The sequence below is a fragment of the Danio aesculapii genome, chromosome 20 (genome assembly GCF_903798145.1).
Source record: "Danio aesculapii chromosome 20, fDanAes4.1, whole genome shotgun sequence".
In the NCBI taxonomy this organism is placed as follows: Eukaryota; Metazoa; Chordata; class Actinopteri; order Cypriniformes; family Danionidae; genus Danio; species Danio aesculapii.
In genome coordinates, this window is record NC_079454.1 from 32,199,562 (window position 1) to 32,271,650 (window position 72,089).

The 72,089-nt window shown below is 35.5% G+C and overlaps 3 protein-coding genes across 4 annotated transcripts in view; 2 read left to right on the top strand and 1 right to left on the bottom strand.

Annotated features, from left to right (window-relative positions):
- The first annotated feature begins 1,268 nt into the window (after nt 1–1,268).
- Nucleotides 1,269–16,669, top strand: apobb.1 (apolipoprotein Bb, tandem duplicate 1). Its single transcript, XM_056481407.1, is given in 30 exon segments — nt 1,269–1,372; nt 2,239–2,265; nt 2,523–2,626; nt 2,718–2,863; nt 2,958–3,105; nt 3,197–3,349; nt 3,447–3,571; nt 3,659–3,744; nt 3,830–4,283; nt 4,429–4,543; nt 4,638–4,784; nt 4,882–5,007; nt 5,009–5,094; nt 5,169–5,364; nt 5,457–5,633; nt 5,722–5,925; nt 6,007–6,174; nt 6,281–6,486; nt 6,694–6,873; nt 6,959–7,068; nt 7,164–7,371; nt 7,567–7,742; nt 7,900–8,060; nt 8,149–8,258; nt 8,385–8,758; nt 8,846–9,006; nt 9,008–14,822; nt 14,916–15,021; nt 15,125–15,311; nt 15,457–16,669. Coding segments are annotated over 30 exon segments (11,220 nt in total). The 5' UTR covers nt 1,269–1,317; the 3' UTR covers nt 16,366–16,669.
- A 4,954-nt stretch (nt 16,670–21,623) lies between these two features.
- Nucleotides 21,624–41,308, top strand: slc22a16 (solute carrier family 22 member 16). Its single transcript, XM_056445446.1, has 9 exons — nt 21,624–21,913; nt 23,393–23,866; nt 25,228–25,345; nt 28,987–29,301; nt 29,735–29,963; nt 31,647–31,774; nt 36,944–37,053; nt 38,609–38,708; nt 38,888–41,308. Exons 1-9 carry the CDS (start codon nt 21,864–21,866, stop codon nt 39,059–39,061), a joined length of 1,698 nt encoding a protein of 565 aa, XP_056301421.1. The 5' UTR covers nt 21,624–21,863; the 3' UTR covers nt 39,062–41,308.
- Nucleotides 41,309–47,305: 5,997 nt separating this feature from the next.
- The window catches only part of usta (uronyl 2-sulfotransferase a), a 101,620-nt gene continuing 76,836 nt past the window's right edge, over nt 47,306–72,089 (bottom strand). For both annotated transcript variants that reach the window (XM_056481702.1, XM_056481703.1), the window contains exons 4-8: nt 63,377–63,456; nt 63,114–63,267; nt 51,395–51,492; nt 51,034–51,191; nt 47,306–49,075 (exon numbers count right to left, since the gene is read on the bottom strand). In XM_056481702.1, coding sequence (XP_056337677.1) covers nt 48,771–49,075; nt 51,034–51,191; nt 51,395–51,492; nt 63,114–63,267; nt 63,377–63,456 — 795 coding nt within the window. In that variant the 3' untranslated portion in view covers nt 47,306–48,770. The remainder of the gene's footprint in view (nt 49,076–51,033; nt 51,192–51,394; nt 51,493–63,113; nt 63,268–63,376; nt 63,457–72,089) is intronic.

Below are 72,089 nucleotides of genomic sequence, written 5' to 3' on the forward strand. Positions count from 1 at the left end.
CATTTTAATCTGTCACACAGACACTTTTATATGTGGTTTACGAGGACTCTGGAAATGTTGAATGTCAAAAGACCCAATCAGATATGATTTTAAAGCATTATGAATTACGAGGACACAAGGCATGTCCTCATAAACCACCTTAACGGCGTAATACTTGGGTCATATCCGTGTCATTAAATGACTTTTTTTTTCTTCAATTCCTTGTAAGAAAGCAAATCTTCCTAAACCAGAACGAAGACACACACAGAGAAAATCCAAAGAGTTGCTGGCCTCTGCAGACTGAAAGTATTGCACAATAAGAGAATGTTTGTAAAGCATAAAACAATGCATTTGTTTTGTTTCGTGCAATGCATTTCTAACCAATAAACACATAATCAGCTATCAGTATCAAACATTTAAAACAATTCCCCCTTATTCACAAATAATTCTTTCTCATGTATGAGGATGTTAAGGGACCAGTTCTAGCATATTCTGCTTGACTAACTTCCATTATTGAAAAACTCAGATAAATCATGTTTTTGAGGGTGAGTGTGTTTATTTTTAAAAGACTTGTCTGGACAAATGTGATTAGTATTTACCCATAACAAAAAATAAGAGGTTAGTGGATAAAGTAAACAGGACAAAAGGGCAAAAAGGTTTAATCATTTATTTTAAAGTCAGTATTAGTCAAGTCTGATTGGTAATACCCTCAGCAAAGGATGTCAAAATAAAATGTAATCAAATAAATATGTAGGTCTAGGTTTAGTTATATGACCTAGCCTGCATTTGATAATGTCCTACTTAAAATCATCATACTGTAAGTAAGAAGACATGGAAAAATGACAGGCTTCCTGTCGTCAAATTCTGTCGTATGAGAAGCTGGCTGAAGTGACACAACGTTAAAGAAAACAAAAGAAAGAAAGACAGAAAGAAAGACAGAAAGAAAGAAAGAAAGAAAGAAAGAAAGAAAGAAAGAAAGAAAGAAAGAAAGAAAGAAAGAAGTAAATAATAAAAAATTGTGATTACAGTAGACAGAGGAATACACATAAGGATTAATAATGTTATCAATCAACAGATCAAGCAAACCAATTGTCCTTGGAAAAAGCATTTTCTCTATAATTGAAAGACCACTGACATTACATGAAATTGTTGCCTTTGTCCTGCCACAGAGGCACAATATATGAACTTTGGAGTGGGGACTTTACCTTTTGCAATTGCCAGCTCTCCTCCCATTTCAGCAGGACCTGCCTTGGTATATAAGACCTTTGAGAGCAGCGAAACAACAGATCTCCCTGGAATAAGCTACTGACTTAAGGAACGAGCTTACCTGAACCCATCATGGGGGGGACTAAGCTCTGCCTTTTGCTACTTCTATGTGCAATAGCCTTGTCATGTAAGTACTACTAAAGATTTGTGAACTATGGAATTTGCAATACTTGTATTATACAAAGTATAGAAGCATGTGTAATAGCACTTTTTTGTTTTAGCTGGATTTATTCTGTTTTTCTCTGTGTGCTTACTTTTGCTATGGAAAATCTCTGAAAATATCTGTTTTACTAGATATCAACACATACAGCTAATAGAAACGAACTGAATTCTCAGTTTCTCTTAATTTATAATTTATAGTTATAGTTATGTGTTGGAGTTAAATTATTATTTTTTTGATTCTGTAAACTACTGATGACATTTCTTCCCAATTTAAAATAGAAGTGTTGTCAATAAGAGATTTTTTTGTTTGTTGTATAAAATAAAAAGTTTTATGTTTTCAGAGGTTTATATTAATTTAAAGACATTAAAATACCAATATTCTAACTTTAGACGAGTTTGTCAAATCTGTATTTGCTGAGACAATCTAGATTTTGATGAAAAATTAAGACTTTTGTTTGGGTTTATTTTGTATTTGCCATTTTGTAAAAAAAAATAAAATAATAATGCTCTAAATGACAAATAAAAATAAAAATATAAAATATATTTCTTTGAAACTTGGAAGGAAATTTTCTAAGACCTTTCAAGTAGTGTACTGATTTTTTTCCACAGCTGTATAATAAAACGCTAATATATATATATATATATATATATATATATATATATATATATATATATATATATATATATATATATATATATATATATATATATATATATATATATATATATAAATTAAATTTTGTTGTCGTATGTGTTGTTAAAGAATAATACTAAATTGTGTGATTCTGGTCATTTTTGTTATTTGTATAACCTTGTTATCTCTCATCATAGATGCACAAGAGGAAGAACCATGCCTTTGTAAGTCCTAAGCTATTGATATATTCAAGACAAACTAAACAATTTTGTCTCTAAGAAATTCAATGTAGATTATGTAATCTAATAATATTTTACCAATAAATAAATGAAACAATAATGTAAATTTCTTTAATTTTGAGTTACTGATGCATTAAAACTGGATTTATAACTGATGACTTCATCTCAGAACAGTTATCTAATCACATAAACGTCATGTATGAGCGTCTTTGATGTTTATGATGTGATTTGTGCTCCTCTAGTGGCCAAAAGGTACAAGAGCTTTCAGAAGTATGAATACACCTACGAAACGGAGTCTCTAAATGCCCTGAATGGAGCAATCAATGGTCCCAAGGCCAGATGCAAGGTATAAATGTTCACACTATCAACATTTTAATTAAAGTTAAAACATTTATATTTTAAAATTGAAATTTAATACATATTCCATATATGAACAGGTTGAAATTGAGGTCCCGCGCATATGCAGCTACATCGTTCACACAACTGAGTGCGAGTTGAGTGACGTCATCGATGTTGATGCTGAAGGAAAGCCTGTCTTTAGGTCATCTGCTGGTGCAGACGCTTTCAAGGCTGCCATGGCAAAGTAAGTTTCTCAAGGCATACAGTCAAACAGTGACAAGATAAGATGAACCCAATCGTATTAAATAAATACTGACCTACCGCCATCTGGTTTTCAGGAACCCCCTGAAGTTCACCGTTGAGGGAGATAATGACATCAAGTTGTTTCCTGAGGATGATGAACCAGCCAACATTTTGAACATCAAAAGAGGTCTAATCTCAGCCCTTGCAGCACCTGTGCTGGAGGAAGACAGAAACAGGAGAATGGTCAGTCATTAACTCAAAACTCAAATATATAGTACACGTGTTAAAATGGATTTACATTGACTGATCCATTACAATTTTGTCTCAAAACCAGCCCACCGTCTACGGCATGTGCAGGACAGACTACTCAGTGAATGCCAGAGAGGACATTGCCACCGATGTTGTCCTCAACAGAGACTTGTCTAACTGTGACAATTTCAGCCCAGTCAAAGACCACACTAGTCCCCTGGCACTTATCACAGGAATGGTAAGTCATCCCATCTTTAAAAACACACACAATAACAATGTGTGCTGATAGCTTCTGAAAAAGGTATTAACCTTGCTTGTTTTTTTTTATCACACAGCAATACCCACTTGCTCAGCTCATCAAAAGCAGCCAAACCTGCAACTACAAGTTTGACAATGATCAAAAGCATATGACCTCAGCTTCTTGCTCTGAAAAACACATGCTTTTGCCATTTTCTTACAAGTGAGTTCATTGACAACTATGTGGGTTTTTACTTTTTGCCTGGCTGTTTCTTTTATTACTCTGCTAATTAATTTTGATTATCAACAGAGGAGAGCATGGCGTTTCTAATGTAGGAAAGCAAGTTTTGACTCTGGTGGGAGTGTCTGTATACAATGGAAGAGTCTTTGACCACAGTAAGTAATCATTCTTACATTTGAATTGGCATTCATTTTGCACTGAGCAGAAGTAATCCAATTCTCTTCGTTTACCCACTTCTAGATGAAGCCAACATGAAGACCCTGCATCTCGATGGCAGCATTGACTCCGTCCATCCAATTCAAGATAAAAATGCAATCCTGTCAATTCTAAGGGAACTGAATGGCCTTTCTGAGACCGAAAATGGAGAAAATAGAGCCCATCTTGCTCACAAACTCATTTCTACCATCCGCAAAATGAGTGCAGAAAGCCTGAGTGCTGCTCTACCAGAGGCACTGGAGATTTCTCGCCCCCTCGTGTACCAGGCTTTGTTCCAGTGCGGCACTCCTGAATGCACCAGTGCCATCCTGCGGGTTCTTAGAACCTTTGACCGTTCCTCAGTAGAGATTGATGCTGCAGTGTATGCCATGGGAATGGTTCCAAATCCATCCAGAGACCTTGTTGAAGAGATGCTGGAGATGGCCAAGTTCAAATCTAGCAAGCCCATCTACTATGCTCTCAGCAATGCTGTGAGGAGGTGAGAAAATAAGCTTTAGAAAATAATTTCTAATAATTAATATCTAATATCTATTAGAAAATAAGAAAATAATATCTCAGTCACAATCATGTTATTTATTCTATGAATTTATTGAATCTATAAATATTGGTCTGTTTCATTCAAGGCTATATGAAGTTGAAAAAAGTGTCACCCCTGAGATCAAGGCAGTTGCAGATTACGCCCTTGAACAGATTGGCGACTGCACAGGGAACCAAGAACATGTGTACCTGTCCCTGAGGGTATGTTCAACCTGATCCATTATGCATGCTTCATCAAGCTAAAAATAACAGCTGATATGTGGATATTGAAATATGTCCCTAAAAACACTTAAAGGTCATTGGAAACATGGCTGCTGCTGTCGGAGCTGCAAGCCCTGCTCTGAAATCAGCTGTTATCCAGTGCATAAACCAACCCGCTTCATCCCCTGAGGTCCAGCAAGCTGCTATTCAAGTATTTAGGCTAACTTCTGTCCCTGACGAGGTAAACAAATAACTGAAATAAGTAAATGTAATCATAAATAAATATAATCATAGTAGAAGCATGTTTGGCTAACATATTTTTTCTGCCTTTCTAACAGGGCAGAGAGGTGCTAATGAAGGTCATTTTCGACAAAGCTGCTCCAATACAGAAGCGTGTTGCTGCGTATCTCATTGTGATGAAGGACCCTCAGCACTCTGAACTGGCTCAGCTGGTTGCAGCTCTGGCCCAATAATAAGAACTGTCAGGCTATGAGCTTTGTTAACTCACATCTCCGCAACATCCTGAGCTCCACAACATCAGAGACCGAGGAGTGAGTATACATATTGATGCATTTTAACATCTTGTGTGTAAAAAACATTTTCTAATTTATTTCCTGCTTCTCAGACTTAGAGTAAAGATTCTCAATGCCCTGCAAGGAAATGAGATCAGTACTTCCACCGATCCAACAAAATTCTCTCGCAATTACAAGATTGGCTCTCTAGAGGGAAATGTGATCTTTGAGTCTGAAGAACTTCTGCCCAATGAAGTCATCCTTGAGATGACCCTAAATGCCTTTGGATATGATGTTGACATGTTTGAGGTACATAATTATCTTACCTTTTCAAATATTAGTTTTATCTTTGTTTAAAACCAGGACGTTAATAGGTTTCATCTTTTTGTTTATATTTACAGATTGGGTTGAATGGAAAGGGTCTGGAACCCACTGTTGATGCCCTGATTGGTATTGATGGATTCTTCCGTGACACCATGCAGAAGACCATTAACTATGCAGCTGACAAAGTACCAAGGGGCAATGACATTATGCAGAGCATGTTCCCAACTCTATGGAATAACATAAAAATGCAAAAGGTCTATAAAATAGAGTTTATTCTTCATTTGCACATTGATGGCATCTTCTTTTGTTCGATTTCTCACTCATGTTCTCTTCTCACTCTAGGCCCCTCAAAGCATTGTCAAGGAAATAACAAATAATGTTAACAAGCTCATCCAGAAGCTGAAGGTTCAGGACAACCCAGAGGCTATGATCTACCTGAGGCTTTTGGGTGCTGAAATGGGCTATCTCAAAACTAATGATGTAGAAGACATGGCCTACTCTGCTGCCTTGATGACTAAAAGCCTCCTAAATATGTTCCCTACTGATGTAAGTCAACTGCTTTGAAAAAAATGTGTTTAGAAAATCTGCCCATATAACAAATAACAAATATATATATTTGTTTAACAGTTCCTAAGGAACCTATACTCAAGTGTCAACAACAACCTTTTCCTTCACTACGTCTTCATGGACAATGAGTTTTATCTACCAACTGGTACCGGCGTTCCTCTAAGAGTTGCCCTGTCTGGTACTTTTGCTCCTGGAGTGAAGGGAGGACTGAAACTTGCCCGTGACATGGTATGGATCCGTCTTTTTTCCCTCATTTGATCAGCCTTTTATTTTAACCAAGCTTTTTTCATGCTAGAACTGGTTACTTAACCTAATTCTTGGTCTATTTACACAGAGCGAAGTGGCTTTCATGCCATCCGCTGGAGTTGAGTTTGTGACCGAGGTTGGAGCTCTCCTACCTGAATATGTTGAGTCTGGCCTGGAGATGCATACTAACATCTACCATGAGAGTGGTCTCAATGTAAAAGTTGCAGTAACCAATAGGCAGTTCAAGTTGACTATTCCCACACCAAAAACTCCAACAAAACTCATCAGTGTCTCGTAAGATGCTTCTATTTATACAGAAAAAACAGTCACACTAAAAAAAAAAAAAAAAAAAAAAAAAAAATATATATATATATATATATATATATATATATATATATATATATATATATATATATATATATATATATATATATATATATATATAAAATGTTGCTCCACACATACATTGCATTGATTTAGTATTTTGTTTTCTCTGTACAGAAACTCGTTGTATTCAGTGACTGGTACTGAAACCAAGAGGATTCCACCACTGACAGAGCATGTGAAAGCAAAGAAGTGCACTCCTTTCATTCCTGGTTTTCAGTACTGCGGTGTCATGCAATATTCTAATGCCTTTTCCAATGATGCCGCTCCCTACTTCCCTTTGACCGGTGATAGCAAGTAAGCGAAACACTGGGCATAATCACGGGTTAAATCTGTTTGTTTCTTTCTGAACTCTAAAAATTGAAAACTGACCTTTACCTAGATTTGCCATTGAGATCCACCCAACTGGTGAGGTTTCTTCATACACAGCAACTGCTGATTATGCATATGATGGCAAAGATGACACAGTGACATTTGGTCTGAAGGCAGAAGGTAAAGCATTGTTTTACCAAATAATCCCTTATGATCTCTACACATTTTCATTTAATACCTTGTAACTGAAATGCTGCAACCTTTCCATTCAATAGGAACATCATTTGAGAGCATAGTCAAACTAACATTCGACAGACAGAATTATGAAGTCTCGGCTGATGTCCAAATTCCTGACTATGACCTGGAAGCTGGAATTCGGGTTCATGCTGTTGATCGAAAAGCTCAGAGTGGTGCCACACATTCCATCCAGATTGACTTGATGAAGAAGAATGTACCTGAAGCATCTCTCATTGGTCTTGCTAAGTATGCACATAGTTTATATATAAAAAAAAAAAAAAAAAAATATATATATATATATATATATATATATATATATATATATATATATATATATATATATATATATATATATACATATATATACATACATACACACAATTTATATATTAATTTTACATATAATAATTTTAATTATTCTAATTTTTTTTCATTCTTTAGGATTGGGTCAATGAAGGATGCCATGCTGCAGGTTCAGCTGCTCATTCCAAATTTTGAGACTGATGCTAAAGTAACTGCAATACTGACAAATACTGATGAACTTAAAGTGGAACTTGAGAGTGACCTTAGGCTTCCTGAGATGACTTCCTCTATTCAGAAAATCATTCTGAAATATGGTAATTAAAACAAATTCAATATAAATAGATCTCCTGCACAAAAAAGTGAATGTATGTCAAGTCAACATTTTAAAAAGACCTTAACTTAAATTTGTTCAAATTTAGTAAGTAAACAGGAAGTCCTCTGCCTGTTAATTAATTTTCATGTACTTTTTAGATACTGAGGAAATTGAGGCTGAGGTCTCTTCTGATGTCACCACCGAGATTCACAATATTATTACTACTGATGCCATCAAAGCCACATTCAATGATATTCTTGACCAAGAAATTGGCACATCTGATAAGAAGATTCGTGATGTCTTGACCCAATTTGTTGAGGTAAATGTAAAATAAATCCTTATTTCCCCAAACTCATGAACTCATACAGAATTATTTAGAATATAATTTTTTTTCCATAATCATCTAGGCCTCAAATGCCTACCTGGAGCAATTTTCTCCCAACATTCCATATGTACAGGGATTGAGGATTCCTGCCCTCCCAGAATTCACTTTCCCTCAGAAACTGTTCCTGAATGCGTGAGTGATTCATAAACAGCAATACTAATTTTAAATGCAGAAGCATTATGAATCATAAATATATTGTTACACATTGTACTAATTTATGACATTACAATAATTTAAAAATATTCTGTATTTCAACAGTGAGGGTGCTGCTAAATACAAGTTTGGCCAGAATTATTACACCATATCCATTCCTATTCCTCTTGGTGGAAAAACTTCAAGAGATTTCAACCTCCCTGCTTCTCTGGCAACACCAGTACTGAATGTACCACAGCTTGACCTTCAGGTTAAATCCATTAATATTCCTCTTCCAGGGTTCTTTATACCTGAGAGTCTGTCTGTGTCACTACCTCTTGTGGCAAAGGCAGAGGTGTCAAGCAAGCTGAGCAGCAACTTCTATGACATAGAAGCAAAAGCTTCTGCCGAGAGTGAACTTGTTGATAAACCAACCTATTCTGCCATGATTGAAGTCACAGGAACAAGTCCAGTGGATCTACTCTCCTTCAAAATGGAAGGTACTTGTATGCTTCCATATTTTCTGTTAACCACTTTTTTGTAATCTGTAAAAAATAAATATTGAATGTTGCTCTGTTTATGTTTAGGATCAACCGTCCTGGAAGGTAAACTTGGAGAATCTTTGAAGACTGAGATAAAATCCTCCCTTAATCACAAGCTCCTTGAAGCCAGTGTCAATTATTTTGAGGAAATAACAACTGGTGAAAAAGTCACAATGAAATCAAGCAGCAAGATGGAGGCGAACAGTCCCTTTTGGTCTGAAGATTTCTCTGGAACACACAGGCCAGGTTGGACTTGATGAAGATGAGATCTCTGGAGATGGAAATCTGTTGGGCTCTATCAAGGCTGGTCCTCTGAATGGTGAAGTTGCTCTCAGACAGTCACTTATCCTTCTCCCATTCAAGCCAGAGCTGAAAATTGACTCTTCTCTGAAAGTAGACTCAGAACAACTCCAAGCAGAGAACATAATTGAAGCAGCTTTTGCCAATGGAGAGCTCTCTTTCACATCTAAATCAACAGCATTCGAGGACAATCTTATGCATGTTGCTGAACTTGCCTATAAAGAATCTCAGCTTGCTCTGAAGTCAGATGCAAGGGCAAAGGCTTTCGGCCTGAACATCCAAAATGTAGCTGAGGCTAGTGCTAGTTTTAATTTGGTTAACGTTAAGATTGACACTAATGTTGACACTGGGTTTGGAAATCGTATCCGTTCCCAGTTTATAGCAGCACTGGACGCCAATGGTCTGGATGTAAAAAGTGATGCCTCTGCAAATCTGGCTGAACACACAGCTTCCCACATGTGCAGCCTTTCCATGACCAGAAACGGCCTAGTCACAAGTGGCTCAACCTTACTAGAGTGCCCTGTCATGCCTTTGACACTCCAGAACAAATTCAGTGGAGCCCTTGACACTTCAGAGCTTTCATTGTCATTTGAAACAAAGGGTAAATTTGTCGAATTGACAATTGAAAACACAAATTCTCTGTCTGCTTCCCTGTCGTCAGTAAATTTAATTTCCAAAGCTAATAGCAATGATGGAACATATAAGCATGACTTCTCCCTTCAGCTTCAGCCATATAGTACCTCACTGAAAATTAGCAATAATCTGAATGCTCTGAACATCAAACTGATTAATGAGGCACAGTTTAAGGCACTTCCATACGCAGCAGATCTGACTGGGAGTTGGAAGCTTTCCTCTGCAACAGATGAGCTTAAGAACACATATGAGATCAAATATGAAGATCTGGTTGCTACAGCCAAGTGCGGTCTCACTGGAAAACTCATGGGATCTCACATGAGCCAAAACACAGAAATCGAAGTTGCTGGACTTTCAGTTACATTCGGCAGTGAATCCAATTTCAACTCACAGTATCTCCGCTTCAATAGTGACTTACATGCCGCTGCTGTTCCCTTCAGATTCAACGTTGATGCAATGGCCAACGCAGATGGGGATTTGTATCTTTATGGAAAACAAAGCGCACAAGTTTACTCTAAATTCCTTATGAAGGCAGAACCACTTGCTTTTGCACACTCACATGAATGCAGAGTCTCAACAACTCACAACCTGTACAATACTCTGTTAATCGAAACCAACCTTGATAATAAGATTGATACTGTGCTGACACCGTCTGAGCAAAAGGCCACAGTGAGAGTAAAATCTAAGTTCAACAACCATGAGTTTAACAAAGACGTGAGTGCTTACAATACCCCTGAAAGACTTGGAGTTGAAATGTCTGGATCCATCATCACCAACATCTTCAATACAGTTGACTCTGACAATCAAGACCACTTTTTCTCTGCCTTCCTAAAATATGATAAAAACAGTAACAGCCGTGCCTTAAGCCTGCCATTTATTGATGACATTCCTTTTGACCTGCAACACATGAAACTTGCAGTTTTGAGGATTGTTGAGGCCATGCAGAATTATATCAACAGAGAAGAAATCATAGCAGAAATTCAGAAACTGGTCACAGACGTTAGTGACTTTGTGAATGAACTGAATCTGGAAGAGAAAATCATTCAATTCAGCAAGGACCTGACTGCACTGTATGAGGTTTATGGAATTACTCTCGATGACCTGGAGGCTTCTCTGATGAATCTAAAGCCTGTTTTGTTGAAGCTAGTCACTGAACTTGACACTTATGTAGTAGAGATAGAAAAAATTGTGAGGGAAATAATTACAAGTGGCACACCATCTGATGCTGCAATACAGAGGTTTACAGAAATGCTGAATTCCTTTAATGAGAAATATGACGTCAAAGCCATTGTTCTCACTGTTATTGAGGCTATTGAAAATTTTCTCAGGGAGATAGATGTAATGAATATTAAGGGCAGCAGGGAAGTCTTTAAGCAATATGTTGATGAATATTTTGCTATTACATCCAAACTGAAGGAGATTTTGAGTGAACTGAAGCAGTTTGTTGCAAACTTTGACCAAGAAAAGTTCACTGAGGATGTGAATAACTTTGTTACCTCTGCCAGATTCAGAGACTATGCAGACAATCTGGTGGCTAAAATCCCAACGGAGCAAATTAGCAAGACTCTTGAAAAAGCAAAACAACTGCTTAATGTACTGGGTAACAGAATGAATGCCATCTATACCAATGTGAGAGAAATTCTGGTGAAATCTGGGGTTGACAAGAAGATTGAAACTCTTCTGAAAAAGGTTGTTGAGCTTATCAAGAAGTTCAAAATTGAAGAAACTGTTAAGACTCTTGCTAACACTTTGAAATCTATTCTGACTCCTGTCACTGAGCTGGTGGATAAGGCCATTAACTACCTGAAAACAACAGAGGTAAAGGAAATCATTGAAGATCTGAACAACTGCCTAAACCACTGCATTAAATATATTAGATCATTTGACTACAACGCATTTGTGGATGAAGCCAATCAGAAAATCAAGAAGTTAACAAATGATCTTTATACCATGAGTTTGTCACTTGAAATCCGTCAAAAGCTTGAGGCCATCAGAGAGTTTGTCAACTACGCTCTGTCATCTCTGACCGCTTGCATCGAAAAGCTGGAAAAAGTCAAGGTTGTGGATGTTGTCAAAAAATTCAGTGACATTGTCGATAGTGTAGTCTTCATTGACACGGAGGCACTCACTGAGAACCTTAGGAAAAGACTTGCAGACATTGATATCAGAGAAGAAATCCAGAAGTTTCTGAAGCACGCAAGTAGCATCTACACCAAGGTTGCGACCACTGCAGCAGATGCATGCAGTGCTGTTATGCAAGTAATCCAAAACACCCTTAAAGATCAAGCAGTTGTCAACGAGCTGAAGCAAATCTGTGACAGAGTGAAAACAGTACTGATAACAGCTGAATTTGAGATCCCATCTTTCACTTTTCCACTCACTGACCTTGTTGTGCCCTCCATGAAAATAAGCTTAAAGAATCTTCAGGAAATCAACCTCCCATCTTCACTGATTGACCTTCCAGCATTTACTATTCTGCAATATTATACTGTGCCACCAATCAGAATAGATTATGCTGACATCAAGCAGGGACTTTTAGATCTACTGAACTTCATCGCAAACTTTGAAATAATGCCAGCTATTGAGTCCTTCTTTGGTGACCTTAGAATTGTCTACCTTCCAGACATCTCTGCCATCACACTGCCAGAGATCAGCTTACCAGAGATCTCTCTCCCAGAAATTCCTAAATACATCAGTAAGCACAAATTCTCTGATCTGAAGATCCCAGAATTCACCCTCCCTGGAGTTCCTACCGAGGTCATGGTGCCATGCTTTGGAAAGTTGTATGGAGAGGTTAGAGTCACCATTCCAATTTTCAACATGAGAACTACAATAGAATTCCTAAACTCCACTGAAAGTGCAGAAACCCCTCAATTTGTAGGGCACATTACCTCACATGGATCTTCAGAATATGACCTTCTTAAATACACCCTGGACTCCACAGCTCGTGTTGCCATGCCTAAGATGAGTCGTGTGATTCTTGCAGAAACCCTGAAGATCACTCACAGTGTACTAGCCATTGACCATCAATCCTCAGTCTCACTCTATGGCCTCTCAGCCCAGGCTTCTTCCAAGAGCACCATGAAGATAACCTCTTCCACCTATAATGCTAACATTGTTAACACGGCTTTCTTTGCCCTGGCAGGTGGAATATCTGCAAATATCAAAACAACATATAATGACAAGTTAAACGCAGACATTTGGAACAGTGAAAATTATTATGGTAATGATATAGTTCTTAAGCAGGATGGTCTAAAACTCCTTCTGACCATGGAAGAAGAGGCCAAGGGACATATATCTGTGCTCGAAAAGTCTGATGATATCACTGGCAAGAGTAGTTCATCTATAATCATTACTCCAACAACATTCTCTCTGATCATTGATGTGGATACCAACAGTGCTGTTTCAAAGTTTAAAAAAAATATTAAAGCTGAGGGTGTTGCCCTGAGCTATGTCGACTTCACTGCCAGTATTGAAGGAACTAGTGATTCTGAGTTCTTTTCACTGAATGCAGCTGGAAAGGCGGATCTCAGACAAATGAAGGTAGAAATGAAGGCGGACCTTGACACAAAGTATGCTGGACTGCTCAGTGGTACCTTCACCAGTGCCTTTAACTTCTTAGTGCAACCTTTTGAGGTGGCCCTTGATTTCAAGAACAAGGCTAATACTAAGCTCAACCTTGTAGAGCCTCTGTCTGCTAAGATTGATATTCAGAACAATTATACTGTCATCCTTAATAGCGACGAGCAAATGTTGAGCACTGGGGTACTTGCCCGCTTTAACCAGTACAAGTACAGTCACAATTTTACACTTGCCAACAACGAAGAGGAGGCTGGCATTTATGCTGCAGTAAATGGCGAGGCTAATTTGGAATTCCTAACAATCCCCTTCAGTATTCCAGCAATTGAATTAGAAACACTAACTATGGTTATTGAAATTCCAGAAATCAGCAACATCAATCTATATGAACAGACTGGGCTTAAGCATGTTTTGACTGACTTTGACCAGGCCATTGATGTAGATGCAAAGATAGTTTACCAGAAGAGCGACTTAACCTCTGAGTTTTCCTTTAAGTCCTCCATATTCAATCTTAATGCTAATGCTGGATTTTATGGAAAGGATAACCCTGTAATTCGATTTGGAGTCATCACTGCCTCTGAGTTTGAGTCACTGAAGGCTAAGCTTGAAGGAACCAGCAGCCTGAGCACCAAAAGTGGATTCAAATTAGCCAATTCTTTGCTTCTAGAAAATCGCCACATTGAAGGAACCCATGAAAGCACCGCAACTATGAACCCAAATAACTTTGAAGTTACACTGTCTATGGCCACAGATGCAAAAATGAATCTACCAATTCTTACAGCTAATGCCAACCACCAACTTACTGCTGACAACAAGGCCAACCCAAAAGCAGACTCAACTTTTAAGATGGATTACAACTTTGACGTTCCCATTATTAAGCTTGTTGGAAAGGGAAATGCTGAAACCATCTTAAAAGGCGAAGGAACTCGTACGTTTATCTCTGCTGAGACTCTCATAAAGAGCAATATTGATGGAACATTCCTAGATCGTGGTATTTTGAAAGGAACTCTGAAATATGATGAATCCCTGTATGTGAATGGTAATAGTTTGCGATATGCTCTTAAGACTGGTGGTGATGGAGACCTGAACTATGGTGATTTCAAGGTGGCTTTTGATGTGGATGAAAACCTGTCTGTGGAGACAGCCAATGAGCACGTCTATGCTACAATGAAGTTTACTTCCAATAACGAAGCAAATGTTGGATGTTTCACCACAAAGGGAGTTCATTCCAGCCAGGCTACTCTCGATATGGATCTTCTGAAGTCACTGGTGGCTGATGTGAAAATAGACTTGAATCAACCGAGCACCTTTGGTGACCTTAGCATCTTTGAGACAATGAAAGTAGATCTCAGTGTTCCCAAGCAGAAAATTGATATCCTTTCAACAATCAAGTCTCCAGTATACACCACAGATGTTCGTGCTAAACTAGACGGTAATGCCCCAGATTACAAAACGGTTCTCAAGGCTTCAGCCACTTCACCAGTTGTGCTCCTGCAGTACGATCTTGACAGTAAGTTTCTGCATAGATTATATATGTACAATGTTACTCAATGTTACTAAAAGGAAATTAAATCTTGCATTCATGTGCTTTTACACAAAACAGGCTCCATGAGTACTACTATGGAGAATGGGGCCCTTGTTATCGGAGCTAATGCTGTACTTACACATCATGACTTTACTATGGATATCAGCAATGCTATTCACATGGGGTAAATAAAAAATCCTTCTGATCTTTTAATTGAAATGTTTACAATTATTATTTAGTTTATAAAGCAATTCTGTGTGTAAATCTAAATTCTACTTATCATTTAGCGACCGGAGCCATATCCTGAATGTGGACATCACCAGCCAAACATTTACAGATGCAAACTTTCGATATGCTGCTCGAAGTGATGGCATAAGTGGCTCTGTTTCCACACTGGGGTCTGGCCTCCTTGGCTTCCAACTTCAAGGAAATATTCCATCCCAGATGAATGCAAGGCTCTACTGTCGTTATTCTGTAAGTTGCATTTCTTTTGTTTTTCTTTTAAGATAATAATTCACGCAAACTGTCTGTTCTTTTTGTTTCCTGTTTGCACTTATTTAATATTCATATGTGCACTATTCGTAATGTTTCTAAATTATAATTGTTGTATTTTCTGCAGTTTGCACCAGATGATGATGTCGACATCCTGAGCGTCAGAGCTGTACCAAAGGGAGATGAAAAAGTACTGTTGGTCACTGGCAATATAAAGGCTGCATATTCCATGTTTGAAGGCTTAATGAATACTCTAGCAAAAATCTCATTCAAACTTGCACGATTAACAGAAAAATCTGGCCTCGCTTTTCCAATTTTTGTTGCTGACGATGTTTACGTAGTAATTTCAAATGGACTCTATGCTGCCCGCACAGCTACACCAGACCTTAGTGAGCTATCACAACTTTTCAGAAATGTATTCGTCACATCCCAAAAGACCATCCAGGTTCTGATTGACAATGCCATCGTACTACTAAAAGAGATCTCACAATATAAACTGCCTGGAATGGATGAAGCTACACTGGCTGAAATTTGCAAGAAAATCCAATTAGTTGTTGTAGAAATGGTGGGGAAGCTTGGTAACAACTTGGAGGTATATTTGTCACACATCATGGATAACTTTAATACAATTCAATTGACATTTCCCAATGGAAAGGTCATGACAGTAGCTGAGTTCCAACAAAATGTGCAAAGTATCCTGAGCAGCCACCTAGTTATGATAGCAGATGCAATGAAGCAAATTGAAAGCCCTGATGTAGTTCTTAAGAAACTAGGACAAACCTTACAAGAGGTTGTTGAAAAAGGACAAGAATTTGTGGACAAAATGAATTTTAGTTTCTTAGAAGATATTGCCACGGCCATTAACACATTCTACCGGAAGCTGATGGAGATCATAGAAGACATTAGTGCAGCATTTTTCTTTGGTTATTCAATTCCTGCAAGCAAACTATTTAGTGAAATTTCTCAGAACATAGAGGAAGCGTGGAACGCAAATAATGGAATACATCGATTTGAGCTTCCTCTTCCATTTTTCTAGTAATATGGTCATTCTGAACAGACAGTGAATTAAGTAAACACTACCATCTTTTAAAATGAACATTCTTGGACATCGAAGCCAATGGACACTTTACTGAAGTATAGTACAACATGTATATAAAACAATTACTGACCCAAAACATGTCTCATTGTTATGCTGCTCTATTATTCTATTTGTATAAATGAGGATTGAAATACTAAGCTAGTTATCAAAAATGTCAACTGCAACCTATTGTCATCCTTGTTCTGTATCCAACATTAATGGCATGATGGATGAGGAGCAATAAAGAACTTTTATTATGCAACATGACAGAATCTTTTCATTTTGTTCTTCAATTGATGATATTCTAGACTGTATTCTAGAAGTGTTTTAAACTAGTTTGGCTGACAGATGTAATAACATACAACAAAATGTAAAATTAGCACTGGTACATGGGTACATTTTAGTTTTATTATGCAAACTAATGGTGACTTAAAAAAATGGAAAAAAAAAATCTATTACTATTATTTTTTAATTGAAAGAAAAAAGTTTATCAGAACTTTTTTAGAAGTGAAAAACCTACTACCATTTTACTCAAACCCATACCTATTAAATCTAGTAAATCAAGTGGTTTGATTAGTGGTTATTAAACTTTTTTTTACCAGCGTCAGGTTAACACATGTTAACTGTACTCCTTTTTGACACATAAACTGAAAATCATTTAATAATCATTAAAAACATTTTGGATTTGTTTACAAACTGATCACCTACTCTGCCTTAGCTTTTTAACCTTTCTGTCGTGTTCGGGTCAAATCTGACCAATTTACAACTTAAAACACTCATAAACATTGTGTTTTACATCTGATTGCCTCAAGGGCTTATGATATCCTCTACACTATGCATTTGAACATATAACGTGATGATCATCTCTTTCATTGAATTTTGAGTGTTTTAATCAACCTTGTCACACCTGTGGTGTTCCCAGTCAGAAGTGACCGTCATAGGAAATGAATCGGTATCTAGACTATATTCATCTATCTGACAGAAAACATTCCCAGACACACCACCCCAACTCACTCACTCACTCACTCACTTACTCACACATTTCAGACTGAACAATATCTTTTGCAGGTAGACAATCTCTTTTCCGCGCTTATGTGCCAATCTTACAAGGAAGCCTAACTATTTAATGTTTTATCAGTTTAGTGGCTAATTCGTGGCAAGTTCAATCATACGAAAATGATTTTTAAAAAGAGGCAAGGCATCCAAATAAGCAAATCGCACTAAATTGTATGAATAAGATCGTATGAACTCAAACGGATAAGCCACTAAATCAATAAGTTATGAATTGCCATGAGTAATGGATCACACAGACTAGACTATAATTATATAGACTATATAATAGTCTATTATATGAACCCATCTGTGTGTGTGTGTGTGTGTGTGTGTGTGTGTGTGTGTGTGTGTGTGTGTGTGTGTGTGTGTGTGTGTGTGTGTGTGTGTGTGCTGCTTTTTTCTTTCTTGCTTGTTTGTTTGTTTGTTTGTTTCTTTCTTTCTTTCTTTCTTTCTGCCAATCTTCATTTAGCCTATCTCTGGGTTTAGCAGGAGCACTTTTAGCTTAGCATCAATTATTTTATTGAATTAGACCATTAGCATCTTGCTCAAAAATGACCAAAGTATAACTAGTGCTAGTTCTGTGTCCATGCTCACCGTCTGTACCCTCAGTCACTATTCCCTAGATTAGTACATTAATATAGTCCAATTGAAGAACTGAATGAACATTTGAGCACTCAGTACACGGGGAAGGATGTCATTTTGTTTTTTTGTTGTTTTTCATTCAGATGGATTCAAATTTCAATGTCTTTGGTCAGACCCTGTGATAGTTATTTTAGTGAGCTGTCTATTAGTAACAAAACAAAGTATTTTGATTTCTTTCATCTATTGTTCACTTTTTCTAAACATTTTCAGTGCCTGTTTGTATTTTCACTGGAGTCATTTTATGGCTAATTCTATAAATTCTTGTTAAACACTTCTTTGAGAGATTTTTCACTGTTAAAGAATGTTGAATTAAAATTTGGTGGTGAAAAATGTTTTTTGCTAATAGAAGAGCAGTTAAACCAGACCAGTCAATTTTGACCAGGAACATTAAAGTAAGGGTAGGGATGTGAACACGACACAGGGGTTAAAACTAGAATAACACCAGCCAAATACCAATTAAAAAACTGAATTTAGTTTAACTTGTTTTTCTACTATCCACTAAACTCATCAGTTTTCTTTAAAGCAAAGTTGAGCCTTTTCTTGTTTATTTGGCAAAGGTCACATATCCAGTCAAGCTTTACTCTGCCTCCTTGTGGTGAACACGCTGAATTGTTGACAGTGAAGACTACAAAGATAAAGGCATTGTATACATTAAAAAAGTACTCAATTTGATGCAGAATAACATAAGGTGTTAAAATGAAAGAGGCAGAAAGCATTAAACTGGAAATGTGTTCATAAAATATTTTAGAAAGTTAGGTTATACATTATATATATATATATATATATATATATATATATATATATATATATATATATATATATATATATATATATATATATATATATATATATATATATATATATATACACACACACACACAGTTGAAATCAGCATTATTAACCCCTCTGAATTATTAGCCCCCCTGTTTTCCCCAATTTTTGTTTAACAGAGAGATTTTTTCAACACATTTCTAAACATAATAGTTTTAATAACTCATTTCTAATAACTGATTTATTTTATCTTTGCCATGATGACAGTAAATAATATTTTACTAGATATTTTTCAAGGCACTTCTATACAGCTTAAAGTGACATTTAAAGGCTTAACTAGGTTAATTAGGTTAACTAGGCAGATTAGGGTAATTAGGCATGTTATTGTATAAGGATGGTTTGTTCTGTAGACTATTTAAAAAAATTTGCCCAAAAGGGCTAATAATTTTGTCCCTAAAATGCTGTTTAAAAAGTTTAAAACTGCTTTTATTCTAGTCGAAATAAAACAAATAAGATTTTCTCCAGAAGAAAAAATATTATCAGACATTAACAGAGCAAGGAAATTTAACATCATTTGGGAAATATTTAAAAAAGAAAAAAACATTCAAAGGGGGGCTAATATTTCTGACTTTATATATATATATATATATATATATATATATATATATATATATATATATATATATATATATATATATATATATACATATATATACATATATACATATACACACACACACGTATATATATATATATATATATATATATATATATATATATATATATATATAAGATAATCAGATTTGTACAAATATTGCATCTACTATATTTTTGCATGCATCAATGCATGTGTTGAACATGGGGCAATGTTCATTACATTTTCTGTCAATATGCTCTAATTTCCTATTTCAATGTAGCAGCTATTTTATTAGGTACTTGTCTGTATATGATTTACATATAGCAGCATAAATTATCACATGTACACCTTGCTGTGGCACTGTATTTTAAAGAGGTAAATTTAGCACTGAGGTTCTGGATCTTTACTGTACATGTACATCCAATGGGAATTAGCAAATAATTAAATCAAACAACAGTGTGGCCGAAATAATAATAATGACTTGTTCGATGAAAGTCATGACACTCAACTAGACTGTAAAACCCAAAAAGTTAAGGTAACTTAAACCATATAAGGAAACCGATTGCAACAAACCATTTAAGTTGACTAAAAAACTAATTCTAATGAGTACTGTGAACTTAATCCATTTGAGTAAACAAAGCAATTTGAGCACAGTAAAACCCAATAAATGAAGAGAACTCAAACCAACTGAGTACTGTAAAACCTAATAAGTTAAGGCAACTTAATTGGTTAAGGAAACTAATGATTAATCTATTGGAGTACTGTAAACTTACTCCATTTAAGTTGAAGTAATGAGGTTTTTAATTAACTCATTACCTTCAACACGGAGTTCAAAACTCTTTTCAATTAAGTAGAATTAACTTTTAGTCAATTTTGAGTTAACTACACTCATTCCATTTGATAAAGTTGACTGTTGGGTTTTACTGTAGTTCAATGAAAGAAAATAAATCTAACTTTTGAGAAGCTCTACGTTTTTTCACTAAAACTGCCACTTTCTTTACCTACTTAAAAACCTGGGGCCTAAGAAAAAAAGCAAGTCACTGCACACAAATTGAACTTTTGGGACAATATGCCCCAATCCTAACTTCATGTATATGCTACAGCTGTTTTATTTTGTTCATCATTTATATTGTAGTTTGGAGAACAGGTACCCTATCAATTAATCATTCATTTTCTTTTCGGCTTAGTTCCTTCATTAATCTAGGGTCACCCCAGCGGAATGAACCTCCGACTTATCCAGCATATGTTTTATGCAGCTGATGCCCTTCCAGCTGCATCCCAATTCACACACATAAACTACGGTCAGTTTAGCCTACCCAATTCACCTGTACCACATGTCTTTGGACGTGTGGGGAAACCGGAGTACCCAGAGGAAACCCAACGCAAACACAGGGAGAACATGCAAACTACACACAGAAATGCCAACTGACCCAGCCGAAATTTGAGTAAACTATGTGTTTGAAACAGCATTTACAAATGTAATTCTAAATATGATAACACATCAAAAATATTTTAATAAACTGTATGTAGTTCAGGTCTTCAGTATTTTGTGTTTACTTATAAACCCAGATTGCTGTAATCTGTGCTCAACAATTTTTGCGGTTGAAAATTTAACCCTGCAGTTTAACCAAATTGTTGGTATATTTTATAAAACAATGTATACATCTGCACACAATAACTTGAACAGTACTGACAGGTCGTTGCCTGTATTTTAACCCTAGTTTCCCTTGACTAACCCAAAAATGTTTAAGATCAAAAGTTGTTCCTGCAGCTGAACAAGGTACCATAATGCAATTTGAAATTGCAAATAAACAGAAAACTAAATGAATCACACTGCTAATGTATTTTAAAGCGTATGAATAATTAAGATGAAGCATTGATTGGATAAACATTGGCTAGAATAATTATTAGATTTTGCTCGTTTTGATGAAAATTATTCACAAATATTACAGACACTCAGACACACAGAGAGATATGCTCAAGAAAAGTGGCACGTTCACACGTCTAAAAAAATTTCCAGGGGCACCGCGAAGTGCTTTGTCACTTCTTTCAGCCCTTGACATCAGTTACGCACGATAGAAAACAAGTCTGGCACACTTGAAGCATACGAGGATGAAGCAACATAATCTAATTTCAGCTTTTCAGGGCACTGGTGGCTCTTCGCTATTCGGGGTGTCGCATTACCAAACGTTACCCAAACTTTTTGGATTTAATCATTGCTAGCCGTGGAGTGGAAAGTTCCCCACCGAAACCGCCCCTCCTACTACTAAGGATCTATGATAGCAAACATGTACAAATTGACAAGAGTCAGTTAAGAGCGCTTCACACTGTTGAGGACCCAAACCAGTTTAAAATGACCACCGGCGTGGAGAGGCTTTTCGACGAACTTGGACACTTTAAAAGGTACGCTACTTTTGTGTCCTCAGTAAGTCTTTAAAGGTATCTCTTCATGTCAGTATGTGATGTTGACCATAAAACATCGTATTCATATCATATGAATAATGCTTTATTTTCAGTTAATTTGGTGCTAGGTAATAAATTCGCCCGAAGCTATAAAAGGGATGAGCAGGTAGAACAAGTTAACACACATGGTTTAAATACTTTAACTAGGATAACAAAACGTACGAAATTCAAGCGATATTGTTAAATGTTTATTTAATCTGAAAATAAGTACATTTTGGCGACCCATGACCCGTTAAAGATGGAAGTCAAAGGAGAATGAGTGAGTGACACAAATAAGTCATTTTTGGCTGAAGTAAATTGTTCTTCTCAGTATTAATGTATTTAAAATAAGGCGTTTTTTTATGTTTTTTTTTTTTTTACGTCTAGTCTGTTATTCATCACTTCAGAAAGTATTTTTTTGACCAACTAGTGGAAGTCGTGCTGATGGGAAACCTTGTTAACTGTATTACAATGAGCCCTGCTGTTATTAGCTACTGTACTTTGTGACACTAGCGATGTACTTTTTTCTGAATGTGTTTTTTCATATAATTGCCGGAATTTTCTGAACTCTGCACAGCTTTGTTGCAATTAAGCCGTTTGTAAGTACATAGGACCATGAGGTCCTGGTTGCGGGGTTCATTGCAGAAAAAAAACTCCAACATTAGTTTATTTTTAATTTATGAAAAGCTAGATATATCAGAAAACATTTGAAACTGTCATATGGTCATGTTGCAATGTGTCCTTCCCTCACGTTACAATGAGTCCCTCCTATGGGGCAAGTTGTCTCACTTCCATTCTTTTTGGATAAATACTGAATACAAACGTAAAAACTGACTGTTTACTGTGAACATCTAGTGAAAAACGAGAGAAATAATTTGCAAAAAGATTTCTATTGCATTCATCCTAGTTAATGCATGTCACTATGTACAAAATAGTTATTTTGTCTTGCTTTATGGCTATGAATAGTTTATGTAAAACTAGATTCAGCAGTTTTAGGAACTAATAAAATAACCAACTAAATATATAATAAAAGCATGTCAATTCTGCACCTAACTTATAACTAGGCCCACATGGATTCTGCATGTGCAGATCGAGTCTATTTTAGTTGTGTGTAAATTTATATTTATTCCGTTATTAAATAAATTTCAGTAATATTATTGACTAACATGAAAACGTTCATATGATTTACTTACAATACAGTTAAAATTTTATAATTTTTTATGTAATATATTACGTTTTTAGTTTCGATACACCCAAAATCATTCCGCACAAAAATAGCAAAAAATGTCCACAGATTATGTCTGGCCCTGCTTATAACCTAAAGTGTTCATATTAGTATTTTTTACCTTGGGTAAAAACTAATTCCAATGACAGCCTCATTTATTTTCTTCTTGAGTCTGAAGGATATGTTTTTCTTTCTAATTTTACCTTTCTCTTCAGGTTTCAGGCATGCCTCTACTTTGCTGCAATTTTCCAGGCCATCTCTTGTGGAATACATTACCTAGCCTCAGTGTTTTTAGTTGAAACACCAAAATTTCTTTGTAATGCTCCTTCAAATATCACAGATGTTCTCTATAAAAACCTCTCATTAACATCCCTGGCAGATATCTGGACTCATTATAAGCCAGGTGATGGACCTGTGGTTGTACGGACATCTCAAGGAGACCAGTGGGAGCTTAGTCCTTGTTTAAAAGCACTGCGGCTTGATGCCATTAATTTTCAATATGAATTTTTTGGGAACAAATCCGTGGAGTCTTGTGGTGCATTTGTATATGACCACAGTGAGGTTGAGCAAAGCATCGTAACGGACTGGGACCTGGTGTGTGAGAAAGAATGGCTGGCCAAGCTTACACAACCAACTTTCATGCTGGGCGTTTTGATTGGAGCATTGATGTTTGGGGATGCCGCAGATAGGTAAATTATTAATAATGATGATATTCAGTACACCCTCATGATTCTAAGCCTTTAAAAAATCATTCACTTGATTGGTTTAGTCGTATTTCAGATGTCCTCACAATTTTCCTTATTTTTTTTACAAATCTGTTCCTGAAGGATAAAGATCATACAAAAAAAGCCTAAAGCACTCCTTTTTTTAAGAAAACCCACAACTTTATTTTTTAAAGTTGAAGATAATATTCAAGCTAAAAAGCAGTAATCGCTGACATCCATTGTAGGAAAAACAAATATTATGGAAATCAGTTTTCAAAATATCTTCTTTTGTGTTCAACAGAAGAAAGAATGTCAAACATGTTTGTGACAAGTGAAGGGTAAGTAGATGATAACAGAATTTTCAGTTCTGGGTATCTGTCCCTTCAAGTTTGGATAACTGGAGTATATATTTCATAACACATAAACTATATATTCAAAGCAACAGATGAACAAGACACATAAAATGGCTTACATCAGTCCAGTGAATAAAAGTGAGCATATACACACTGTTAAAATGCTGGGTGCCAATTGATTTGTGTTATTTGTGTTGGGACAACATCAATTAAGTTAACTTTACAAATATAAGTGGATTGAACATAACACAATTAATTTGTTCCCCAAAAAAACCTGAGTTGTGTGGTTTCAGCTCATTTTAAAAAAGAAGCAGCTTAAACAAACAGCAAACACCATTTTTTTGATTGAGGCACGTTTGAAAGAACACAGCACCAACAGGAAAGAAGTGGTATTTTCGACTGAAAATATGAACATTAATTATTATATTACATCAACACATCTAATATTAAAACTAGTTTTAATACCACAAATGGATTGTCAGTGTATTTACAAGCAGTTTCTGACAGGACAGTGCACATGAATCACAAGACAAATTGACTCTATGTTATGCTACTACATTAAACCTCAATATTTAATATGGCGTGACGCTTTACAATTGGCAAATATTTGAATTTCCAATAAGATAGCTAAGAGCACTTAGAGAGCTTCACAGGATGTGCAGAGTCACACTACATGGTTGCACATAAACAGGATACCACAGGTTCACATTCCAGAAGGCTGGTAATGACTGTCCATTTCCACACTAGACAGCAGAGAACTGTAGGTATTTGTTTGTATTCATCTCACAGACTGGTCATAGTTTTACAGCAATAGAACAATATGACAATAAATATATCAGTCTCATTTAGAATGGAATCAATGAAGTCATGAAAAAACAGCGCACTGGTTTGCTTTGATAAAACACTTGAACTGTTTATCTTTAAACAGCTGTTTACTGTATGAATATTAAATAACAAAGCTATTAAAATATATATATATTTTATTTTTTCCAGAATTGGCAGACGGCCTGTTCTTATGGCTACCAGCTTGTGCCAGTTTATTTTTGGGGTCACTGTAGCATTCACAGGAAACTACTATCTCTTTGTGGTGATGCGATTCCTTCTCGCAATGGTAAGCTGATTGGTCCATATTCTGTATATCTGCATTCACATATGCTTACATTGAATGCCTCTCAAATGACAATTCTGCAGATAGTTTACAATCTGAGGGATGGTGGTAATATCGCTCGAAGCCTAATTAGTTAAAGGTTCTTTGAAGTGACGTCCATTTTATTTGATACATGACGTAATCTTAACCAAAACATGCAAATTTTGTATCCTAAAAACTAACAATATTGAAACTAACGTCTAAAAAACAATACTGAAACTAACGTCTAAAAAACAATACTGATAATAACGTCTAAAAAACAATACTGAAACTAACGTCTAAAAAACAATACTGATACTAACGTCTAAAAAACAATACTGATACTAACGTCTAAAAAACAATACTGATACTAACGTCTAAAAAACAATACTGATACTAACGTCTAAAAAACAATACTGATACTAACGTCTAAAAAACAATACTGATACTAACGTCTAAAAAACAATACTGATACTAACGTCTAAAAAACAATACTGATACTAACGTCTAAAAAACAATACTGAAACTAACGTTTAATAAACAAGACTGAAACTAACGTCTAAAAAACAATACTGAAACTAACATCTAAAAAACAATACTGAAACTAACATCTAAAAAACAATACTGATACTAACGTCTAAAAAACAATACTGAAACTAACGTCTAAAAAACAATACTGATACTAACGTCTAAAAAACAATACTGAAACTAACGTCTAAAAAACAATACTGATACTAACGTCTAAAAAACAATACTGAAACTAACGTCCAAAAAACAATACTGATACTAACGTCTAAAAAACAATACTGATACTAACGTCTAAAAAACAATACTGAAACTAACGTCTAAAAAACAATACTGAAACTAACGTCTAAAAAACAATACTGATACTAACGTCTAAAAAACAATACTGAAACTAACGTCTAAAAAACAATACTGAAACTAACGTCTAAAAAACAATACTGATACTAACGTCTAAAAAACAATACTGAAACTAACGTCTAAAAAACAATACTGATACTAACGTCTAAAAAACAATACTGATACTAACGTCTAAAAAACAATACTGAAACTAACGTCTAAAAAACAATACTGATACTAACGTCTAAAAAACAATACTGATACTAACGTCTAAAAAACAATACTGAAACTAACGTCTAAAAAACAATACTGATACTAACGTCTAAAAAACAATACTGATATTAACTGCTAAAAAACAATACTGATACTAACGTCTAAAAAACAATACTGATACTAACGTCTAAAAAACAATACTGATACTAACGTCTAAAAAACAATACTGATACTAACGTCTAAAAAACAATACTGAAACTAACGTCTAAAAAACAATACTGATACTAACGTCTAAAAAACAATACTGAAACTAACGTCTAAAAAACAATACTGATACTAACGTCTAAAAAACAATACTGATACTAACGTCTAAAAAACAATACTGATACTAACGTCTAAAAAACAATACTGAAACTAACGTTTAATAAACAAGACTGAAACTAACGTCTAAAAAACAATACTGAAACTAACATCTAAAAAACAATACTGAAACTAACATCTAAAAAACAATACTGATACTAACGTCTAAAAAACAATACTGAAACTAACGTCTAAAAAACAATACTGATACTAACGTCTAAAAAACAATACTGAAACTAACGTCTAAAAAACAATACTGATACTAACGTCTAAAAAACAATACTGAAACTAACGTCTAAAAAACAATACTGATACTAACGTCTAAAAAACAATACTGATACTAACGTCTAAAAAAACAATACTGATACTAACGTCTAAAAAACAATACTGAAACTAACGTCTAAAAAACAATACTGAAACTAACGTCTAAAAAACAATACTGATACTAACGTCTAAAAAACAATACTGAAACTAACGTCTAAAAACAATACTGAAACTAACGTCTAAAAAACAATACTGATACTAACGTCTAAAAAACAATACTGAAACTAACGTCTAAAAAACAATACTGATACTAACGTCTAAAAAACAATACTGATACTAACGTCTAAAAAACAATACTGAAACTAACGTCTAAAAAACAATACTGATACTAACGTCTAAAAACAATACTGATACTAACGTCTAAAAAACAATACTGAAACTAACGTCTAAAAAACAATACTGATACTAACGTCTAAAAAACAATACTGATATTAACTGCTAAAAAACAATACTGATACTAACGTCTAAAAAACAATACTGATACTAACGTCTAAAAAACAATACTGATACTAACGTCTAAAAAACAATACTGATACTAACGTCTAAAAAACAATACTGAAACTAACGTCTAAAAAACAATACTGATACTAACGTTCAAAAAACAATACTGATACTAACGTCTAAAAAACAATACTGAAACTAACGTCTAAAAAACAATACTGAAACTAACGTCTAAAAAACAATACTGATACTAACGTCTAAAAAACAATACTGATACTAACGTCTAAAAAACAATACTGAAACTAACGTCTAAAAAACAATACTGAAACTAACGTCTAAAAAACAATACTGATACTAACGTCTAAAAAACAATACTGATACTAACGTCTAAAAAACAATACTGATACTAATATCTAAAAAACTTTCTTGGGAACTTTAAAGCTGTTTCATTAAACATCAATCTTTCCATCTTTTCCCCTTTTTCTTTATTTATCCACACACTATTACTACCTGTTACATTTTCATTTAAAATCTTAATCCCATCACAGTGCAATCATCTAATACAAAACTGACCAGAAACAACAAATCAAATTTAACGTTTCAAAAATACCCCATTACCCCAAAAGCTTCTTGTTTGCCTAAAGTTGAAGTAAATCAATAGTGAATGTGTCAACTGCATTAAAACACTTTCCTACTTTTTATTATTTCAGATTATTGATTTAGAATGAGTTATTAGAAGAATTCAAACTATGTACATTTAGTAAGCTATAGTGATTCACCACAATTTTTGATAAAATATGTTAATGGGGTAGTATACACACGCACACGTACGCACGCACGCACACGCACGCACGCACGCACACACGCAAACACACGCATACACAAGTACTAGAAATGTATATATATATTCACATTCAGCCCATCTAAAATGTAGCTTAGCTTTTAGTGAAACATTAAATATTAGATAAAATATCTTTAGTTGAAACCTTGATTCTTGGTGATTTATAAAAAGCAAATCAACTGCTACTGACACTTTGAGAGATCAGATCAATCATTTCATTTTATACCACTTCAATGCAGTGTCAGGAGCCATGGGTATTAATTTACTGTGATTTGTTTGGACTCTCACAGTGATGTTTGCCTCTGACTTGCATTCTGTGAACTACTAAGAACCACAGTTTGAGCTAAGCAATCGCTTTACGCAAGTAATGTGTTTTACTGAAGTAAATTCACCTACGTCTTGGATGGAGTAAATGAGTAGCATATTTTCATTTTTGGGTTAACAATGTTGTTTGGGTTAACAACATCTCTGGAGGTAAAAAAGAAATCATACAAGAAACGGCTTCATTGCCATCTTCACTGTTTCCACATGACCTGCTTTTAATCAGTTAATTTAATCCAAATGATTTCTTTCTGTGTGTTGACAGGTATCGAGTGGGTATCTTGTTGTAGTCTTTGTGTATGTGACAGAGTTTACAGGAATTAAGGTGCGCACATGGACCTCTATGCATGTGCACGCAGCCTTTGCTGTTGGCATTATGGTAGTGGCTCTAGTGGGTTACCTTGTACGCATCTGGTGGATCTACCAAATCATCCTCACACTCAGTACCTCCCCGTTCTTACTTTACTGCTGGAAATTTCCAGAAACGCCTTTCTACCTGATGGCTAAAGGCCGGTACAAGGAAGCACAGGAGCTGCTGGACACTATGGCCTACATCAATGGCCTGTCACCCACACTTAAGGTAGACTCACTCAATAGCAATACTGTACATAGAATTCTGACATAATTATGCAGACATTTAGACATTTTTCAGCATCTTTTGGAAGAGAAGGTAGTTCCACCATAATTGAATTGATGTGAAACATTCTGTAAAAATCGACGTGCACCTCATGTTAAAATAAAGAAATGGAAAAAATTTGCATGCAGTAATAAATTGGTACTGTGTGTTAAAATGTACATAAAAAGAAATGCATGAAAAGTTTAAAATCTACCATGCATGCAGTATATTGTCAAAATTTACAAGGATAGTAGCAAATAGAACATATTTCATCATATTTTTTACAATTACAAACCTACACTAAAATTTGAATCGGTACAAATTGAAATTGAACTAGAACAGTTTTGGAAGCAATGTGGTAAACTGATGTTTACTTTTAATGCCTCACTGACCTTAGGTGTCAGATTTACTTGATGAATGCGACAGAACACCATTGAAGGACAATAAACAGGCAATGGAAGTTGAGAAAAGGCTGAGCATGCTGGACATGTTTGGAAGCTTGAAAATGGCCGGCCGCAGTGCCACCTGCTGGGCTATCTGGTTTATCGGAAGCTTGGGATACTACGTCTTTAGCCTGGGCTCTGTGAACTTGGGAGGAAACCAGTATATCAACCTCTTCTTGGCTGGTAATGTGACTGATGTGTGCGCATGTCTTGAAGCTTTGATGCACCCTCACGTCATTCCAAACCTGAATTATCCCATTTTTAAAAAATGTTTTTTCAAATAATGGGTTTTCTATTGTCATGCAATAACAACGAATGGAACGTGTAGCTTTTAAATTTGATGGAGGAGTATTATAAATCACAATTAGAAAGAGCTTTATTGCCAGGTATGTTCACACATACGAGGAATTGATTTTCATGAGCTTTTACAGTGCAACAGAATTACAGAGACAGGACAAAAAACAGATAATAAATATATTTTAAAAATAGAAGTAAGTAGTGAATGCAAATATACAAATTAACAAGTGTATGTACAGGTATATTACTATATACAATGGTATATGAGTATCATAGGAGTGGTTTGTGCACTTATACGTAAAGGGAAAATTCTGTACATTTTTAACTTTGTGTTGTTTTAATGCTGTATGCCCTTTCTTAAAAAATGTCCAGCTTTGAAAAATAGAGACCAGCTTTTTAAAAAGATGCAAAAGTTTCAAAGTGTGCCATATATTACCTGTGTTTTTGTGGTATATTATAGGGTCTTGTATAAAAATTAAAAACGATAAAAAAAGATTATGAATTAAAATTTTAACTTTTATCTATTGTTTGCCCCCAGAGCACCTGGGATATATACATATTGACAAATGACATATTATACACGTGTGACTATTCTTTAATACTTTTTTCCTTAAAGGGTTAGTTCAGCCAGAAATAAAAATGCTGTTATTAATTAATCATCCTTATGTCATTCCAATCCCCCCGAGACCTATGTTTGTCTTCTGAAAATTTTAGATGAAATCTGAGAGCTCTCTCACCCTCTATACAGCAACAGTCCCGAGAAGTCAAGAAAAAGGAACCAAAAACATTGTCAAAACAGTCCATGAGACTTCAGTGTGATTCACTACAACTGTAATCATATGAAACGCGAAAAACACCTTTGTGCTCCAATAATAAAAAAATATTTTATTTGCCTTTGTCTTCTTTCCTGCATCAGGTGAGGGAGGTCATACATTACAGACAGTACGGTGTATTGCCATTAGAGTCATTGCCTGTAGAAAATGCACATGCCAATCTGACACAGAAGTCATAGGGGAATGGAGTAATTTTTACAGGTTTTTTGGCACACAAAAGTGTTCTTGGAGCTTTGTATGATTACAGTTAAACCACTGAAGTCACATAGAAAATGTTCTGAAAGTGTTTTTCTTTCCTTTTCTAGCCTTTAAATGTCTCAGAACCATTGCAGAATCTCTAAAATATCTAGATAATTTAGTTCCAAAGAGTGTGGATCATTAATAACAGACTTTTTGTTGGGTGAAGCAACACTTTCAAAAGCTTAATGCAGATTGGTATTCAATGGTATTAAACTACGGACCATGAGCAGGACATTTCTTGAAATGTCTTCATTTTTGCTACAAAAAAAGAAGTCAGACCAAACAGCATTAGCATTTTGGCCAACTAACCTTTTTAAATAAAAACAATTATATTTTGTTTAACTGTTCATTTTAGATAAAAAAAAAATTCTCTATGAAAATACAACAAAACTTGACAAAAATGTTTAAACATTTAGTATGAAAGCTTGCACTGAATTACTTTTCATATTAAACTACATTAGCAGTACATTAATTATACCTATATGGCTGTTATTAGGTGCTGTTGAGGTTCCTTCGTATCTGATTGGCTGCTTTGCAATGGATCGGTTTGGTAGGAAGAAGACGTGTGCCCCGGCTCTACTGCTCAGTGGAGTAGCCTGCATGCTCATTATTGTGGTGCCCCAGGTATGAGATCTATTGAGGAATATATTGCAGTTCACTGTTAAATTCACAATGAAACACAACACTGTATATTTGTTGAATGTTTCATTTTTGTTTATCTTACCAAATTGGTAGTATTGAAGGAGGCTCTTATGGTAACGCATCATGCAAAATGCTTGCATTGCATATATTAAACATCACTCATGGACTATTCCATTTGCACACAACATACATTTAATATTGTGAGTATTCTGTTAAGTTACTTGTAAAAAGTAATTTATAACAATGTTGCTTTACTTTAAAAAAGTAACTGTAAATGTGGAACTTAGTTTCTTTTTAAACAAAGTAATCTACTATGTATGGGCTTGGGCTGCCTATTTTAAATACTAAATATATCATATATAAATAATAATTATAAATTAATAAAAATATTAAATTTTAAAACAGGAGTGTTAATAATTTTGACTTCACAATAAAAGTGAAATGTGAAGTGAATAAACACAATATAAAAATGTAAATTCACTAACAAGTCTTTCAACAGCAACCAAGGGACCTGGTTTTATGTATGGGCTATTGGTTGGATTTTGAGATTTGGGTGTTAAGCTAAGATTGAAGGAAGATAAACGTTAGTTAACAGGAGAATGTATAAGTGGAGCAAATAACTGGAGAACAACAGCAAACATTATTGGTTTAGTCAAGAATGTTCATGTAGAAAATAGCGAAATTTAGTTGAGCTTTTAAAAAAACACTCACTTTGAAATAAATTTGCAATACAGAAATCCAAACCCTAATTTTAAGTTTAGTGCTACTTTATATTAGGTGGCTTTATTAATATTACATTGAACTCACATTTAAATTTATCTTTTGGTGCAATGCACTTGTTATGTACATACATGCTTTTATTAATATTTTAAAAGTGCATTCATTCATTCATTTTCTTTTCTTCTTAGTCACTTTATTATTCATGAATCTGCATGTAATTAATTCCTGTATTACATTTATAATTTCACTGTTGACCCGTCCCTTATAATTTATCCCACCCTTAAACCTACTACCAAAACAAACTATACACCACTTCAATAGTACCACAATTGTAATACAAGACGAAATCAATAAGTACATTGTAATAATTTGTTGACGTGAGTGCCTAGTAGTTAGGGCACTTCAATTTCATATAGAGCATTTATGGCAGTTGGCAGGCTGTTTGGAGCATTAAATGAAGCACAAAAGAAATAACTATTTTGTGGGAAGTACGTGTCTCAAATTGATTTTTGTTCTGATTGACCTAGAATCAATGTTGTAATCATCATTACGTTCCTCGGAGGAACTGATTATTGAAATGAATGATTAACCCTGGCAGGAGAGTGCATGTGTGTGTGTGTTTGCTTTTCACATGGTAACTGAGGCAGCTGTTTGCATCTCATGTTCTGTGTTTAATGAATCTTTCTGCACCCAATTTCTCCAGTTTCTTTCCTTGGAGCTTTAACAGCAGTGATACATGTATTATACTTTAAAGTTTTGATTTCAACAGGTCCCGTGTTCCAGCAACTGACAAGTGTGAGTGAATGTTAGTGAGAGGTTTGTTTTGGTTATCATTATATTTTTGACTGGTGTTTATTATAAAACGATTGGTCACGGCATACACAACCCACCTCATGTACTATGGAAAGGGGTGTGTAATTATTGTGACAAATTACTGGCAGCTGTGTTGGTATAGCAACAAGGTTTTAAAAGCACTGTCTATTCTATTTAGAGGATGGGAATTTAGTGCAAAAGCTTGTGTAGATTAGAAGAGGAGAATGTTCTTCCATTTTCCTTACGAGTGTGCTTTGAAACCATCACTTCTGACATGATAGAAAACTCCCTAGTAGGATTTGTGGTATTGCAACACCTTTAAAGGAATAGTTCACCAAAAAAAGAAAATTCTGTCATCATTTACTTTCCCTTCACTTATTTCATGCAGGTTTCAGTTATTTCTATAAAAAAGATACTCTTGAAAAAAGCTGGAAATCTGTAACCAGTGATTTCCACAGAATTAGTTGCTATTACTATTGATATTAATGGTTACAGGTTTTCAGATTTCTTCAAAATATCTTATACAAGAAAGAAACTATCCTATAAAAAGGCAAACTTTCCCTTTAAGGCTAATTAGGATAAACAATTCTGTTGTTGTGCTTTGTTTTTGTTGTTGTTGTTGTCTGTATTGACTAGAGCATCCGGAATGGAGCAAGTCATAACATGCCTAAAATCATATTGTGCATGTCAAACAGACTGTCAAACTTGTCTGGCTTGAGATTAATAATTAATATCCAGCTGTCTGTTAGACATTGCATCAATGCAGATATCCATATGGTGTTATCTTTGGTGTCACAAGGCCAGTGTTTAAGCATCTGTCAGTGGGAATTATTTGTACATTAAAAAAAAATCATTTGAATATGTGAGATGTTGTAGTCATGTAGTAGTTTTCCTTAGCCTGTGCTGTAGTTTGTGCTAATTGTCAAAACCGGAACACCTTTTCCTCAAAGTCAGTGCTAAATTCAGTTAAAATAAGGGGTAGCGTCCTTAACATGTTGACTTGAGTTGCATATCTGCAGGTTTGAGAATTCATCTTGGTTCTTGAGTAACTCATGTATGCACATGCCCTATATGTCAGTTTAGAATGTATGATAAATTGCTGGACATAAACATAAAATGTTTCAGAATCAGTGTATTTTAGAAATGTTTTAACCATAATTGTTTGCAAATGTTGGAAGAATTTATAATAATATCATTATATCTACATAGATTCGCTTCTTTAAAAAAATTCTACTAAATAATAAATATGAAAAAATTATATCATAGCTTACACTAGTCAATAGTCGGTGACGACGAGTGACTGTGTTTATGAGTGTGTTATTGCTGCATCTGAAATTGCATTGACCTTTATCTTCTTTACTTCTTTATTCTCTATAGTAGGTGAAAAATAGTATGCAAAAATAATTGTCACAATACAACGGGTAAAAAAAACCCTACATTGATAACATGGCAAATGTAGTTCATCCAAATTAAATTCATAGTACACAAATTAATACTAGGGGTTGCAAAGGAATTATTTATTAAAAATAAGTACCTACCAAAGAAGGTACAGTGTTTATAAAACACTGAGTCACTCAGGAGGGAAACCAGGCACTCTTATTATGAGTGAGTCATTAAATCAGTATCAAGTAATTTAATCAAGTGATTCATTCCAAACAATGGCTATGAGAAGGTATTTGGGTTGAATATGTTATTACTTTGTAAAAAGGCATTCTATTTAGTATGAATGTAATTGGAATAAACTACATTTGCCATGTTATCTTTGTCAAATTGACCTATAAGCATCAGTTGCATTGGTAAGATAGATTTTTTGTTTAAGTGTACGTGCAACTCACCTAAAGTAATAGGTATTTCTGAAACTTTTGTTACCATTTTATGAATTTAGACATTTCACATACTGCAGTCAATAATTGTCTAATAAATAAAAGTCTAATAAGCTTGTGCTTCATCCCACTACATTTTCGACCATGTTGAAATATATTATTTTGTTAATGATATTTTATGTATGATACTTTGTTCGAAAATAAATAAATCAAATCAAATCAAAATAATTCAATAAAGATGACAAGTTTGAGCAAATTTGTACAACCACAATTCACATTGATAAACTACTAAGCAAATGTTAATATAACGTTATTGATAACACTTTTTATTTTGTTGGCAGAGTTTGATAATATATTAGTTTAACCCACTTTCTAGACAATATGGTAGATATAAAAGTACAGTAATAAGACAATTCATCCAAAAATGACAATTCTGTCATAAGTTACTCAACCATGAACTTGTCTCAAACTTGTTGATTTTCTTTCTTCTATTGGTCACAAAAGAATATTAGAATCTGGTGGCCATTGACATCCACAGTGTTTTTCCTCCTCCTTTTCCTAATTTTTCTACTTCTACTACTAATGCTAATAGTGATACTAATACTAATATTAATAACAGCAAATAGTTTTGGCACTTTTAAAAGTAGTGCCTTAAAGCACTTTACATGCATATGAGGAAAAGTTAAACAGCTAAACAGCTTCAGAAGACCGTAGAGCACACAATGGGACATCAGGGGTTAAAAGTTCAGTCAAATATTGAGAAGCTAAGGTTTTTCATTCAAGGCTTTATAAGCAAGCATGAGAATTTTTAAATCAATATGAAAACTGATAGGAAGCAATTTATGCAATTTCCCCAAGATAAGTCTAATGTGCCGCGTTGCACACTGCTCATAGTAAGAATTCTAGAGGTTTGCACCTGCTTTTGAACCTCCAGCCAACAAAGCATTACAATAATCAATTCACATAAACACAAAGATTAACTATTAACTTTTCAGCCACAGAAAAAGCATGAAATAAAGTTTTATGAAATCATTTTTCAATACAATTTTCAAATGATTTATGTACTATGGACTTTAAAAGGATATATGAAAGACTTTGTTTACATGTTTTAATAACTATATTCTAAAATGATTCAGCATTAACCCACATGTTTTATTTTTTACAAAATTCTGTGCAGAAATAGCAAACAATATTTGCAGATTCTGTCTGGCCTGGTTATAAGTGAATAAGTACTACCATATTGATGATTAAACTGTATTAAAGTATTGCAGTTGGTCTGAATTTTTCAGCATATCTAGTATGAGCAACAGCAATATTTTTCATATATTATGAACTGATAAAAAATTCAGGCCATTGAATGGAGCATGTTTGAGAAATGAAAAAATTTCTCAGTCAGTCTTTGTCACCAGTAAGTCGCTAAAAGCACAAACTAAACTGATCGTGTTAGTGGGTTGATATTCCATCAACATCACGCCACCCCTCATCGCTAATAGCTGCACTGCTGACATCTGAAATATCTCAATGTGGCTCGAGTACAGCCGTCGTTGCTCCAAAAAAATCTTTAAATAGACCTGTCATCTAAGGTAGCTGTTTATACATATGGCAGCTGCCTGCTTCTGAGAGGGGGTTAAAGGGAACATGTCTGGGGGACGTTTAGACTTGTGTCTGATCCCACATTTAATGCAGCCCTACTATGGCCTGCTCCTGGCAACGTCTCCCAACAGCTGATTGCCAAAACATTGTCGCAGATGAATGTACTGTAGTTTAACTGTATGATTCTCTCTTTTTGTTTCAGGATATCGAAGTGTTGGCTATAGTCCTGAGTATGACAGGAAAATTTGCCATTGCCATTGCATTTGGTCTGATTTACTTGTACACCTGTGAGCTTTACCCCACAATTATCAGGTATGTCTAATTCTAAAACAGAAAATGAAGTTGTCCACATTAAAGAATGGAATACACTACACCACTGAACAGATTTTAAAACATTAGGCATCATAGACTTGAGTGCAGAGTAAAATAAGTATTATACACTAAACCTGGAAGGATCACACACTGACATTTCAGGATGCTTTTGAAAGTCAAACTCAAGCAGAAATGTGTGCCTGATCGCTGGGAAATTTTATAAATTACAAAAACCCAAAATCTTGAGGCAAGCTCTGACCCATCTAGAAATGAAAATATCTGCAGAGTGTTCCAGTCTTAAAGAAATACAGTAGTTCAGCCAAAATAAAAGCATTGTGTACCAACGACAATGATGTCAAACTACCAACACTTATGCTGATCCTGTTTTTAAAAGGTAGCATTTTCTTAAAGTTAAATTAAATCATTAAATCATATATATTATGTTCAAATACAGTACATGTTAATTTTGGATATTGAATCGTTTTTTTTTTTTTTGCTGAATACATCTAACAAAGACATATATATATAGTTGAAGTCAGAATATATACAGTGTGGACAATCAAAAAAAAAATATTGCTGCACCTATAAGATAATAAGGGCACCTATGATGAAAATCATCATTTGTAAGCTGTTTGGACAGATCTGTGTGCAGGTATAGTGTGTACACAGTCATATTGGATTGATAGAAACACAAGAAGTCTCGTTTTAAAAATCTCATTGTGAAGTAGGAGTGTGGTTTTCCTCGCCCTCCGAATTGATTGACAGGCACCATGTTTCTATATTAACATGTCCACAGAACAATTTTTTGCGAATAAACTGAGATTAAAAAATTTGTTACAACTCTCTGTGATTTTTATAAGTTTTATAGGTTTAAAATAAATAAAAAAAACAGAGCATGTTTGTAACAAAGACAGTAAAATCGATATGTAAACCACGACCGCATGGTGTCAGTAAACGCTAATATGTGTGTGTGTGTGTGCTGCAAACGGCATTTGTATGAGACTCATCATTTCAGAAAGGCTTGAATAAACTCCACCACAAATACATGAAATAAACTTACTTGACATTTTTGACTTATAGTCTGTATTTCAGCTTCATTCGAGTCTGTCTCTGTCACTGTGCTGTTTATCCGATGTAATGCACGATGAGAAGCAGACACGCACATGGGAATGGTAGGCAGAGGGAAGCAACTCATTTCCATTTAAAGCCACAGGCTACAAAAACAGCTGCAGTATAGTCAAGACACCAAAATAGGCAAATTCTGGAGGCTATAATAAATAATCTGATGGGTATTTTGAGCTTACACCTTGTAAAAGGGGTAAAATAGGTGCCCTTAAAGGAGGATAATATTGAATTTACAATGGTTTAAAAGACTGCTTTTATTCTAGCCGAAATAAAACAAAAAAAGACTTTCTCCAGAAGAAAAAAATATGTGGAAAAAAAAACCTTGATCTGTTAAACATCATTTGGGAAAAATTTGAAAAATAAATAAAAATTCACAAGAGGGCTAATAATTCTGACTTCAACTATACTGTATATGTATCTGGTCCTGCAGGTCTCTGGCTGTAGGGAGTGGTAGTATGATGTGTCGGGTGGGAAGTGTTGTGGCTCCTTTCTGTGTTTACCTTGCTGACATCTGGATCTATCTGCCGCAGGTATGTATATCAATTCCACAGGTTTGTAAAGGCTACACATTCCCAGGTCAAAACTGAGTCTGTAATAGTAATCCTTGTGTTTTTGAACTTTTACTTCTAATAAACAGAGGGTTATAGTTAGTTTGTATGGACACTAATATAGTTAACTGTTGACTTTTTTCTCTTTATTTATTTTGTAGCTCATTGTGGGAATTCTGGCGTTCATTATTGGGATCTTGACTATGTTTCTGCCAGAGACTCTGGGAGAGCCCCTTACCTCCACTTTGGAAGAAGCTGAAGCTCTTGGCTCAAAGCCCAACACAAAGAACTCTGAAGTGAATGCACTAGAGATGAACCAGTCCATCAAAGCTTAAATCCTTTTTCACACAGGATTCCTAAAAGTGCCTCGACTGACTGACAACAGTACACACTCTATTATACAATCATTTCTTTTTTTTTGACAAATGTGATAGTTTTTTGGTGCAGGCTTTTGTGGGTGGATGAGGCTGTTGTGTGTGTGTGTTTGTGAGTTTGAGAGTGACATTTGAAAAATGACTGCTAAACATTAACAGTATATTTAACTGTGAATGTGAAATTTTTATAATTTTATCTTAATTTTAACACTGTCAGAGTTAGCAAGGCAGGACCTGGTGTATCTAAACCACTATAACATTTTTCCATTTCAGCCTGTTCACTTATGCACATATTGAGGTGCTGCTATAAAGGGTAATTTAAGCAGATAAAAAGATGAATTGTCTGTTAAAAATAATGTTAAAGTAGAAGCATTGCTAAAAACAAAAACCAAGAAATCAGTGTTATCGAAATAACCGAATTTCCCATCAAACCTTTGACAAACGTTGTTAAATGCATTCGATTTAGGTTGAATTTGTTAGCATTTTTTTTAATTTGTAGAATTTAAGAAATCCAAATCTCAAATTTTTCAGCTGATTTTAGCTGTTTTATTTGATTTTATTAGGAACGTGAGCAAACATTTTGATACATTTATGTGTTAAAGGTGCTGTATGTAAGTTTTTGACTCTTCTAAAGCATAAAAATACTATAATATGTTCGCAGATATTAAAGAAACATGCTAAGTGAACATTGTTGTTTATCTGAAAAACAATGTTGAAGACAGATATTTTGCTTTGAAAATGTACATTACGTGGCAGAACGTTGTCTTTGTTTTGGTTCTTTTAACCCACCCAATGCCAGTTTAGCCAATTATATTTCAGTGTTGCCTTTGTGAAAAACAGCGTATTTCATTCATTCATTCAGAATGGCTCTCAAAACATGCGGCCGTGCCCGAAATGCAACCTCCGGTGGACATTAGACACCGAAATGAGACGCAGATTCAGAGTTCCACATGAGGTGGTTAATTAGCAAATAATATAAATATTACGAGCGTAAACCTTAGGTGAGCAGGTTACATTGTAACCCCTTGTCAAAACACGCTACAGTACGTGATGAGATTTGCAGTGATAAGCAATTTGGCTGTTTGCACCAGACGAAACACGACTGAAATTTAAATTCAGCCATTCAGAAGCACAGAATATACACTCACTCACGAAATGGTAAGGTTTATGCTCTAATTAATACATATTAAACCTCTTTAACATTATTAAATGCACATGCAGAATCACTAATATGTGTTTTATTTTTTGAGTGACGGTGCTGAAGTTCAATTTCAAACCGTTTATTTTATTTTCAAGATCTGAGGTGAACTATCTGCTGCTGCTTTCAGTATATGGCAATAAATGTCATGTGAAATGGCATTCAAACTCACATTATTAGCATTTAACAATGAATAAAGCACATGAGGCGTACCTGAGGTGATCACAGTTTATCCTGTTGTCTAGCTGCAAGAAATAGAAACCATTTCTAAAATATCAATTCGAGGTGTTGGTTAGGACAAAAGCTCCACTTAATATGAAAAATATTTCTTCTATCATGTGCCGTTGCTTTTATTTAGAACACAGTTTAAATCAGCCTTTAAGTTCGACAGTCAGACCTGCTCCTCAATCTGGCAACCTGCGCTTGCATTTGTTTTAATCCAGGAATGTAATACTTAATTCAACCACTGGGTGTCAAATTTACATGCTGCACCTTTAAGGATTTTAAACCCCACCTAACCTTGTCCATTGACAATATTAGCACAAGCATTGCTTCAGTTGATAATGGAAACTTTTGTTTCTTTTGAGTTACAGTAACAGTGTTAGTTTTTATTCATTGAAAGTCAGAGCTTGTTTGTGTGAAGCGGTTTTATACAATTGCATCTCAGGATTAAGCTCCAAATGGATCAGTATTGTTCATAGTAAACTGTGACTGTACTTTAGAATATTTCAGAACTTTATTCGGGGTTTTTTTTTTTTCATTTTAATTTAATCCTCCTGTCCTGTGTTCTCGTTTGCTATGTATAGGACATGCCTTTTTTGTTGTTGAAGATTTAAAAGTAGTATCGTGTGCTAAAATTGTTGTTGTTTCCCTCAAGCTCTTAAATCTGTTGTGCGTTTTTGGACCAAAGAGACAGGGATAGTTGAATCTTACTGTAGTTACACACAGTTGTCATGGCAACATGTTTATCTATAAAATGTCATGTATTAATAAATATTATCTTTAAAACAGAGCTGTTTCACAAAAAAATACTGGTTTCAAATGTTGGTAATAGCAAGCTCTAAATGTGCTGTTCCCCTACCTTCAATTCCCTGGAGACAAAGAGCCTCTCATGGAAAAGGTGGGAAATATTTTCCAGGTTAAATATTTTCTCATTCGCCGTGACAGAGGAGGAGCCCCAGGATAAGATGTGTACAGCCAGTTCTTACTAAAAAAAGAAGAGAAAAACAGACATAAATAAATAACAGTGTATCATTGCAGTCAGAGGTTCTGAATGTATACAATACCTGACAAAAGTCTTGTTGCATGTCCAAGGAACAACAAATAATAACTTGACTATTTGGTATCAGAAGTGGCTTATATGAAAGGCAAATGCGTCTAGATTACGCTTATTTTACCAAAATAAAATATGATCATGCCTTGATTTTTAACTATTTAATTAGGACAGCAAGGTCTGACTTTGCTAAAACAAAGTCTTGTCACAGAAATAATGTACAGTATAGAATATGAAGTCATGGTGTTGTAGAAAAAGAATTAATATTGTGTATGACTCCCATGATATTGGACAACTGCATCCATACATCTTTGCAATGACTCAAATAACGTATTAATAAGGGCATCTGGAATGGCAAAGAACGCGTTCTTGCAGGACTCCCAGAGTTCATCAAGATCCTTTGGATTCATCTTCAATGCCTCCTCCTTCATCTTACCCCAGACATGCTCAATAATGTTCATGTCTGGTGACTGGGCTGGCCCATCCTGAAGCACCTTGACCTTCTTTGGTTTCAGGAACTTTGATGTGGAGGCTGAAATATGGGGAGCGCTATACTGCTAAAGAATTTGTCCTCTCCAGTGGTTTGTAATGTAACGGGCAGCAAGAATGTCTTGATACCTCAGGCTGTTGATGTTGTCATCCGCCATACTGAACGTAACCCCAAACCATGATTTTTCCTTCACCAAACTTGACTGACTTCTGTGAGAATCTTGGCTCAATGCGGGTTCTAATGGGTCTTCTGCAGTGATTGTGATGATTTGGATGCAGTTCGACAGATGATTCATCTGACAAATCTACCTTCTGCCACTTTTCCAAATGATCCACTAGAAGTCAAGTTATTATTTGTTGCTCTTATAACTGGGATTGATGACAAGACTTTTGTCAGGTAGTGTATAAAGCCACTAGTGTGTTATTCATTAACTTATAGACTTTACTGGGCATTCACATAACAACATGTTCTACTTGTGTTATTGGAGTACTATTGTGAGCAGAAGCATATTTCACAAATGGATCTCTATTGTGATTGGAACAATCTAAGTGGGCCTACTTTACACATCCCACACAACAAATTCACCCACTCGTTTATAACGCAGTCTGTGTTTCCAACTTCTGCCTAACAGTGGTGCTTTTTTAACACAAATACTGTGATATTGAGAAAAATCATATTACTCAAGAGCAAGAACAAACTTTTCAGCTGCCTTCACAAAATGATGAGGGTGGAGGACGGATGGTGGGGGTTGCGGGCACGCTTGTACCCTACTTATGCATGTGGTGTTTGGGTTATCAGTGCTGGCCTACAAACACAAATAGAAATGATCTCTTGTGGACAGGGCCAGCTGGACACTGAACTTTGACCCTGCTAAGATACCCAGCTAAGCACAAACACACATGCTCACACGGACGCATGCCTATTTCAGAACAAACCTATTTCAGAAGACAGAGATCAAACCAGTCGAAAAGCTTCCTTGAACACACATTTGCACAAGACAGTGTGCAGAGAGGCGCATTACATTTAGAAGTGCTGTTATTTTAGAAACAAGGCAAAATGTAACAATATAAAATCAAACAGCTGATTAGGCATCGTTCTGTTTAAAATGATTTAGAATAGATGTGTATGTGTAGCTAAATTATGACAAAATCATAGCAAAGCTAATACAGCTGGGCATTAGTGAAGCAATGGCTCCTACCTGTGTTGAACTTGAGAAATGCAGCTTGGCTGGAAATGCAGTGTTTTCAGAGCACTTGCTCATCTTTAACTGGCAAATAAAAGGTCGTTCATGACAAATGTCTAATGAATCATTCCATTATCATTGAAGGTGCACTGTTTCATCCTGAAAAATAGAAAAGGGTGATTCAACATTTTAGTTCACATAAAGTGAAAACGGGGTGTCACGGTGGCGCAGCTGGTAGCACATTCACCTCAAAGTAAGAAGGTCGCTGGTTCGAGCCCTAGCTGGGTCAGCTGGCATTTCTGTGTGGAGTTTGCATGTTCTCCCCATGTTCCGTGCTCCAGTTTCCCCCACAAGAACAAAAACATGTGCTATAGGGGATTGGGTATAAGCTAAATTGGCCGTAGTGTATCGTCACCTTAGGTTCTATCTGACCTTATAAACTCTTATAAGATTCTATCTGACATTTTTGTCAAAATGGAGTTATTCACATATTCTTATTAAATGACAACTTATTTACATTATGTGATGTTCTTTTATAAGTTGTTGGCATTTTAAGACTTTATTTAAAAAACAAAAATGGTTTATCTACAAAATCGAACTCTAGCTTGACTCTATAAGGTTCTGTGAGCCAATCAGCATTTTTAATGCATGCACGAGGACCAATCAGGATCAGCTTTCTTTGTCATTTCGCCAGACTGCTCTATTGACAGCGGGAAACACCAGAAAGAGAAAATCACACAAAATGAGAGTCGGCTAAATAATGCCGCACCACACTAAATTCAGATGTGTGTAAATGTGATGATTTAGAAGCATTTCCTTTACATCAAGATTCATTCATTCATTCATTTTCTTTTCGGCTTAGTCCCTTTATTAATCTGGGGTCACCACAGCAGAATGAACCACCAACTTATCCAGCAAATGAAAACACCCATACACACTCAATCACACACATACACTATGGCCAATTTTAGCTTACCCAATTCACCTGAACCACATGTCTTTGGACTTGTGGGGGAAACCGAGGAGCCCGGAGGAAACCCACGCCAACACGGAGAGAACATGCAAAAACTCCACACAGAAATGCCAACTGACTCAGCTGAGGCTTGAACCAGCAACCTTCTTGCAGTTAGGCGATCGTGCTACCCACTGTGCCACCGCGTCGCCAACATTGAGATGAAATGTTACATTTTACATTGTTGAAAAAGAGATGAATATAAAAAAAATGTATAAATTAAATGTGAAATATATTTATTTGTTTACATATATTCAGTGAAACACTTCAGTGTTTATTAAACTCATTTGGTCATCGTCTGTTTATTTTTAAGTCTTTAAATTTAATATTAAGCCTTGAAGGGCAAATACTACATTTGCAAAAATTCTACTTTCTCAAGCATCAGCATATTGTTACACCAACTTATATATTTTTTTATTGTATTTCTTGAAAAGTAATGCTTCAATGTATGATCTGCCAGATAGAACCTTTTAAATCCAAGTGGAAAATGACTTTTCAGAATGATAAGGTTCTATCTGCAATTATCGTGTATTTTTTACTCCAATTTGCAAATGTAAGAGAACTTTGATCATTTACATTTAGAGAACCCTTACGGTCATGTTATGTTAATGTATGAAAGAGAACTGTTACACACATATAGTTTGCTATATGGAATGCAAAAAGTTTGAAGCACAATATCTCAAAATCATTCAGAACCCAGATAGAACCTTATAATTGTATGTGTGTGAATAAGAGTGTGTGTTTCCCAGTGATACGTTGCACCTGAAAGGGAATCAGCTGTGTAAAACATAACAACATTCATTGGTTCATTCCACTGTGGCGACCCCAGATTAATAAAGGGACTACGTCGAAAAGAAAATGAATGAATGAAGTGACAACGAGACGTCTTCAACGTTGTATGCATTGTGTACAGGCAGGTATAGACTGGTAACAAGTGAATAAAATTAAATAAAATTAAAGGCTCAATTTCCCTTTGTTAATGCAAACCACATATATTTAGCAAAAATAGTTTGTTTATTTTTTTATTGAAATGTTTATATTTCACCCTTATTTGCCTATTTTACATTAACTAAAAAATACTTAAAAGATCCAAAAATGTCCTCGTTACAACCTAAATAGTTTAAAATAATTATTAAATAGCTTCACTAAAGTTTATTTATAATTATGTAGGCTTCTAGAAATAGCCATCAGTTTGTTTAGCACATACATAAAAGTTGTATATGTGTGAGCGGCAATTTTGTGACAATGCACAAAGTATAGTAATGCATTGAAATCATTATTGTTTCCGATATCGTTGTCTTGTGTGTGTGTGTGTGTATATATATATATATATATATATATATATATATATATATATATATATATATATATATATATATTTATAGACAATTTTGAGGGATGTAAACAAAAACAATGGTCCGAACATATTTCCTGTTTTACATTTTTAATTTCTATAGATTCTGAGTATTCAAAAAGAGCCACAAATTTATAAACAATGTTATAATAGCTGTTTAACACGAAGTTATGATTGAATTGTGAAACAGTTTGACAACAAGCAGGAAATATTCATGGGTCAATGACATGACCACATTGAAATGGTCTATATATATATATATATATATATATATATATATATATATATATATATATATATATATTTATATATATATATATATATATATATATATATATATATATATATATATATATATATATAATTTTAAAAAGGCCACTGATGAAGGTAGAAAAATCTCAAAGTGGAAAAAATATTAAAACATGATAATTTGAGTTGTCTTTTGAGTTACATTTCTGTCCTGACCTGTGTACGTTAACGTTATAACCTTTTTTTTTTTTAGATATATCCTGTGTAGGCCATTGAGAACAATTCTGTTGCTTACCTTCTCTTAGACTGAAGCTCTTGAATGTTCAAAGTGACAGAATTTAGAAAAAAAGCACTGACCCTTCATTTGTTTGAAGATTTTGAGTCCTCACAGGGTCCCATCATTTTGATTCACGACTGAACAGTTCTTAATCATGTGTCTACAAATCTACTAATTTAAAAATGTGCTTAATAATTAAGAAAAACAACAGTATGGCACAAGAACTTTTGTTTGTTTACACGCTAGCTTGCCCCGCAGCTCCCGAATCTTTTCTGACGATTCGTTAACGTTAGGGCAGGACCGGGCGGTTCCTTCAGTTCTGCAGTCCAATCAAATGCGTTTTTTACATCCCATACCTGAATATGATTTGTTCGCGGCATTGTCAGTCTTTTGAAGCGGGGAAAATGATCACGCGTTTACAGCACAGTCAAATCAAGCTGTGTCCGAATTCCGAAACCGCTCACTCATTTATTAATCCTTATTTAACGCATGACAGCTTTAGCAAAAAGACACTAGAAGGCAACTCTGCAACCACCACCTGAAACACCCTCCAGCGAGGCTCATAGACTATTTCTGTTGGCACATGGGACACGGCAGTTTCCCTGGCTGCAGCAGCAGGCTAATATATACATATACCGACCCTGATATTTTTTTTTTCTGATAGTAGGCTATTTCAACAACTATTACAGTTTATATATTTTTAGAACAAGGAACGGGGGCCAAAAATAAATATTTCTTTAGACAACAAACGTGGCTCAGTGATTACTGTCGCTTCACGGCAAGATGGTCGCTCGAGTCAGCTGGGTCAGTTGGCATTTCTATGTGGAGTTTGCATGTTCTTCCCATATTCGCGCGGGTTTCCTCCAGGTGCTCTGGTTTCCCAGTACTGGGTTGCAGCTTGAAGGGCATCCTCTGTTTTAAACATATGCTGGATAAGTTGGCAGTTCATTCCGCTGTGGTGACCCCTGATGAATAAAAGGACTAAGCCAAAGGAAAATGAATTAATGAATATTTCTTTAACATTTAATTTTAGAAATCAACAATATATTAGCTAAGTTAACCTCAATAAGTTTCCCCATAAATGTGTTTGGATTTGTCTATTTCTGGAAAACATTTTCTGAAACAGACACTTCTCATTCATGGTTGACTGCTTAAAAACACAAAACAAATGCTGTTAAAATGCTTTTATTTTGAGAGCTTTCCCAGTAAAGGTGCAGTTAAATTGTAAAATGTTAGCCATTTCATTCAGATTTGGTATCTAAAGATTGGTCACTCCAGCTGACCTTTAGTAACATGTAGACATCAGATGATCTAATATTTTCCAGCTGTTAGATGGCAAAAACAAAAATATATCTACTCTTTTGGTTTCCTGAGATTTGAACATGGAATGCAATCATCAAAATTAACAGTATACAATAAATTAAACAATATAAAAATACACACTAAACACAACAAACAAACAAACAAGTACTGGCAAGTTTAAATGGGAAGTGTTAAATTCTGCAAGAGCTTGTAGCTATTATAACAACTATGTAGTCTTGTATTAATTATTTCACTTTACCAGAATAGTTTAACATGAGGTTTTCATGACCAGTAATGAATACAAACGGACCTTCCATACGTCTGGATAAGTGTTGATCTGTGGAGCGTCATGTTAATCATTTAGAAAAAAGTAATTTACAAAGTAATACTCCCCAGAATTTTCACATTCATTGTTTTGATGTCCTGTTGTCAAACTTGTTTTCCAATGTGCTGTTTGACAGCCTGCTTTATCACATCCATTTACCTCCAAAAATAGATTCACTTCAATATTATGGCCTTGTTTACTTTGTTTTAGATCATGATTCTGCCAGAACATTAACCACTGGCAGACAGTTATGGGGTGATACACTCTTTCCTAATAGTTCTGCAATACACACTGCTCATCAATTGGACAAAATTGCATTGCTGCTCTAAAAACACAATTTCCATTTTCATTTCAGCGTGAATTGTAATTTCAAGTCCAAATAGGAACTCAACGGCCAATGCAATGACAGACCAAGCAAAATAAATTTCAAAACTTTAACATCCACTCAATCATGTGCTGCATCTTGCAGACATTCACTGTACAACACCTTTCATTTTTAATATAAAAAAGGTCTTAGCACTGAACTTCTGGCACAGTATCGCAGCAGGTTTCTGGAACCAGAGGAGGAAGTCTCGATGAACTGATCGGATCTGACTGGTGATTACAGCTTCATCTTCTAGGTTTAAACCTTGGCAATTTGAAGGTTTGGCACTTTGCTATGATCCTAACTTGCCTCCATTGTGTGGTCTGAAGGAGTCTTCCACAGCATCTCGATCTGCTAATTCTTCTCTTCATTTTGACAATCCAGCAACATCCCTGTAATTCCAGTTGGGAAATGACCATAACCAACTGCTCAATTTCCTAAACATGTAACTGTTGGTTCCTTAAATAACTATTCAGACCCTTCAGTGCTTCCCACAACAGTGTCATGAAGGACCGTCCCGTTAAAAACACAGGGATTACTATTACACACCCAGTTTTGACCTGGGAATGTTGACTCTACCTCCTCGTCGGATGTAGACACCAAGCTTATGAGACATCTGCCATGCTTAAACCATGACTATGACTCAGGGCTGAACCAACCATATATTGGCATCTTCCTGGCCGATGTCATCTTCCTCCTCCTCTTCCTCCTCCTCTTCCAAAGGCTCATGGGTCCTGAGGGCAAGCTCACGGAGGAAGTCAGGTTCATGAGCAGAGTTCTGGGAGGAGGACTTGAGGCCAATCTTCTTCTTGATGAGATGGAACTGGTCACGAACAAAGTTGTAAAAGTCATACTCGTACTTCATCCTTTGGTAAAGTACCTGCAGAGCCTCTATAGTAGGCATGTGCTTCTTCACTGTTCCTGTAAGGTTCCCCATCTTCCAGAATGCTGCAGAAAATACACAAGTACACAACTATGAGTCAAAGACAAAGCTACAGTGTTGGTAATACTTTAGTTCATAGGTCTCAAACTGGATTCCTGGAGTGCCGCAGCTCCAAACCTAATCAAACACAGCTGATCCAACTAATCAAGGTGTTCAAGACTACTAGAGACATTTAAGCAGGTGTGAATTGGAGGTGGTTGGAGCTACACTGTGCAGAGCTGTGGCCCTTCAGGAATTGAGTTTGAGACCACTGCTTTAGTTTAAGTACCAATTCTCACTGTTAATTAGTGACTTTTGACTTTTCATTCATTTTCTTTTCCATTTAGTCCCTTTATTAATCAGGGGTCGCCACAACGGAATGAACTGCTAACTTATCCAGCATGTGTTTTACGCAGCGGATGCCCTTCCAGCGTCAACCCATCACTGGGAAACATCCATACACACTCATACACTATGGCCAATTTTAGCTTACCCAATTCACCTGTACCACGTCTTTGGACTTGTGAGGGAAACGAGCACTTGGAGGAAACTCACGCGAACACGGGGAGAACATGCAAACTCCCCACTGAAATGCCAACTGACCCAGCCAAGGCTCGAACCAGTGACCCTCTTGGCTGTGAGGTGATCGTGCTACCCACTGTGCCACCATGACGCCCCAACTTATGACTTGTCTATTATTAAAATATTGTCTGTTTATTAAGTACTTATAAAGTACACATTCTGCATGATCTTATTCTATATTCCTAATACTAGCTAGCCTATACCAATATCCATCTACTACCTTAATACCAATTAATAAGCAGCAAATTAAGCGTTTGAGCTAAAAGTCATATAGACCCTTTTTACAATGACATCACTTCAGTTCCCCCTATCGGCCTTTGAATGAATGGAAGAAAATTCACTACTGAAAATATTAACATTAGTATTGGACATGCGTCCAAATGTTTCTCTTTCAATCCTGAACTGCTTTCTGAGTTTAAAAATTACTGCTTAAGTTATTAAGAATAGGAATAAGTTATTCTTTATCAAGAAACTGAAATGTTTGCAACCTTTTTACTTATTTACTCAGTTTATTTCCTCAATAATGTATTTATTTTTACTTTGATGAATATAAATGTATATTATTATGTGAATGTTCCAGATTCTAAAATACTTTATTAAATGTTCTCACATTTTCATCTGTAAATGCAATCAGTTTCATAATTTATTATTTACTAATGTTTTTCTCAGTTTCTCCGTTTGAATGAATTAAGACCTTTAGACGGTGTCCTGCCGCCACCTACAAGGTGGTTTTAGTTTAATATCTGTATACATTGTACCCTAATTAATAAAAAGTTACAAATAATCTCATAATCTAATAATAATGCGTTTTATAATTAAAATGCAGTCTTCTTATTGTTAGAAGTCACTATCTAACCATATCTGTAGTAAATATACAGCTAAGTGAATTCTCTATGAGGAGTTCTGTGTAGGTGGAGGTAAAGATAAACTGCATGGAGTGAAACCGGACACCACGTGACATCATGTGAAAAGGGTCCATTGGTTTGTTAATAGTAAGAATTGTACCTTAAATTAAATGTGACTAAAGATTGTAGCACATGTTGCAGTTATCATTGGTTTAAAGATTAAAGATGAGTTTAGGGGTCAGAACTAATAATAATGGCAAATTAATACGCAAATGCCACAAATACTTCTAAAAATACATATACAAAGAGGTCAGCTGCAAAAATAACTCTCCATGTCTTCTCACAGCGTGTCTTCAGTTAATCCTAACAGTATTTTTTAACACTAAAAGGGATTGGTGGATTGGTGTAAATTAATCAGGGCATCATTTTTCAAAATTATAAAAGAAATGTTTTTATTTTTCCATTTCTATGTTATTTTTATTTAATGTACCCTTCACGTTTACCTATATTATTTTAATTTCTCTCATTTTAATTCAGAGTAACTGAATAAAGCACACCTGGACTCTTGTAGATGGTTAGGACATCACTAAAGTAGTGAGGTAGAAGTCTCTCCAGCAAGAGTAATACGTCCTCCAGCTCTTCCAGAATCCCCACTAGTAGAAAGTTCTCTATAACATTTTGTTTGGCCCTCTCCACTGCCCACATACCCGGCTCCCTGTAGCAGACAAAGATAATAAACAATTATTTGACATCGCATCCATTGTTTCAGCTTGTTAACCAATAATACTGTTTGTGAAAATAGCACAAATAATATTTATACTGCAGTCACTGAACACTTTATTATAACACTACAAAACCTGAATTCCTCAGGTTTCGTGACTGTCACGACAAGAAGAGTTTGCTTTTGGATTGCATTACCTGCACTGAGGATGTTGTCCACAAAAGTATGGAACAATGTAGAAGAGGCGAGGGTTTGAGCACTCTGGGTAGTTCTCCATGATACACACGTTAATGTCCTGCAGTGAAGAAATGGGAAAAATCAGTCAGACGGACAGAGCTGCAGCCAAAAACTACGCAAAGCATAAAAAAAAGTGCTTATAAATCATAGATTAGCAGATGCATTCAAAGTACTGCCGATCTGTATTAGTGAACACAAGGGGGCGCCACTTACATAAGTCAAAAGCCGTGTTCCATTCTGAAGGGCTTATCCCTATACTCTATAATCTGTACAGTGTGAGTTTTGAAAAAGCGAAACGTCAAGGGGACCATAAAGGTGCAAAGATTCTTTCAAAGAAACAAACAGCATCCATCACTTGCACCCTTCAAAATCTCTATGGTTTGAAGAGCATGTACTGCCTTCAAAGTGGCCTTTGGAGGTGAATTTATAAAGTTTGAAATGCAGAAATAATGTGGCAGCACTCATGGTTATATATAAAAAAAACAGTCCTAAAACACAAACATTCACTAAACAGGACCCAATGCATTAAAGCAACAATGTTTCATCACTTTATTTGATCCAGTTACGCTGGGGAACTTTAGATGGGAAAACATGGCACTTCACCCAACACAAACACACTTATTCAAAACACACACTGCATCCTAAATTGCATACTACTTGAGTACATTTGAACTTACTTCACAACTGTTAGAAAAGTATCTTCTATATGGTAGGATTGTGGGTTTTATGAATGGGATTCAGACATACTACATCAGCAATTCTGTCAGTATCACATGACCTACTTTCACTCCCATTCATAAATTCTCTAGCAGGGCCTCATAGGATAATCAAGTGTCTTTATTGGATGCTAATTTAAGGATCTCACTTTCAGGATCTCTCCTTGCCTACTGTTTTTCCAACCCAGGCTCATTACAAATACGTGACTTAGGCTACGTTTTTGCGAAATGTAAAATACATTGCTCCAGGTACATTTCGTTGTATGTTTCAGATGACAAATATACTAGAATATGTACGAAAAACGTATATATCCTAATATATGCTTATATATATCCTTGTAAATATCATTAGTGTGAAAAGGAACAAAAGTTGTTAGGGTTGTACTACCTTATAGTGTTCATTTTACCTTGAAACTGCAGTCAAATGTATGGTTAAGTACATTTTTTTGACAAAAATGTAGACTGAATCGAGTGTTGGGTAAGTTACTTAAAGTAATAGATTACAAATTACTAACTACTACTGGAAAATTGTAATCTGATTACATTACTAATTACTTCATGTAAAACGTAATCAGATTACTAATTACTTTACTTTGAAGTTACTTTTAAAACATGAAATATACCTATAAAAATACTAAATATACTGCAGCTCTTTCAGTAATTTAATATTCACTGATAAAACAGTACAATGGGTTGATCACAGCTGCTTGACATATTCAAAAGACTTAAAAAAATAAAATTCTCTCATCATTCACTTGCTCCAAATCGGTTTTTCTTTTTTTAACGCAAAAGAAGACATTTAGAAGAAAACTGGATACCTGTAACCACATCCATACATGCAAAAGCACTGCAGTGTTTGTGTGTTCAGTGTTTGTCTGAGGTAATTACCCAAATGTGTATATTCCATACAAAGCATGAAGCTGGTCAGCCAGTTCTTGTCGCGTGACTCACGGTTTTCAACTGGTGCACTTGAAAAATGCGAGCACGAGCAATATGCTTTCTGGATATGTGTGCGCAAGACGCACGCCTCCATTGGAAATAACGAACTTGCATGCGCGTGATATGAGACGTGATATGTAACGGCCCCATAAGCAGCTATGCTTCTCTTCACATTCAGAAGATGCCTTAACTACCGATATTGTCAATAATACAGTATGGAAACAAGTGAACAATGAGTGAAAAACAGTGATTAAAGGAAAATTGTGGAAGAAGTGCAATATGCCTTTAAAAAAACTCCACGCAATAAACATTGCTAATGTGACAATACATGGTAACAGAGAGAGCTTATTTCACGCTGACTGGTAGATTGTCAAGATGACATTTGTTATAAAGGAGGGCAGTTTGTCAAGTTAACAGCCTGGTCTCTAACTGGTGCACAAGAGAGGTTAAGTAAAGAGCACACAGCCACGAGGCTCCAGACTGCAGGCTCTCCTCCTCTTTCATGAGCCCCAGGTGGGGCTTTAGAGCTGCTGGGAATCACATGCCAGCTGTAGGTCTAGAAGAGAAGGGCCCTCATGCTGGCAGGTAGAAAAACATACTCAAGAGTTGTGTCAGCATTAATCTTTCACAGCAGAATGGCCTTTACACATGCCAAGCATGAGCCGATACGTGAACATTATTTTCCTGCCTTTCATTAAACTTTAATTCAGGAAATGAAAAGGTCTCTTAAAGTTGAAACATGTCTGCTGCTTTGCAATACATCATCTTCAGTCTAGAAGATTTGAGATATTTACTTTGGACTACCTTCTTCATATCCCAACCATTAATAACATGAATGTTTTTCAATTATCAGTCAGTTTGGTTATTAATGTTTCAGATGGGGTTTCCAGTTTTGATCAGCCTCTTGAGACTGGAAATGGTGGATGATTTATATACTTATGAATAGATTTGAAAAAAATGTTAAGCTGTCTTTAGAGTTCGTGTAATTTGAGTTAACTTGCAATTGAGTCAACTCCCAATATGACATACCTTCACTTTCCAAAATACTCAGCATTCCAAAAATGAAAAATAGTGTTTCTTATTACTGTACATCAAAATGTGAACTTCGATCAGGGGTTTTTAATTTTTTGCCATGGTCCCCAAACAAGGTCATCTGAAATACTTTAAGAAAATACACGCTGATATTCTTTGCAAATTACAAATCACATAACATTTCAGTTATATGGCTGGTTCAGGCCTGTCATAGATAAATAAGTGATAAATTGAATCATTCAATCAAAAGATTTGTTCAAAAGCAGAATCATTCCTAAACTAAACACTACATAATTTTTTAATTGGAAAAACAGAAAAAAGACCATTGTGTATTAAATTTAACTCAGTATACATTTTTTGTTTGTTGAAATGTATAAAAGCAATGCCAAATTTCTGATCAGGCAGACACTAATTTTCAGGAAAGCAGCACTTTTATAAGCAATTTTACAGTAAGTCAGTAAATAGGTAAGTAATGTGCATTTAAATAGGGCATTTATTGTGTTTTATGTTAACACAAATGTATTTAAAACTCCTTACAATTATGCAGACCTTATGCAGAGTGCTGCTTTTGATACAATTGAACATAATATTCTCCTTGATAGGCTTGAGCATTATGTTGGTAGAAACTGCATTGGCCTGGTTCAGGCCTTATCTATAGATAGGATATAATTAAAAAAATAAACTCCCACTGTTATGCTGATGATACACAACGTTATATCTCCCCTGTTAATTTGTAGGAATTTATGAAATTAACAGATTGTACAGCTGATATTAAAAATTAGATGCCTAATAACTTCTCATTACTTAATTCAGATAAAATTGAGGTCTTTCTTATTAGTTCAGTGCTCATCCTCAGTCAAAATTTGGGGGTGTTTTTTGATAGCAACCTGTCGTTTGAAGGCCAGATTTTAAGCATCTGTAAAGCTGCATTTTTTCATCTTCAAAATCAACTGTAGGCGGAGATCTTTCTCATATCTGGCACCTAAACTCTGGAACAGCCTTCCTAGCACAGTTCGGGAAGCAGACACACTCAGTTTAAAACTAGATTACACACAAATCTCTTTGCATTAGCATACACATAAAACACAAATGCTTTTGAAATACAAATCCTCTAACGAATTGTTAGTCTGCATTGTTTAGGGCAACCGGAGCTGGGACACTTCCCAAAAGACATTATAATTTGAACGGTATCTGCGCTTATGTTAGTCTTTTTTTATTATTCTTGAGGTTTCTGTAATCCTGGACCAGGCCGTATCCTGAGCAGCTGCTGTGGTGGTCATGGAGGAGTGAAGAGCATAAGACTGATTCCTGTAAGACTCCAGTGACAGAAAAGTGTTCCTAAAGGGCCAGCCTGTACACCAGTCGGTAACTTCTACCACCTGCAGCTTCTCTACGATGATTGTCTAGCTTTCTCCAGCCTCCGCTGCCTAGACTGCAGGCATGCACAAGAAGTTTGGCCAGAGGAGAAATGGCGTGCCCAACTGAGCCTGGTTTCTCTCGAGTTTTTTTTCTCTTTCACTTTCGCAAGTTTGTTCCTCGCAGTTGTCGCCACTGGCTTGCATGGTTTGGGGCTTGTGGAGCTGTGCATCGATGGATTTGCTCTTCAGTGTTTGAACTCTCAGTAGTGAAAATTAAACCGCACTGAACTGAACTTCAACTCTGAAAACTGGACTGACACCGTTTCAATTTACTATAATCTTCTATGTTAAGCTGCTTTGACAATCTACATTGTAAGCGCTATAGCAATAAACATGAATTGAATTGAATGCAGGGTGTCTCTCCACATCAAACACCACTGTGCAGCATCCACCAGCGACAGGATAATGACGGTTTAACATCTCAAATGAAAGACGGTGCTCACTGATAGTGTCCTTATCACTATACTGGGGCATTAGGACTTAGACAGTAGGTGCTCTCATACATGCTTTAATCACACTGAATGCTTCTGGACATTCGAGACAAATTTGAAAATCAAAGTGAGTGACATATTCAATTATACATACAGTATCTATATCCAACTTCAACTTTTTCCCCCTATCCTTACACTTACTACATGTAAATTCAGAACTAGAGCAAAAAGAGCAGACTGCGCTCTGTTTAACTCACTTTCTCTGTTCTCTGAACGTGTTCATTTGTTGACAATATCAAGCTGATGCACTGGCGACTCCTTCAAAGCAGCGGAGCTCCAGGAGGGCCAGATCCTTTAACAATACTCACTCTGTGTGTTTCTGAAAAGAGTCTAAAAGCCAAGAGCGCATCAATGTCCTTTCATCCACATCTCCAGTCCGGCCCAGCGGAGACACACACACACAACTCTGATGGACATGAGCTTTGAACACACAAATGCTATTGCTGCAAGACAAACATGTTAGGTTCCACTTGAGCTTCCGCTGACTTTTTGGAATATAAAAAGAGAAAGCATTAAAGTACAGAAAGCCAGATGGCCAAAAGGGCAAATGTTTACAGAGAACAAAATAAACCGAAATGTCACCCTCTAAAAGATCAGCAATTACGCAGAAACTTCCAGAACAACCTACTCAATCCCTGAAGAGATAATAACGGCTTAAAGCTGAGCCAGACGTCTAAAACTAACAATTAAAAACAAGTTCAATGAGTAGGAAGACGCTGTTTAATGGAGAGCAGAAAATATAGAAAGAAAGTCTACTGGACTTTATGAAATTACATATAAAGTTGCAGCAAACGTCTATGGTGTGCTTCTGGCAAACGTTCCGATCAGTAAAACAGGGCAATCTTTCGAGCGCGGTCTCTTTCTCTTTCTAAGAGGAGCTACTTCAGCTCAGGTGACACACTTATTTGGCCTTGTGTTCTTAATTCTGTCCCAAGGTGGCCATTTCACTAAAGCACCTGGGAACACAGCCATCACAATTTACCCCAACTACCTCCAGATGGACGTCACCAAGCAACACACTCTTTGCCTCACACGAAGGAAAACATTTTGCGGTCTAGAAATCTCTACAAAAAGTGGAAGGCACAAAAGAAATACAAATGTTTATTTGTAGAACATTCAGCAAAAGCAAAGAGGAGATGAGTTTAGATGATATGAGAAAAGGTCTCTCTGCTAGAGAGAATCTAAAGAAGTTCCACTAAGAGAGGCAATTTCCTGCTTATGAACACATACACACACACACACACACGCGCGCACACACACGCGCACACACTCACATGAAGAGTTTAGTTTTTTTGGCCATTTTTGCCTTTATATGACAGGACCGTAGGATGACAGGAAGTGAAGTGGGAAAGAGAGAGAGAGGGACGTGATCTGGAAAGGTGCATGAGCAGGGACTCGAACTCGGGATGCCTGGAGCACTTTTGCTCTACATGTTGGCGCACTGCCCACTGGGCAATCAGCACTGATATGCAGAGTTAAGCTTTTAATGTTTTCAGTCACTGGGAAACATGGGCAGTACATCAGTCCTCCAGCTTTGAAGGTCTGCCAGCGCAACACACAACAAATAGATTTTTTTTTTTTATCTTTGTTGGCACAAGGACAGATCACATTGATCAAAAGTGACAGGAGAGGCATTTAAAATAATCACAAAATATTCCTATATTTCTCTTTTTATTTATCAAGCGACCCTGGAATAATTGTATCAATAACCAGGGCTTGACATTAACACCCGCCAACCTGCCAAATGCAGGTAGATTTCACCTGTGGCGGGTTAGACAGACACATCCACTAGCCACTTTGGCTGGTTGAAAATAATTTTTCAATTGCCAGTGCTGCTGTCACTAAAGATTAGAATTTTAGTTAATATGGGCGCAAATGTGATCTTAGAATCGAGAAGCAGCATGATTGATAGGTAAATACCGAATGAGAAGATGATTGGGACACAGGTGATTCTCACTTACTGACAACAGTGTCACGCGCACAGCTGATGTGATGCGCGAGTGCTTAAAAGCTCCCGCGTCCCGTTTCCTTGCGCGAAGCAACGTTGCCTAGAAATGCAACTGATGTGATCATTTCTCTTTAGAATAGACTGGAAAAAAGCGGAGCTCATGCATGCACAGTCCTGCTACCTTCAAGAGCTCAAGATTTTTCGTAAGCAGCAGTAGTTGCTTTCACTTTTACCGTTCTTTGAACAGATTATTATTGAGCCTAACATGAACCATGTGCATGTGATCATTTCATTATCGCACACGGAATGTTTTTCATCGGCTTTCTTTTGCTGACCGTTATTTTTGTTAATGAATGGTTTAATTATCATCCTCTACAATAACATTGTTTTAATAGGAGATTTACTCTCCATTTATCTGTAGTTAATCGGTGATCCGGGACCTTTAGCCTGGAAAGACTGTGTATAGTTCTGGATACATGAGAATGTTTTAATCTCTATTTATATATTTATTTTAAATTTCAATTGTTTTTTAAGAAAATTTTTGTTGAATAAAAAGTTATATTTTATTGTTTTGACACATTATTTAACATTTGTGGCAAGGAAATAATTAGATTGGTGTGGCCAAAGAAAAAAAAATTGTTACATTTTGTTGAGCCCTGGCAAGTCATGTGAAATAAAACTAACTGCAATGCGAGTAAGTTGAAAAACTACTATCAAATATCAAAAAAGTTTGTTAAGCCCTGTCAATATCTGTATTTAAAAAATAAGCGGCACAACTATTTAGAACATTGATAATAATAAAACCGCTATAGCAGGATCATAAAGGATCAAGTGACAATGAAAACAGAAGTAATCCTTGAAGAAAATTTGTTGAGTTTAGGGTTGGGGTAGGGGTAGATGTTAACAAAATACAATTAATGGGAAATTTAATAAATATTAGAAACAATTCTTGCTAACTTCTGGCCGCACCCATATGTGATCTATAGCTGATTAACCATGTGAATGGATGATAACAGCCTTCTGAGGCTTTCATTAGATGCAGAAGGCCCCTACTGGCCCATATCTATCAGCTAATGTCCACTGATAACGCCCATTCAATCGAGTGATAACATTCAAATCGGCTGTTTTAAAATAAGTTGCGTTCTAAAATATTCAGGTACAAAAGCAATTTATTTAACTGCATTTAAACAAACAAACAAACAAATAAATAAATAAACAGATCCATAAATACAATTTGAAAGCTTTTTCAAGTATCAAGTTTAAATCAAATTTAAAACAACTCAAGCTAAAATTAGAGATGCACGATATTTATCGAACAGATAAATGTTTGAGCAATACGATTTAAAATTACATAATTAAAAACTAATAAAATGTAATAACAATATCCAATAAACTGAGCTTGCTGGTAAATCAATAAATAAGTCTAACATATTACAAAAATATATTACAAAAGCAATGCATTTTTGTGATGAAAAATATTTTTATGAAGGCATGTGTCTGTTGGTTTAGGGAATTCCTCAGTACGTCACAGACTGCAATAATTAAAATAAATCCAGGCAAGATCAAAAATGAAACTTAAACGGCATACTATCTGAAGTCTCATTTCTGACTCATTCCATGCTATTACTGACACATAAATCAAGCAAACAGATGTGTTTAGTGTGAGATAGATCACAAGCCGTGGTAATGTTAAACTGTAGAGAGAGAAAGAGAGATGTGGTTATCCAGCAGGAGCTTCTGTTCAATATGCTCTGATTAAGATGCACTGAAGTCTCTCATTAGCTAAGATATGTTTGGCTGTGTGATATTGCTCATGTTTGTTCTTTCAAGATTTTAAACCATAATACAATTTTGTAAAACACTTTAAAATAGTAATGAGAGACAGTTTATCAAGTGATATTTTTTATTTATTTAGAAAGCTATCTATTAGTATTTCCATCCATCTTAAAGTTCATAGATTTTGAGGACAAAAATTAAGCTAATTCATTTAGTTATTATTTTTTACTATTTATACTTTTCCCAGTTAATTGTATTAACATAAATTTATATTAAGTTTATATTAATGTAATCTACTGGTAAAAGTATACATAAAATAGTAAAAATTAATAATGATTTTAAATGGTTCATAATGCTTTATCATATTTATCATACCTTTATCATATTTACAAGCTTTTTGCACTATATACTGTTTTGCATCTGCAGAACTCTGGTTTGCACTCCTTGCCATGTGCCCTTAAGTGTAATTGTATTGTTTACAAAAAAAAATTCTTATATTTTTAGATTATATTATATGTGTAATTGCATTTATTGTAATTTCTTTTTAATATTCTTCTTTTTGTATTAATATTATATGTTAGCCACCTAGGGAGTAATGCAATTTCGATTCCCTGTATGCAGGGGTGGATTTAGTGATTTGGGGGACCTAAGCAGTTCCAGCCATGGGGCCCCAAAGTTCTAAAATGCACTTTCTTTATTATCGTTATATTGCTGTTTAAAAAAAAAAAATATATATATATATATATATATATATATATATGGAACTGGAAAACAATGTTAAGACAGCTGGAGTGATGCTAAGATCATTTATTAAATATTTTGCATGAATATTAATTTAATCTGAATGAAATTCTATAGACAATTCAATAGAATATAAAAATAATGTTTTATAGAATTATTTGTTGTCTTAGACTTGGCAGAGAATTGGGTTTTTTAATCTTACCTCCCTAACTCGTCATCCTTCCTTTTTGCTACATACAAAAAAATCTATCAGGAGGCTTGCTTATAAGATCACCATCATATTCTTTAAACTTTAGTTTTGTTGACTGATAAAACATAAAAGGCTGTTACGCCGGTTTTACAACGCATGAGCGGCGCGTGAACAGCTAGTTTTTTGGCCTGCATATTAACTACCGGGACTCGCACCGGGAGAAGAGCAGCACGTGTGAGAGGCGCGTGGGTTCTCTGCGCACACACGAAGATGTGTCAGTTTGCTTTTTGATTAAGCTACATTGATTTCACCAGCGTTAGTTCAGTTGCACATAGAGAATAACGTCTTTATTTCAGAATTACCACTCTTATTAAATACACTTGCATATGAAGTAAATCATATCTCAAAGCATTTAGTGGGGCATGTGCCCCAGTAAATTGGGTCTGGTGGGGGACACATTTGCGCAGATGTAAAAATTACATTTGAATTAAAAGTTTTAGACCCTTACCCTACAAAATACAATAGAAAACAGTATTATTTATAATTTATTAGTATAATTCTAGGTATTTATTTGGGGGCCCTCAGATTTTATGGGTTAAATCCGCCCCGTCTGTATGTCCTGTACATGTGGTTGAATTGACAATAAAGCTGACTTTGGCTTCGACTTCATTTGTAATTAACATTTCCACAGTTTACGTAACTCAAAAATGTTAAAACTCACTTTTTTATTAGTTTAATATAAAATACAGCAGAATAGAAATATTGTGAAATATCTTTTAGATTGTTAATTGTAATGCTTTAAAATATAATTAATCAATGAGTGCTGAAATGTTATATTAAATCACAGGTGCCAAATCCAGTTCCTAGAGAGCCGCAGCTCTGCACCGTTTAGTTCCAACCCTGCTTCAACACACTTACAGTACCTGTAGGTTTCAAACAAGCCTGAAGGACTCAATTAGTTTGATCAGGTGTGTTTAATTAGGGTTAAAGCTAAACTGTGCAGAGCTGCAGCCCTCCAGGAACTGGATTTGACACTCATGTATTAAATATTATTTCTAATCATTATCAATGTTGAAAAACGTTGTACACACTCGAAAAATGACTTTTGCTGCTTTTTCAAACAACTTATTTAAAATGAGTACACCTGAAGTACACTGTAAAAAATGTAGGGTTTCACACAATTCATTCATGTTGTCCAAACACAAATTAAGTTAATTGTTTTTGACAAATTTAAGGAATTGAACATAAAACTGTCCCTCAAAAAAAAAAATCCCAAAAATTCAGTTGTTTCAGTTCATTTTAAATATGTAGTTTGAACAAGCAGCAAAATATTTTTTTGAGTGTAGAAAGCAGAGTATTCATAGATTTATCTCTGAGTGTGGGATGAGTTAACAGAGAAAGTGGCCTGGACTGAATTAACTAGTAACTTGAAAAAGAAAAAAGTCCCAGTTAATGTCTCGGATTAATATGTGTCTGGGAAACTGGCCATTTATGTTTTATGAATAACAGATATGACCCATAATTCTGTCACAATCCTTATACGACTGATGTAATTCTTCCAGCAGTGTCAAGTTTTCATATGATTGTCTTGACTTTCAGCGTTCATGTCATTTTTTTCCGAGTACAAATCAGAGGTTTGTGGATTTAGCAACACAACTGACTTCTACTGAATAAAAAGCATGACTAATCAGTTCCTGAATATACTGCTCACGTTGTCTGCGTTTAGTTCCAAACATACAGCCAGATTCATCTGAAACACTCATTTTGCAACAAAATCCCCCTTAAGAGGAAATGCTTTCATCACATCACGTCACTTGATTTTCTGTACATGCACACAACACACAACTCCTGTTTGTTTGAATGGGGGGGGGGGGGGGGTCAACAAGCTATTGTTCATTTGAATATTACATCAATTTGATATTTAACTAAAATAAATAGTTCATACTTCATTTAATTGTTTACTCACATTCTGTATCCTTGACAAAAAAGAACACTTCATATATTTATATAGAAAGGCAAAATGGAAGGTTGTGCTAAAAATTATAGCACAAGTGAGACTTTAAATTTAAAGTTATTGAAACATTTACATAAAGATAATGTATTTAAGAATTTACATTTCTGCAATTATTCCTGTTTTTTATTTGAAATAGTAATAATTCTACATAGAGAGATGACCAGTGTTATGTAGAAAAACATAAGAAAAAAGTGTTCACATTAAGTTAATATTGAAATAAGAGAATAGAGTGAAGTTTTCCATCATTCTATAAAAAAATCTATTAGTTTTAATAAAACAACCCCCTTGGAACAACGACAACAACAAGTATGCAGGTAAAGAACTACCTTATTGCTAAAATGTCATAAAATAATAAAGAGAGAACGCCATAAAGAAACAAGGAAGCAAAGGAGGGATTCAAAAAGGGCTTCTGACCAGATATCTCTCGTCATCCTTCATCTGGGGTGTGCGGATCAGGTGATTCTGCTCTCCTCTCCAGTCCCCGAAACGACGGAAAAAGTAATTGGAGAGGAAACGGTTAATGGGATCCCTGATGATGTTTATGTAGACAGGCTGTTCTATCCTAAACCTGAGAAAAAGTAAACAAAAAGATCAGACAATAGATGAGTCATAAATCTGTTTGCCTGTGTTTTTATCTTTAACCTGATCAGAAAAATTCCCATAAATGATTTGCTTACCTGGTGAAATTGAGAAAGTGAACATGCCTGGTGTACAGAAAAGGCTGTGGGATATTGCTAATGTTTGTCATCAAATCCACCTGGAAAAAAAAAATCAACACAAATCAACAGATCAAAATGTTTAGCATAGTATCTTCACTCAACTGCAGCAAAAAAAAATAAATAAATAAATAAAAATAGCAATGGGGTGCAACAAGTTACTTAATCAGAACAACAATATTTAATAAACTATATCTAATAATACTGCAAATAAAATATATATATTTCTCTCAAACACATACATTCAAAAAAAATCTCATACCGACAAACGATTTAACAAATAAATGATCAGTTGTTGGATCCCATTTCATTTATTTATACGATGCCCTAAATATGTACTCTTTTTGTGAAGAAAAAGTCCATACTTTTAAATGTGTAACAATAGTAGGCAAGCTAACTGTAGTAGGCAAGCTGCTGGGACGCACTGCTTCATCATGAACAGACTGTTCTGTTTCTTAGTTACATGCCCTGTCAATCATCTTGTCATAGCCGACACATTCCTTTTAGAATGATGCAGCAGCATATTAATCTGCCATTCAATGCTCTTTCATGCAGAAAAATCTTCTCATATGAGGTTTTTGAAAGTCAATTAGCATCTGTGTCTTTATGAAAGTACAGAAATATTGTTGCAGATGACATGAATTAAATATTTTTGGAAACACTTTACTTGAAATGCTGTTTATTAAACCTTTATCATCATGAACAGAAATGAAATGTTATGCATGCTTATGACAACTGTTATTAAGTGTTTAATACTGTTATGCCATTTTAAATGCAAGGATAACATTGTTTGTGACGTATTTCTTATAATAACTTATAAACAAACACCATAACCTGTTTTACTCTTTGCATGATATCCTGACATTATCAAGACAAACAATCTTGTCATAAATCTGTCAAAAACATGACTGTCCTGATTTTTTAACAGCATTGTTAATATTTTTCTTGACCACAACTACAGTATTACAAATTGAAAAAGTCATTAAAGGGCACATAGGTTACCCCTTTTTCCAGATTTAATATAAGTTTTGTGTCCCCAGAATGTGTCTGTAAATTTTCAGCTCAAAACAACCATCAGAGTATTTGTTATAGCTGTCTGAAGTGTCTGTATTATAGCCGGTAAAACTTGGTTGCTGTTTTTTTGTACTGGGCCTTTCAGGCTAGTCCTCCCCGCCCACCGTTCCCCCATGCCTGTCAGCAACATGCCTCAATCGCCGCCCTCGGCTGCCTCAGGAAGCAGATCTCACGTCGCGTTTGTGAGAAATACTACAGTAAGAACTTTACCAATCAGTATTTGATGCATTTTTTGTAAGTTGCAACCATGAGTCACACACAATGTCATTACAAAGTTCACACGCACACACAGTGAGGACATGCACACACACATACACACCAATAGCGCACACACACAGAGAGAGAGAGAGAGAGAGAGAGAGAGAAAGAGAGAGAGAGAGAGAGAGAGAGAGAGAGAGCGCCCGTTTAGCTTCGCACTCTGTTTGCACGCATATGTGACAGGATACAGGTTAATCCTCACTGCTGTATGGATATCTGTTAATGAACAAAATAAATCTGATTTAACGTCCACAAACTGGGATTGAAGCATCTTCCTTTATAATTGTTCTCACATGCGGCTGTGCTGATGAAGTAAAGCTAAGCTAAATCGCTGTATTTCATTACACACTTGTAAAACTCCCTCTTGATCACGTTTGATGATGATTGATGATCCTAGCGAACTGAACAGACCTTTTATTCCCGGTTGCTTTGCGCACGTTCTGTCTTGTTGATATGATTATACACGTGACTACCAGGACATGTTAATACGCACAGCTGTCAATCAATTCGGTGGGCGGGGAGACCGCACTCCTACGTAAAGTTGCGGTCGATCTGAAAACCGCTCCAATTGGACCACTCTAAAATCTTTACGCAGTATTGACACTTTCAACGAGAAATTTAATGATAAAAGTGATCAGAAAACAAATTATGTCATAAGCATGACTAAAAACTCCATCATATTCATTATTAACTTGATAAATAAAACTAAAAAATAAATTAAATACATTCATAAATTCAATTCATAAATAACTTTACCAAAGCCTCTCCACTTAACTTCAGTCATTTGCATCTGCCAAGTTTGTAATTTAGCACTTATTTTCTTAAGAACATGCAATATATTGTAGGCAATATTAGCCATTTGTATGCATGTGCACAGACCTACACTTCCAATATCTGAAATAGACTGTCAGGTTAACATTGGAAGACTTATTTAAACACTATGATCTGGGACACACTTATTTATTTTTTTGATTACTATTTAAGATGAACATTATGAAAGGCAGCTGCAGCAAGTGACCGAAAACCAATAATTCTTCAACCAATGAGATGAATCTATTAAATAAAACATCAACATATAAAAAGTGCAAACAGTGCCCTTAGGTCTCAGAAGAACACAACTGAATGAGACATTCCTCGCGTGGATGGTGTGTGGTGCAGTGGAAAATGATTTGGTCATCTGATGAGGTGGACTTCTCATTAGCTTAATGTTTTCTAATGAGGGCCAGCTGGGGTCCCAGTCAGCTCTGATAGAGCCCATGTGTCCCTAACTACATGTTACAGTCACTACAAACATACACACACAGGCATAAGGAGACTTAACAATCCTATAATGGATCACCATATGCAGAGCGGGATGATGTAATGTTGGTCTCCTGTGCCAGGATGGTGTGTGTGTGTGTAGATCACAGCTTCTTGTAGCTCTCAACAATAGCTTCCAGAAGTTTCCAGGTTGGAAAAGACCACCCTCAGAATTGAGATTTCATAGCAAAAATGAAACCTCTTAAATGTTCCATCTTGACTCAAGGCATCACACTGTAATACTGTAAGTGCACTGCTTAAGCTGCATTATTTTACCAAACTCTGCATCAAATGCCAAAACACACAAAATTGTGAACAACCTGAGGTCATGACATAATTGTAATGGAATAATTTCCTGTGCTGTTCATGCTTTTTTGGACATATAGAAACTGTACTGCTAAAGTAACGCTATACAAGTCAATTTATAATGATATAGTACATAATAATATACAATAATGTCATGCAGTTGTTAGCTTATCAGTATAAAACTGAAGGACCTAATTCTGCTTCTTTGACCACCTCACAAGCTACACTTCAGTACTCTATGTGACTGGGTAAGCATTCCATGTTTTGGTGTCTTGAAGTCAATTAAAAATGTAAAGAAATACCACAAGAGTGTGATCTGATGCTTTATTTGTCAAACAGTAGCATTGTGATTGGCAACATTTTATTCAGTTCAGTCTAGTGCACTGTAAAACCCTATAAGTAACTCAAACCATTTGAGGAAATCGATTGCAACAAATCATTTAAGTTCAAAAACTAATCCTAATGAGTCCCGTGAACATGATCCAGTTGAGTAAATGAAGCAATCTGAGCACAGTAAAACCCAATAAATGAAGAAAACTCAAACCAACTGAGCACTGTGAAACCCAATAAGTTAAGGCAACACAAATCGTTTGAGGAAACTGATTGCTACAAACCATTTGAGTTAAAAAAAGAATCTATACGAGTACTGTGAACTTACTCCATTTAAGTTGAAGTAATGAGGTATTTAATTAACTCATTACCTTCAACACTGAGTTCAAAAACTCTTTTCAAATGAGTAGAATTAACTTTCAGTAAAGTTTGAGTTAACAACACTCATTTCATTTGATAAAGTTGACTGTTAGGCTTTACAGTGTATAAAATCAGGTTTTTAATTTGAAGAGCCCCTATTATGGGTTTTTGGAAATGACCTAAAATATATATATATATATTGATTATTTGAAGAAATAGTCAACTCAGAGTCTACTAAATGAATGGTGTTGGGTTTAGCACTTTCGCTTAAATGCGTCGATATTGACACGGTACATCCCCAAATATGTAGTACCAGATCCGGTAAGTGTAAACGCGCCTTTCCCTTCAGACACTAGCGGAGCACAGGGGATCACGGGACATGACACAAAGATGACGATCACTGACAGATGGAGATTCAGCTGTGGGGAATAAAGGGTTAAAGTTTTTTTTTTTTCACAACAATACTATAGTATAGCCAACCTAGTGCTGTGCTTATTCCTGTAATTTTTCTCATTTTCATACAATAACCTAAGCTGCAGCGCGGGATTTGCCGGCCGTTTGCTATTAAAAGAAGCAGCAGCAGAGACCATTATGTATGAGACCATTAAGTCTTAAGACTTTGACAGCGGCTTAATCAGTAACCGTTACAGTTTATAAGGACCGTTTCTTCTTCCTCTGGATCATAACATGCAAGTGTAATTAAAACTGTTGCCTCGCTTTGTGTAGTTTGCAAAATATGTTTAATTGTGTTGTAACTTGTAATCACTTTATGCGGCTTGTAATCACTAATCTATTATAGATCAGTGCTTTTACTGTATCTCTCAGGTTAACTCTCTATGAGGCTATTCATATATTGTGTCCAAAATCAATTTAATATAAATTAACTGCATTGCTTTAATGCATTCCTGCATTGGGCTCTTACATACTCTCTGCTACTTCATAGCCATGGTGGTCGGCTCTCTCTGTCTTGCTGACCCAGTCGACCAATCACAACAGACTGGGTCATCGGACCAATCAGTGAAGATCAGCCTCATGTAAAGGAGGGGTTTGGGAACAAATGAATCGCTGAACAAATCATATGGAAGTCGTTGGGATAATTAGGTAAAAATAAATGCATATTATAAGACAATGAAAGTGTTTTTTGACCTTGCATGCATATCAGCCTGTTGTTGGAGACCCCCAAAACCAAAACATGACCTTTTAATGCAAAATAGCAGTTCTTTCAAGTTTTAAATCTCACTAAGACACATTTAAGACACCCATAAAACATCTGAATTTATCCTTATGCAAATGAGCAGTCTAAAAGGTTTTTCCTAATATCTTGTGCTTAAAAATTGTCTTGACTTTAATAATGTTCTGAAAAAAATTATCATTTACAATTATCTTTTGTAAATGAATCAAACTGAATAAATACAGTAGTTCAGAGTGGCCATGATTTACTAAAACGCAATATGAATTTCTACATATTTTTGTGCTTCAACTAATTAAATACAAGAATAGTAACTTCAGCAAGTCTGATAGGATCATATAGATCAGTGGTGCTCAACCCTGTTCCTGGCGATCTACCTTCGTGCAGAGTTCAGCTCCAACCCCGGATCAAACACACCTGAACCAATTAATTAGGACCTGAACAGCACTTAAGCACTTATAATTACAGGCAGGTGTGTTTGATATGGGTTGCAACTAAAATCTGCAGGAAGGTTGATCTCCAGGAACAGGGTTGGTCACCCCTGATGTAGACCATGATTATTATGGTTCTTCATTCATTGAAACAGCAGACTATGAAATTTCTTAGAGTTTCAAAAGGGGAAATAAAGTTGTGCAAGCTGGAGCAAATTTGATCAAATTATATCAACTGGCAGTTGACAGACGGGGTATTTCCTGTGAACTCTTATTACTAACAATTCCTTGCTCTATATACACTTATATAATGATGTGAAGACCAAGTGTTTAATAGAGAGGAGTCACATTTGTACTTGTCTTGTACAAAAACAGACCAAACATTCCATCTATTCACACAAATAAACTTCTCTAATAATTCTCTAAATGAGAGTTTTATGACCTTTCTCCTGGGGAAAAAATGTGCATTTGTTTAGAAGACCCTGAAGATGCTCCAAGGCCAAAAATGGACAATCAGTCACAGCCACAGCTTTCAGCCAGACAAAACAAGGACTGGAAATACATGTAATGCACAAGGACAGTTATGCTAACTAATCACAGACAAAGCTGACAGAACAATTCTCCAAGTATGGTCAAATGGTTATTAGATAATAGACTTGAATATCACTAATCCAATCAAAACAAGACCTTAAATCCTTTTTCTTTTGAGTATATTTTTCAACTCGTATAAAAAACAATTTCTTCATTAATCTACAAATTCAAATAAATTTGAAATCCCAAAAATTATTTTAGGCAAATAAAAACAATAAAAAAAAAGAGTTTGTCTTTTTTAAACACATCAAATTCAACACATTTGACCATTTGTCCATAATAACAAGAGATAAAAATACTTTTGTAAATTTTCTTTCATGTGGGGACTAAAATTAAATGTCTGCTGTTTTTTGTTCAAATTAGCTGAAATGTATTATATTTTAAATTAAAGGTCACATTTTGTGAAGACTCAGAAGATGAAAAAAAGCTCAGAATTGAACAAAAATGTATTTTATGCTTTTAAAGACTCTTTAAATGTGTGTAGATGACATATTTGATATTAATCTGATCTAGCATTTTGTTTTATCAGACAGATTACAAGTACAGTTGAACTCAGAATTATTAGCCCCCTGAATTATTAGCCCCCCCTGTTTATTTTTTTCCCCAATTTCTGTTTAACTGAAGGAAGATTTTTTTCAACACATTTCTAAACATAATAGTTTTAATAACTCATTTCTAAAAACTGATTTATGTTATCTTTGCCATGATGACAGTAAATAATATTTTACTCGATATTTTTCAAGACACTTAAATGTCACTATACAGCTTACAGTGACATTTAAAGGGTACCTATGGTAAAAAAAAATCTACTTTTCAAGCTGTTTGGACAGACATATGTGTAGGCATAGTGTATAGAGTGTCATATTGGGGTGATATAAACACACCCAGTCCTCTTTTTTCAATTTAACAACATATAAACGGTGGACCAATTGGAGCGGTTTTCAGAGTGACCGCAACTTGACCTCAGTTTGTTGTTTCACGCCCGCCATTTTCAGCGTGCGAGTCAAAACTAACACTAAAGGCCACTAAAGGAACACCCTTACTCTATTTTTAGATGTAAGGCTCATTGGGCTCAACACAAGATCAACATTCACCACATGATCGCTCTAATCGTAATTATTGTTTGTAACTTAGTTTTTTGTAGGAAGGTTTGCAAACATGTGTACTTTTACTCCTTAAACCTTACTTCTACCTTAAACTCCAGCTGTTTGCATTTCTCGTGATCACAGAAGCTCCCTGTGATCTTAACTAGGTGCAGCTGGAAAGTGCGAGCGCGTTGCCTCACGTGTGCATCCCTCCATTGGAAATAAAATAACGAATTTGCCTGCAAGTCGCACACCAGAAACGCTGCTTGGCGACGCTCAGCGTTGCGCCACGCAGCATTAAGCATTTCAGAATTCTAAACATAGGTTTCTATCAGGGTAAGTTACACAACGGAGCTTCAAGTCGGCGGCTGTCCGCGGCGCCCAGCAACGATTCGGGACACTTCACAATGCGCCATCTGAATGGTTTTATTTTTAATAACATCCGAATGTGCTTGTCTGAGTGTGCCGTGTCGCGGCTCTGGTGCCTCAGTCATAGTTAATTCAGTGTGCGTGGTTATTAGTCTCTGTGTACAAGCTCGGCACTTTAAAGTAGCACACAGTTGGCTGTAAAACTATACAAAGACACAAATAATTTTGTACTCTTTGCTTGGTCTGTGTCCGACTCGTACATGTACGGCTGAATGCTGGTCCTCTTACTCATGTTGCTTCTCTTTGTCTGCCTGTCTGTTGCCAAACACAGAGTGGGGGAGATCTTGGCTCCGCCCCCTTGTTACGTTGGGCAGGAAGTCGAAACTAATTTTCATGTGAAGCAACACACCCCTAAAACGGCTGCCTGTGTACATGCCTCCAAAATGACATTTTTAACACATTATAATAAAAAAATCTGAATTGCGTTTTGAACTGAACCTAAACTGGCACACTCAGAAGAACCATAATATTAATATTAAATCTTTAAAAAGGGGTAAACTATGTGCCCTTTAAAGGCTAAATTAGGTTAATTAGGTTAACTAGGCAGGTTAGGGTAATTAGGCAAGTTATTGTATAACGATGGTTTGTTCTGTATACTATCGAATAAATAAATAGCTTGAAGGGGCTAATAATTTTGACCTTAAAATGGTTTTTAAAAAAATTTATTAAATAAAACAAATAAGACTTTCTCCAGAAGAAAAAAATATTATCAGACATACTGTGAACATTTCCTTGCTTTGTTAAACATCATTTGGGAAATATTTAAAAAAGAAAAAAAAAATTCAAAGGGGGGCTAATAATTCTGACTTCAACTGTATATGTGAGACACATTCTAACACAGAGACAAGTAGTACACTGTAGCTTTCATTTCTACCACAAAACTACAGTATGTCAAACACTAAATATTCTTGATTGGAAGGGTGGCATAAAAGATATAAATATGATAATATATATATAAGATTATTAGTTTCAATGGTTGTTATCTGGGAATAACATGCTGTACCTTTGGAATGTTGTGATTGACCATTATGAATCAATTATTTCAGAGAGCAGTGTAATAAATTCATTTAACGCATGGCAAGCCGTTGATTGCGCCTTAAATATTCCATGTAATAAAAGTCTTTTTAAGAATGATGGGATACGGAGACATTTTTCAAAAAATCTTCTTTTGTGTTGGACAGAATAAGAGTGGTCAAGTTTTTCCAATGGCTGTTTTCCACTTTCTCTCCCTCTCTCTCATCTTTCTCAACGCACATTTCAGACAGTGGGTCTTTCTGATGGCAATGAAACATGCATGTGTTCTGAGCTTCCCCCTGTAAACA

Bases quoted from the DNA above. Each gene is read 5' to 3' on its own strand.
- slc22a16 (XM_056445446.1), top strand. From the start codon at position 21,864: ATGACCACCGGCGTGGAGAGGCTTTTCGACGAACTTGGACACTTTAAA. The intron at 23,867-25,227 runs GTAAATTATTAA...TATTTTTTCCAG, and splicing joins TTTGGGGATGCCGCAGATAG to AATTGGCAGACGGCCTGTTC. The intron at 37,054-38,608 runs GTATGTCTAATT...CTGGTCCTGCAG, and splicing joins CTTTACCCCACAATTATCAG to GTCTCTGGCTGTAGGGAGTG.